This window comes from Rhipicephalus microplus, chromosome X (assembly GCF_043290135.1).
Source record: "Rhipicephalus microplus isolate Deutch F79 chromosome X, USDA_Rmic, whole genome shotgun sequence".
Classification (NCBI taxonomy): domain Eukaryota; kingdom Metazoa; phylum Arthropoda; class Arachnida; order Ixodida; family Ixodidae; genus Rhipicephalus; species Rhipicephalus microplus.
Genome location: NC_134710.1, coordinates 371408459 through 371470876, shown reverse-complemented (window position 1 = coordinate 371470876; position 62418 = coordinate 371408459). Strand labels below are relative to the sequence as shown.

At 42.9% G+C, this 62418-nt stretch overlaps 2 protein-coding genes across 3 annotated transcripts; one reads left to right on the top strand and one right to left on the bottom strand.

Annotated features, from left to right (window-relative positions):
- Nucleotides 1–1685: 1685 nt before the first annotated feature.
- Nucleotides 1686–40176, top strand: LOC119161081 (uncharacterized). 2 transcript variants are annotated; one of them, XM_037413413.2, is made up of 2 exons: nt 1686–2090; nt 38346–40176. In XM_037413413.2, the coding sequence occupies exons 1-2, from the start codon at nt 1806–1808 to the stop codon at nt 39435–39437; spliced, it is 1377 nt and encodes a 458-aa protein (XP_037269310.2). In that variant the 5' UTR covers nt 1686–1805; the 3' UTR covers nt 39438–40176. The 2 variants fall into 2 exon arrangements, with proteins under 2 accessions (XP_037269310.2, XP_075736090.1); XM_075879975.1 differs by lacking the exon at nt 1686–2090 and adding an exon at nt 31368–31498.
- Nucleotides 3401–15115, bottom strand: LOC119182340 (sterile alpha motif domain-containing protein 3-like). The gene is made up of 9 exons (XM_037433346.2): nt 10175–15115; nt 7282–7391; nt 6974–7204; nt 6822–6906; nt 5958–6104; nt 4320–4544; nt 4014–4188; nt 3806–3879; nt 3401–3719 (listed from the first exon to the last, which is right to left on the bottom strand). The coding sequence occupies exons 1-9, from the start codon at nt 10316–10318 to the stop codon at nt 3450–3452; spliced, it is 1461 nt and encodes a 486-aa protein (XP_037289243.1). The 5' UTR covers nt 10319–15115; the 3' UTR covers nt 3401–3449.
- Nucleotides 40177–62418: the final 22242 nt, after the last annotated feature.

Here is a 62418-nt window from a genome sequence, read left to right as displayed (position 1 = left end):
GCGTGAACAAGCGCAAAACGTACATATTTGCACAACTGCAACTTCTCTATGACAAGCGATGAAGAACACACTTTTTGAGCTATTCAAAAAGAAAGAGTTTGATACGCATGTACACAGCATGCAAATGAACGTGTATTGCCCCCGGTGCATTGGTGATGGCGATTAAGCCCGATCGGGATCAAATTTTGAAACAGCTAGTGATTGGCGTCCTTCTGCAGCTGGCGTAAGAGAGTCAATCACATAAGACTCGATCGCGATCAAAGCGCCCATGTGACAGCGCTTAAAATATAACTCACGAAACGCTCAAATGACATACCTTATGCTGCACAAACACTAACGAACGGTTCAAGGGTAGCCACTTATCGCGCTTGAAGCCATAAAAGTCGCCCTTTTGTATCTTTCGGAAGTCTAAACATCCTATAACCTTTTCGCTAGTGGTTTGTGCACTGTGGCACGGAAATGCCGGTCATTTTGTCCGAGAAAACGCGGCGAACGTGTCTCATTCAACCAGCTGTGACGATACGGGGGGAGCTCAATGGCAGCCGCGGATCGGAAGGTGGCACTCACCCCTTCAAAGAGTGAGTCCACCCTGCAAGGGGCCGCGTGCACCGAGGAACCACACGAGAGACGCGCGTTGCCATGTTCACTCTCCAAAAGATTGCGACTGTACATGGCTCGATAAAGAAATTTGTCGTAATTGCTGGTCTATATCGTGCAGTTTGACAAATAGGCGATTTCATTGCGCCTTTATAGCTTGCCAATTGCGCTCGCGAGAGAAAAGGATGACCAAGAAAAAAAACTGAGGAATTGAGGTTGTTTTATTAGTCGAATAATGTACTTGCAATGAACTTTTTTTTTAAACTTCACAGTTGAAGAAATAGTGATATAGTTTTCCATGAGCCCAATAGCACATTAGTTCAAAAACTTTCTCTGCCCAATCATGAAAAAAGACAGCGTTTTCTTGCTTTGCGTGTCGCATTCACCATTATTAAAGGCGAAGGCGCGCCGGTCGTGTGCTATCAAAGGCAGTCCGAAGTCACAGGACCAGCTATTTACGTATTCTCTGAGCCAGTTCATCCCTGAAATGGCACGCCAGTAAAGAGGACATAAGTAAATAAATGAACTACGGAGGCACGTACTAAATCACCAAGGAAATGTGACTAATGCCTCGTCGACCCGCCAATGCGCCGAAATAAACTCAAGCCTCGATAGCAGTCTGCCTTCGCGACTGCCCAGTTACGCCCTTCCCCTAACATTTATGGCACTTGACCAAAAAATTGAAGCAGACGACAATTTAGCCAAGTGTCAGATAAACCGTAAAATTTTAGCTTACGTTGAAATACATAAAACTATCTGTATTCGTAAAAACATTGTGAAGGGTGCTTGTTTTTTTATTTTATTTGTTTCACCTAGAAAAGCTTCAGTTGTACCGCGGGCGTTTATTTATAAAAGAATAAGTTCTCGACCCCAATCAATTCTAACTTTCGCGACCGATCTGATTTCACTATTGTGTACTGTCAGACATAGGGAAATTTCAACTACACGCAACATAAGGGATACCTATACGCATGTTCGTGGTCGATATAGGTGCGCGATGGGCGAGAAAGGGGAAATACGATGTCACGTTGTCAGCATACCTACAGCAGCAGGTGTCGCTGCCTTGAGGTGATAAGGGATCTTTGTGGTAGTATCCGGTCACTCGATACCTGACGATCACCTGACGAGGGCTCATAGAAGCTGTACCAAAGCTAGTTTGCGTATATTCTAGCTGCTGGTCTGTGCTTGAAGACAACGCCATTTGGGAAATGGAAGAAAAGCACATACATCGTTTCTGCCACGAAGAAATTCGGGGCGTAAACTGGAGACCAACCCGGTTGGCGGCGGCGGTGCCCAGTTCATGCGTGTGCTCTGTTTGTGGCGTTATACCGATGTGGCGGGTGAGGCTGCCGTGTTCGCACGTCCTCTGTCCTGTTTGCCACGACGCCAGCTCCAGCCGTGGTGCCGGCCAGTGTCCCTTGGATGGGGAGCCATTTAGGAAAAAGGACAGCGTCAACGTTCACTTCCCCGGCAAGGAAGCACGCAATTTTAAGGTCAGTAGAAGTGTCGTGTGTCTTATTTTTTGTGCGTCGCTCTGAACGGTGAAAGTGGCCCATATTTAATTTCATAGGTTGGCGTTGATTTGGCTTATTATATTGAGTGTAGTGTCTCCTTTCTAAACTGTTTGAAGCAGGTAGCGGAGATTGGGGGCAGGAATTGTGTTTCAGTGTAACCTATAGCTCGCCATACAAATCTCTGTGGCGGGCAAAATTTGAGCTATCGGGAGAGCATTGTAAAGATCACCACTAAGCCTCTGATGACTGCTTGCGGAGAGCTGGACAGCACGCACTGCGCACTCGCGCAATGTCGACGCGCGCATACACTCAGTTCAGCGACGTCTGCAGGCTTGACTAGGGCGTCCCAGCGGCAGCCGGCGCATGATGCGACAAGCTGCATTTCGCACCGGTGAGATTACCCAGACTCCATCGCATCAACGTCGACAAAAGTTCTGAATTGCGCACGCTTCACGACAATCAATTGTACACTCTTAAAAAAAAAGTAGTGCTACTTGCTACTTTTGGGTAGTAACAGTTTGTCACATATGTTACAACCCTGTTAGTAACGGGAGTTAGTAACGGCAAGCGTAGTCACTGTTACTACTCTTGCCGTTCCTAGCAGCAGCTAGTAAAAGCAAGGGTAGGAATCCTTACTACCGTTGCTGTTACTAACAGCAGGTAGCAACAACAAGGGTAGTAACTGTTACTGGCCTTGCCATTACTACTTCCTGTTAGTAACGGCATATGTAGCAATAGTTACTACTACTCCCATTACTATAATATGGTTGTAACATATGTGACAAGCCGTTGCTACCCAAAAGTAGCAAGTTCCACTACCTTCTTCCAAAGTTACGAAGCTAATATGTTAGTAATCGATGCTACGTTCTTACTAGCTACGGCTGGTATGGAGGTACGACAGACTCTTCGAATACACAATTGTGTGCACACCAGGTTAGTTGAATTGATTATTCTGATGGCCATATTTTACCGAGAACATTGTAGCTGTAATGAATGCGACGAAAATGCGGGTATATATACCAATAATATAGATATGCACTATACATATAAAATCAGAATAATTGCCAATGTATTGCATCATGGTATTTAGCACTTTTTCTTGGAAAACACCTGGTTCTGTTCCACACTGCGAAATATATTATCATGAAAGACACTACGAACACACCTCCAAATTCACTGCTGAGTGTCAACGGCCGTATAAAACCACAGGTTTATGCGGCTGACATTGTCAGGAACAAAACAATGCATTGTTCCAAAAGCCAGGGAGCAATGAAATATGCCACACAGTGCATTTTTATATGAAAACATTTATTGATAACACACGTCTGTAGGCATAACTTAAGTTGCCTTTTCAAGCGATGATATTTGCCGTATGACTAGCGGCATCTGCTTTGCACTTGTCGGCAAGCCACAGAAATGTTCAAGTAGAGTGAATGTTTTTTTGTTGGCGCCACTGTACTTGACATCGAATATCCAGTATATTTCCATAAGCGCCGTCATACCTGCAATTACATCAAGCACCTCTACACTAAGCCCTTCAAAGCTCGCAACTATGTTTGTAGCTTCAGAGGCATTTTTGCCCTTCAGCGAAAGGGCAGGGTAGGTGTCCTGTAAAATGAGTAATACATAAAATCAGCATCACTGATGAAAAGTATACTAGCTGATATAAAAAAAGGTAAAGCAAATAAGCTCACCGGTCCCTGCAGAAATCGCGGCTGCTCCTTTAGGAGCATGGGCAGCAACTCGACAATGCCAACGGCAAAGCGATCTGTTGACGAAATATTTTTAGGCACATCAAACTTTCACATATAAGGGCATTGACAGTAATACTCCTATGAAAATGACTTATAAAAGTTTGGAAATTTGGGAAAACTGGAAAAGCTGGCAAGCTTCTACACGTACATTTCTTTTCGTCACCATCCAGTGCCTCGACTTCTTCTTCAATTGCTTTCACAGCTTCCTTCGCGCAACGACGACACTTCGCAAGCTCAAAACACCGGTCTCCATACCGGTTTATAAATTCCAGGACCTTTTTTTCTAAGTTAACGCCAGTGAGAGCAATGAACTCCTCATGAAGCTAGAACGACAAAAAAATTGTACCGAATCACCAACAAATTTGCAACTATCGATAACATAAAAAAACTCATTGTTAAGTTCTCTCACATACATTTCTGCAGCAGGATCAAAACCACAGCTGTTTCTGCTCACCATTTCAGCCTTTGCCAAAGCAGGGTATTTCAGCACCACATCTGCTGTTGATGGCCTCATTTCCTTCATCCACTTCTGTCTAGATGGTCTTGTCTGCTCCATAGAATCACCGAGTTTTTGCATGTCAGGAATAGGCCGCTTGATTTCTTTCACCATGTAGTCAATATGGCTATTAATTGTAGCCTCATCATGCTGAGAAGCGACATGTTGGGAGAGATCTACAATCTAATCAGCAAAAAAAAGATGGTACTGCACAGTGAAAGATCACGACAAATGACATGAAATAGGCAGACATGAAAACTCAACTTTTTGCTAGCTCAGTTGAAGAATGTTGGCATTTTTTTGAACTGGACATGTGTAGAGAACTCAATTACAGGGTTGACTTACGTAAGAGAACTGAAGCAGTGTGTACTGATACCATCTTGCTCTGCGAGTGTGTCATAAATTATGTTAATATCAAAGTTCTCACAATGATTCTCTCCAATGTCGACCACCTCGGCACTTCACCACTTCCAAATTTACACCTTGTGAACCAGCATATCGCAAATGTGTGTGTAAAACCAGTGAACCACGCCTCCTACCTATATCAGAAGGAGTCTGAAGAGGTAACACTGATTTTAAATATTGCCAACTGCGGTGTCGGTGTTAGAATACAAGAGTTGTTGCCTTTATATGTATGTCATATATGTAAAACTTTGACCAGATATTAGTTAGTAGTGCTTGTTCTTTCATATAAAAAGAAAGTTTGAAAACTTGAAATTTCGAACCTAATATGTATCTTGCCTCCCCCCCAAAAAAAAATGTTCACCTCTAAAAAGCTTCTGGAAAAACATTGGTTTATGTATAGTTACATGGTGTAGTCAACAAATAAAGAGCAATAAGGAGCTTTTCTAATGTAGAGGACAGACAGATATTGAAGCCAAGCATAGCATATGGGCATTGTTTATGGTGGCCACTGAAAGGGCATTAATTATCGCTGGTTGGAGCTTTCACATCACATGCTCACTGAGCTGCAGTAGTTTGATTTCACCTGTCCACTTATTTCAGTACTCATGCGAGTTTAATAGTTGAATCAAAGGATTGTCAGTCACTTTCAGTGATAAGTATGGTGCAAAATGTAGAACACAATATTTAAAGCTGGAATGATGCATGATGTCAATAACAAGCTGATACCGAGCAATAAATCTACTACTTGCTAACCAAGGAGCATGGAATCAGCCAAGTCGGGAACCTAGCTACAAAATGAAGAAAAGAATGAGGAATCGAGCAACATGCCCGCGGCACTTGCTGAAACGCCGAGTTTTAAACATACAGGGACACATAGAAGTTTGATAGAGCGTTACCATCTTGACTCAAATAATAGAGCCTTGCATGAAAACTGTGAAAGTTGTTGTTTTGTTCTCCATAGGAGATAAGATGATTTTTTTGTTTACCAAATTTATTTTGTCTTATTTTGCATTTACTATACTTTAACTGTCAATATGGCCCTGAAAACTTGCCTGGCTTCTTAATGTGTTGATATGAAGAGGTTATATCGTTAAAAACATGAATAATGTTTTACTTCAGTAGCTCACACATAAAATAAGAGTGACTTCATAGTTGAGTTCTATGTACCAGTCCATTTGACGTTTCACTTACCACATGGCAGTGCCGCTTAGTATTGGTGCTTTCTTCTAAGTCTTTGCGTTTTCCGTAAGCTGCTCTCGCTGCTTGAACAGCTGGAACTGTGCACAGAGACTTCCTCATATATGCGAATTTGTATTTCAAGGAGACTTTCCATGAGTCCTGGAAACAACAATTTTTTTTATTATTTCAAATTTCCGCACAGTGGACACTGTCCTCTTTGAACATGGTCACTTTTGAAGCAAATGATTCTTTGGGAACCTTGATACACTGCTTTTAACCTGCTATGGGGCAGAAGCAGATTCAGGTGACAATACCTGGCAAATTTAGCTGTTCCTAGTAATATCAGCATATCTGTTGTATTTTAGCTTTATCTGCTCATTCCAAACTCCGGTTCCTGCATTTTATGTATGTGCTGGAGCCATGCGGCATGGCGAAGATCGTGGCATTTCAGTCGCAGAACTGAGCTTGTGTGAGCCTCTATTCAAGCTGTGATTAGAAACTACATATACCATTAGTGGTAATATTCAATCCCCAGAAGCGATGCATTACATCTGTATTTATCCTCTTAAACCGGTGTTAAAGCTTATAACCAGGGCCAGTTTTTAACTTTATTAATGCATGATATGAATATATTGGCCATGGGCACCTAGTTGATGATTATTATCAAACCCTCAAGTTAATGTCTGCCATTATCAGAGTTCGATGAAACGACTCTAAGAACATGCATGGCAATTATTCAAATGTAATAAATATGGGGTTGAAACTTCTTGAATGCTCTCCAAGAACAAAATAACTTGAAGGGCACCTGCAGTCTAGCTCACCAACATGTATGACATCCCAATAAAGTTATAGGAATGCCATTGCTTTAGTGCTTACCCAGCCTGTGCCAATAGTGTCCCTTAGCACTGGATATTCCAACACGAGAGATTTTGCAGCTGCTTCGTAGAGGCTTCCTGGATAGCTGTAAAAAAGAGCAACTTTAAAACCTGTACTGAATTAAACACATGCAAATACATGCCTATACTTACACTGTTATAGTCATGAGATGATTTGCAATCCACCCTACAATGCGGGATTTAGTGTGACTGGACACTTTTCCTGGTTGTGTCCTTTCAATCGCATCCTTAATATCTAAGGGCACAGGTGGTAGCCTATAATCATTTTCACAGCAGGCAAGCTGCTGACTAGGTGACTGCTCATTACTTTCAAGGGTCTTGGGCAGGCTACCTTCATGCACTGCTGTCACTTTGTCAGTTGTGCTGAAAACAGAGGCTAGTAAGTGATGCAGTTTTCCAAAAGCAATATTAAACTTGGCACCTGAAATTTAGGTACTGACCTGCAGCTCATTAAGAAGTTTTCACTGCACACAAGCCTGATTTTATCTTTCTCAGAGAAGACATGGCCAGCTGGTGGGTCCACAAATTCATCATGTCGGACGTTGTATACCTGAAAGAGATTCAGATGTGATGTTCAAATTCCCATAAAGTTACCTCAATAGGCACAGAACCTGAAGTAAGCAGACTACCAATGTTATATTCAATAGCACCCTAGAATCACTTTACTTGTCCTGTTTTTTTTTATTATTATCATGATGCCGTGTGTATTGTCGAGAAACCCTTAATGTATGTATTGTAAAGAGCATTGTAAATTACTCGTCTGGACATTCGGTATCAGTAAGTTCAGATTTGTGAAATAGTGACAATTAAACTTGTGAAATTTCACTGTTTCATAACATCAATTAGAAATAAACAAAAGCATTTAATGATTGCTGTACTAGCAGAAGATAATCACTGTGCTACAACGAAAAACCACACTCACAGTATCTGCTATCTATAAAATACTGTATACGCTAATGGCACAAGTCTTCATTCAATAGACCATGGAGCCTTATATTTTCGCACGTTGAAGGAATTATTAGGCTGCATTTCTTGCGTGCGCTAAGCTGAAGCAAATTTTTTAGCTCTGTTGTTATCTCTGTCGTCAAACTTTTCTTCTACAGTGTATCACAATTTAGAAATTAGAAATGGCTCTAGCCAAGTTCGTAGAGATCTCGACGTTTCGGAACCAATTCGGTATTTTCCTAAGGAGATGACTATATTGGTCATGGAAGCATCTCCCCGTCTTGTTTGACAATGGCCCCTGCTTTCTCTTTCTCTCGCGTATCGGAGGCTGTGAACGTATACAGAGGGAATTGTTCCTAACGACCGGTTCATGTTTACAGGTGTGTTCTGAATGTAACAGCATTTGAACAAGAGCCTCCTTCATAGATTCCTTTCTGTTTCAAGAACAGAAGCGATGTCGAAGTCGATCTTATGATCGTGCTTCTCATATTACTCTGCAAGAACGCTATGCTGCACTTCTATCTTCCAGACTGTTTCTGGGAAACACTTTCTCTGACCTATGTAGCTGGCTTTACCTGGCAGCTATCACCTTTACAAAAATGGCTAAAATTCAAACTGTGTTTCAACATCCAACACCACCGCTTGGCAACACCATAGTTTTTTGCAGAAGCGAAATCATGCGCTAATAAATACAGTGTTGATAGCCCATTAATGTTTCGAGTGCACACATTTCGGCAATGAAATAGCTAAATAGAGATAAAGGATCCGTCGCTATTCCATTGGTAATTTGAATACTCACACACCTAATAATTATTGATGATTTCACTACACAAAGCAACACAATATATCAAAGAATACAAAGCATTAAACACACCTAACGACACCTGCGAGACAGAAATGCCGACCGTGGGGCAAACGTACAGCATTGGTGAACAAGCATCCAGAACACAAGACTGCGCGCGCACGCACGCACGCACGCACGCACGCACACATACACACACGCACACGCACGCACACACACACACACGCACACACACACACACACACACACACACACACACACACACACACACACACACACACACACACACACACACACACACACACACACACACACACACACACACACACACACACACACACACACACACACAACACTTTACGCTAGCTTTGAGAATTTTCAGTTTCTGACGAGCATACCTGGGAGCACAGCTGGCGGTCCCCCCGCCCCTCACCCTATTGTCAATTAAGACGTAGAAGGGGGTCGCCATGTTTGCCCCACTCATTGACACAATAGGGAGAGGGGTGCTGAGTTTCAGAAGGCAGCGCAAAGTCAGCCAGGGTAGTATGCAGATATCTTTTTCAGAGGGGAGGGCACGTTTCTGATCTATAGTGGGTACCGGGCAGGTAAACGTTCATTTTGTTCTGTGTAGGCAGAGCGAAAAAAAATTTCGGGGTGGGGGGAGAGAACGTGCCCGGCGTGCAACCTTCACCCAGCCCCCCTCTTCAGAGGGGAACCCTGCGCATGCCGATGCTAACAAGCAGCTTCTGCACCCACGCTATTTTCACTATGGAAGATACATGCAGTAACCACAGAAATTAGCCTATTCCATGTCCTTCGAAATTGATAATAAGTCTTTCTTGTAGTCCAATTTTATTGATTTCATGTTTTACGTGCGGTACAAAAGTCTTACTTTTTTTTGCTGATCTCCTTACATACCTAACCTCTTAACATCCTAGCTATGCCTTTATTCGTGAACAATCTCGCTCAATTTGAACACCAGGAAACGAACTCAGCGACGGCCACTCATCTTACCAACGCCGTGTCTTGGTGCATTGCCTGCTCGATAACTGGATGACCAAGCGCGCTGCCCCACTTTCCGCTAATGAAAGTTCGTGCGTGCCTCCGAGAGACAGATCGAGTGCGCATTTTTTTTTACCATTTTCACCTCTCATCCTCTACATCTGTCATTCCCACTTCCCCATCCTCGGTGCAGTGTTGTTGAGTTGACCTCCGAAGTGAGCCACAGTTACGAGGCCACACTTATTTCTTCACTTTTTTTTTAAAACCACCCCGATAGCCGATTCGCACCATTACATTATCGCAACACAACCACTGCGAATGCCAGCAAAGGGTGGTTGCGCGCCGCCGAAGCGGAGATTAAACCTGGTTTACATCTCCCATCAGCAACTCCGAGACCACGTGCACGCTTCGCGGGCCGACAGCTCCAGTGAGAGAGCAGGGCAAGAAAAGCCCCACGCTTCGAAAAGCGCGAGCGCATGCTTGGTAAAACTGTTGAAGCACGTGCTAACAACGGAATATAATCAGTACTGTTTGGGCCACTGTCACAATGCAATTCGATGCACTTCAGGATAGAGACAACATACCTCAATCCGGCATGCTTGCAAAGAATGGCCAAAGTCTGTCGTCTTCAAGGCTTCCAAAATGTCCGCCTCCGTCGGTCCACGAGCAGAAATAATCTTCTTGCGGCCTTGAAATGACACCAAATATTGGAATTCCGGCGGCTCCATGAATACACAAGCACGTGGGCGCGGGAGGAAAGCTGCTGACACGTTCACACTGCGACAACCTGCTCTTTGCCTGGCTAGCCACCCTAGCCTGGCTCAGCTTCCGTCGATGTGTGCGCCCCCTGCCGCGTTTCAGTAATCAGCGCCTCCTGAAGGTAACTATCACAACGACGCTGTCTGTTGTTAAAATTTTGAATCTTGAAGACCATTTGGCTCTGTGCAGCGGAAATTTGTCCTGTCTGAAACCTGTAGCTGGCATGCGAAGGTAATAAAGAACATTTTATTCATTATGCCGGTCCAGTTGGGGACAGCGAGTGAGTAGAAGGGCATGAAAAGAGAACAAGTTCTCCCCCCCCTTTTTTTTTCCTGGTCTCTTCTCTCGCTTTCTTATTCCCATTTCATCTCTCCACTCTAGTCTATTATCCCCCTTCCCCAGTGAACCACTGCTCAGGTGTCGCAGTTGGCGGCAAATATTTGCGGGGTTCACTTTTCCTTTCTTTTCCGATTCTGAAAACCACTGCCCCCCCCCCCCCCCCTAACGTTCGACACTGTAACGCGCCACCACCTTCCATGTTTATATAGCTTACAATTATGCGCTTAACCAGATGGACATTGGTACAAATAAGTAAGACCACCACAAAGAAGCTAACTCAATTCAATTTGTGTGCATCGAGCGCACAAATTAATTAATTTATATTAATTCTCTGCTGCATGACTCGCTCGTGTAGGCAGATGCCACGTCCGTTTTAACGTGAATTTACGACGACAGAAGTCATGTGCAGCTACCACTTCGCTCAATACTAATTAAGCAGCGGTTGTGTTATTTCAGATAGTGTGATGCAGCTCCCCACGTGTTGTTTTGAAAGGTGTGAGACACAGTTTTCAAGGCCACTCGTAAAAACAAACTGCTTCAAGCATAATGTAGGCAAAGAATTCTGTTATCTCTCGGCCATTCGATGAGAACTTGAATATGTTCTCCGAGCACGTGAATGAAGTGCTAAGATTTCATTTATCGTGGCCATTGAGTTCGTGACAAAACAATCACCGGTGTCAACATCATTTATTCTACAAGCGATATTATGTCACTTCCGCACGGTCTCACTCCGAGAGAGACTCTAATGGAGTGATTGTGTTGCATGTAGGTAATATTCACTATCAAAACCTGTGTGAGAAATTTTTTTTGTTGCTTCAAGGTCTTGTTGTTCTGTTAGGAAAGATATACATACATTGGCTGAAGGAAAGAAGTGAAAACTGAACGGCTCGTTTTTCTTTGTTCGACAGAATATTAATGAGGACTAACAGACAATGATGCCAGAGATAGTATAGGGAATGTTATTCGTAGTTATTGCAATGTAAGTTTGACGAAATAAAAGTGGACGAAAAGGTAACTTACCGCAGTCAGGGACCGAACCTTCGACACGTGCGATGCTCTATATATAGAGCAGAAGTTGGCACAGCGACGGGCCAAATGGAAGGGGGGGGGGGGCTTTGCGAGCAAAGGGATAATGTAAAAAAACTGTAAAATCATGTTTATTTTAAGCACGCGTCATGAGGTTCCAATTAAACATTGGTTACTAAAAAAATTGCATTTTAGGCCAAAACTGCCTGGTCCTTTAAGTATACGAAGAAATAAGGTTAGAAGGAGAGGGGGGGGGTGGACGTCCTGCCGGGGCCACATATATAGTAGTGCCTCGCGGGCCGCAGGTTGCGAACCCCTGCTCTGGAGCATCGCATGCGTTATTCGAAGGTCACAGGTTTGGTCCCTACCAGCGGACTGCTATCTTTCCATGCCATTTTCTTTCTTTACATGTACATTGCAATTACTTCTAATAACACCCTCTATATATTTCTTGGAGTCATTGTCTGTTAGTTCTAATTAAAATCATGTTAGTTGACAGAATAATGGGGCGGGTGGCTGCCTTTACAAAGCTCGTCGGAGATATGACCATATATAGTTTAGCTAGACCACTGCGACGCATTTAATCAGGATGGCCCCGGCATATCGTACAATTGAATGGTATCCAGAGGACCGCTGAATCACACTAAAGAGTTCAAACATATCGGGCGCGTATGTCTTCTCGATCTGCAGTTGTCCAATTAATGTTTTATTATTCTTCTTAGAAAGTATTCCCAACCTCCGCTTCTTAAGATGGCACACTGTCTGCCATATTAAACCAGTACACTGCAGCGTCGAATCGGCATGCATATTCCATCGGCATATTTCACTAGACCAAAAAAAGTGACACTTTTTGGTTGAGATCTCGGTTTGTGCTCCGAAACACGGAGCCCAGAGTGGTCTATAGCCACTCTAGACCACTCTAAGTTACTGTGACCATTGTGCCAATAGACAACTGAGGTGGGTGTACGTGGGGCAACCGGGTTGGTGTGTAAAAATGGCTGATTGTTCGAGTTGGTGTCGGTGTGTAAACATTCGGCTAAGCGAGCATCTTAATAATTCTTCTACAAACGGCTATTCACTCAAGTCTAAACACTGTGTAAAGTAGGTACCAATAACACGTGTCACCCACTTCTCGACAAAACAAACATTTGGTATCGCCGCCGGGATCGTTGCACTCGAGAGTCGTTCAAATTTTTACATCATCACCAGACGTGGACGCAAAAGCAAACCTTTGCTACCTTTTGATGATTGTGAGCTGGAATAAGCATGGTACGTGGGCGTAATCTCGGCACCACACAAGTTGGCTGGACGGTGTCCGTGGGTCAGCCACGTTGACAGAAATGCCTGGATGCCTGAAGAAGCACACCATACCTTATGTGAAATGCGTGACGGTTGCATAAATACCGCTGTCGTGTGGGAATACGTACGTAGGCCAAACAGGACGCTGTCTCAACGACCGACTCGGGAGCATCCTTTATCTCTAAAGAATAAAAGAAATGCGTATTTACCTGCGCATGGTATAGCCTGCAGATGTGATCCTCGGCTTCGCGAGGTCAAGATAATAGGCAGAAGCAACGAAACATTAGTGCGAGCTATTGGGGGCGTTTGACATTAAGAAAAGAGGCACAGCTTACATTATTGATACGACTATTTTACTTTACCAAAACGAGCTGCAGCTTTCTGACACGCGAATGTGACCAGTGTTTACCGATTTTGACGCACGCATTCGCAGAGATTTGTAATCTGGTGGCCTGTTCTTTCAAATAAACAAAGAAGTTTATCGCACGACCTTTCTGCTCCCTCCTACTTATTTACTAGAATCTGTGTTTTTTCCAAGTTTGCGGTATTATGTACCCTACTGACGTTAAATCAAATCGCCCAACAACAATTTATACTTAGTGTTGCATATTCAGAAATTTTTCAAAAATAGTTTCCTTCGCTTTACAAGTACGTTTCATAAATGTTACTTTACTGTTTCTGTCGCATACATTTCACACAAAAAATTAAACGGTAATGTTTGCTTATAACACCCTCATCACCTGTCGAGAACGACGGGTGATGAAATTGGTCCCCCGCATTGAATATGTTCCATATTTTTGATCCCATAAATTATGCAGTTTAAAAGAAAACTGGGTTCCTTTTCGGGCTGCTTGGTGCTATATACATAAAATATGAAATACTCAATCAAATGTGATACATCCTTTTCAGATTCCTGTCGATCTCACTTCAGTTCGGTTTATTACCTTATCTCCCGTGGAATCACCCGTTTAATTTCTATAACCATGGTTAGGAGACTAATTGCGGTTATGCTTGCTGTGCAGTCCTTTAATTAATGGACTTTACTTGAAACAGAGGGACGCCAATCAAAGTAAGGAGTAAACAAATGTTTTGTTTTGTTGTTCTTAGGTGCAATATCAAGACTAACAAAGAAAAACTAGCCCTTGAAATATCCACTTCTTTTCTTCTTTTTTTTTAGCTGCAAGAAAAAATTCCACGATTCGCGTACTTTTTCTTCCTGCCGTGGGGTCGTGCCTATTCTTCATGATGAGCGAAATTATATTGAGCGCACTCGATTAGCAGCGCACCTTAAGCCGGTTGAAGTTACTGGCTGTCTCCTTGCGAAAGGGGCATGCCCTTCCTGTACCGACGTGGGTGCCGCCCGCAGCCGACCAGCCGTCTTGAAAGACGTCAGCTCCTCAGGGGAATGTGTAAAAAGTTTGTTGACTGACTGACTGTCTTGGATAGGCCAGGATTTCGCGAAAACCTGTTTAAATAAGCTGCATCTTGTTCGACGACGCCGGCATTGTGAAAATAGATGCCGTGGTCCGCGAACGTACTCTTTGTCACTGGAACTTGGGGACATCGCTCTTATGTTGCCGTAGCTTCTCAGGAAGTTCAATACTTGCCCTACGAATGAAATGTCACAATAAGCACGTGCGTGGCATGAAGTAAACCAACCCATGCGCTTTCCCTACGGGCAGCCTGTATTTCGGGCACGATGAAGGGCAGGTCCAAGAAATCCACCTGCACAGTGTACTTCCACGAAAAGCATGTCCGTCCAGTTTAGCGTGGCTTTTTCAAATCTTGAACTTGTTTTGCAAATAAACAAACGCTCGCTAATTGCAACGTATATCGTTGCAAATTTGGCGAGTGTTTGTTTATTTGCAAGACACGTATGCCCCTCGCCAGACGGTGTTTCGTCGAATCCTTCACTAGATCTTGAACTTGATTTTGAAAGAAACCGTTTCTGCATCGACCAATATTCACGGCGCTGCTAGACACGTGTAGGAATGTGTACCCTCTCGCTACCCGCAGCTAAGACGGCACATGAATTCCCGTGTAAAGGCAACTACTCCTTATCCTTATTGTCAGTGAAAATATCTCACCCTTGCCACCCACCCCCCCCCCCCCCCCCTTCCTCCACGACGCCCGCCTTCCAGGTGCAGTCTAGCCCGGCCGTGCAAAAACCCTCAAAGAATGCGGAGCTTCCACGTGTTGCCGGTTCATGTTTTTCGCCCTCCGCCGTCTTGTCAACTTTTTGGTCCTAAATGGTAAGCCATGCTGGCCCAGTTCGGCTGGTGAAAACTACGGATAGAACTGCAGTTACGTCTGCCATGTAGCTACCTGTAATCATGGGGAGCCGTCGGCGTACTTAGTCCAGAATACCGCCCAGCGGCTGTACGCAAATACTGCCGCGAGTGAACATGTTACACTCATGCCCAAGATGTGCGTTCTCGTCCACGAAGCTCTGCAAAGTCGTCTGGCACATAAGAGACCATCGCCACGACAATAGATTTTCTATCATGTGCGGTGTGGATGGGTGTGCGAAAACCTACAGTGAGTTCGAATCTTATCGAAGGCACATTTACCGTGTGCACAGACGATATATGGACATGGATGACGCAGAGGAAGCCGGTGTTGAACCAACAGTCCTCGAAGAACCACCGGTGCGTGCCACAACAAGCTGCGCTGCGCACGACACAGTGGGTGATCACAGTGAAATGTTTTCATCTGGTTGCTCGTCGAACATGATCAACACGGAATGCGATGCGGTCTCTGTTCCCACTGCTCGAGTGACCACAATCAACGACTTCGTGCTGAAAATAAAAAAACAGCTGTGCTTACTTTTTTTTCGTGTTGCAGAAGTGCACAAGCTACCGCACTCTACGGCAGAAAGTGTTTTCAATGACTTCAAGATTACCTTTCTCGACATAATTCGGACATTCGCTTCTGTCATTGAAAATAACATCGCGATGGAGTCGGCAGGAATCGAACTGCGCAAGTTACTCGCTGGTGAATTCTTAGAGGATATTTTTCAAGCAGCAAGTAGTAAATATAAGCGAGAGCAATTCGCCAAGCGTCACCTGCCCTACGTAAAGCCTGAAGTGCGTGATCTTGGTGCTGGTGAGACTTTTCAGTTTGTTCCTATAAGTGGTGTCATGCGAAATCTTATGTCCTCTGAGAACTTCCGCGACCACATAGAGCTAGATTTCTCAACAGGAGCGCCTTCACCAACGCTGCATAATTTTAGGGATGGCTGCATATACAAAGAAAAGTTGCATGCACTACTCGAGGATGGCGCGCAGTATACGCTTTTTTTTGTGTTGTACAGCGACGAAGTGGAGATAGTGAATCCGCTGGGGTCAAAGCGGGGTGTTCACAAAATCCTTGTCGTGTATTTCAGCGTGGTAAACATCCATGCCAAATACAGATCACAGCTCAGCTCTATCCATGTAGTTTTAGTTGCACCATATAGACTTGTCATCAAGCACGGAATCAATGTTATTTTGAAGCCAGTTGTAGATGACGTATCAGCTTTATGGATGACTGGTTTCACTCTGTGGAAGAACTCTGTTGCGGTAAAGGTGAGAGCGATTCTTGTTGCCTTTTCCGGTGATAACCTTTCAATGAATCGACTTGGCGGATTCACGTGTTCTTTCAGCCGTGGTCGTCCATGCAGATTTTGTACTTCACCAAACTCGGCGTTCAACACTGCCTTTCACGAGAGTGATGTTCAGGTTCGAAATCTGCCCTTGCACCAAAACCACGTTGCAAGTGCTAAAATAAATAGGCAGCTAGGCACAGCACTGTACGGCGTTAAAGATGAATCTCCACTCACAGATGTTGCCTATTTTGATGTGACAGTGCAACTGCCTCCGGACTTGATGCACGATGTGCTGGAGGGAGCCATTCCACATGTATTAAGGCACATTTTGCAAGGCCTGCTTCGTTCTGGAGTAATTAGGCACTCAGACCTTGATCGTATCCGCACATTCGTTTTTGGTGCTCACGACAAAAAGAACAAACCGGAAGAAGTCGTGAAATCCTTTCTTAATGGGCAAAGTGCATACAAGGGAACAGCTTCTCAAAAGTGGTGCCTATTCAGATTTTTTTCTCTTATGTTTGCAGATATTGTTCCTAAACAAAATGAGCACTGGGAAGTGTACCTACTTCTGAGAAGCATTGCAGATATAACATTTGCCGACAAGATTCCTCACGACCATTTGGCATATCTGCAAGATGAAATACGATTTTTTTTATCTTCATTTGCTGCTCTCTACCCTGGTGCAATAATACCCAAACTGCATTTCTTGATTCATTACCCTCGGCTCATCAGTGAACTTGGTCCACTAAAGCAATACTGGTGCATGCGATATGAAGCCAAACACCAGTACATGAAAACTATTGCACAGCGCAACCAAAACTTTCGAAATATATGCAAGTCTATCGCAGAAAGACACCAGTTGCTGCAGAGTTTCGAATTTTCCAACTTAGAAGTGGACCGTGGCATACAGACTAAAAGATCCAGGCAGCTGAAGCTAGAAGACTTGTGCTCATACATGCGCAAAGTTGTCTCTCCTGGCATTCCAGTGTGGGAAGTTGGTTCTGCCGAGGTGGAAAACTTGGTTTTCAAAAAGTTCGATGTAGTCATCCTAGAGAAGCAACAGCTGCCACTTTTTGGCCAAATAAGAAGGCTGTATATTTACTGCGGAAGCCTTTTCCTGCTTGTAGATGTGCTCATGACAGTCAGATTCGATCGTCACCGCTGGTCGTATGTTGTCGACAATACAGACGAGCAAAAACTTGTACAGCCCTTCAATCTTCCATCACCTCAAGTTCTTGACCTATATTTTGGTGCTGAGCTGATGCTACGGCCTGAAATTATGATTGTTGAATGATGTCCAAATTGTCATCTTAGACAGCTTTTTGTCACGGGCTGAATCTAAACTACTAGTAGCGTAGCCAATGTTTTTTTAGGAGAGGGGTTTCAGTCATACTTCATATATTTTTGCTCTGGAGTTTGTGTATTTGGAAATGTCCTCCCTGGCTACGCAACTGAAGATGACGTATGATTTTATGTTACATCTCTCTTTTAGTGTATGGTTTCTAGTGTGCTGTCTTTACTGTATTTATCTTTTACTGTACCTGATGCACCCTTTCATCTACTGTTTTCTAACCAAAGCTTGTTACATTCTTTTTCTTTTATCAGTGTTATTGGTCTCTTCCCACTGTATTGCTGCAGAGCGCATGGCACTTTGTGTGATAACAAATTAAATGATATCCACCACATTTATAGTGAAACGCATTGTGCATGGTTACTTTGTTACATATTGCTCTGTTTATTTAGTAGTATCCGGAGCGGATAATTGATATGATTGTTACTTTGGACTATCTGATGCGCACATCTGCTGTTAATGTGAAATTGCTACCTTCAACTGCAACCGAAATATTATCATTCAGCGAACAATTTCGGTTAATCAACATGAAACACAATGGGCAGCCACAAAGTTACGGCTTAGGGCCTGTTAGCTTAGAGTTATGCAAATGTACAGCTGTGAAAATTTACACCTATAGAATATTTTCTGTTTTTTACACATGGTGCCTATATATATATATATATATATATATATATATATATATATATATATATATATATATATATATATATATATATATATATATATATATATATATATATATATATATATAAGGGAAAGAAGTGTATAATTAAGGGCTCGTGTTTGCGTGTTTTGACACAATAATAATGAGATCTAACAGACAATAATGCCAAGAGGAAAGTATAGGGAAAGGTATTAGACCAAATTGTAATGTAAACGTGAAGAAAGAAAAGTGGGTGAAAAAATAACTTTGCCGTGGGCAGGGACCGAACCTGCGACCTTCGAATAACGACCTTCGAATAATATATATATATATATATATATATATATATATATATATATATATATATATATATATAAGGGTCATGAACCACCCCTGGGCTTGGTGAAGAGAGAGACCGTGATCAAGTATAGAATTTGTATTTCAATACCTTCAACTACTCAACATTTCAACTCTTTACTAACAAGAATACGAAAAAGTTAGTAATACCTCAAGTGAGGTAGTAAACGTTGCAGCTACTATACTTCTTTGCATGCAGCTAGTAACTGCTTACTAATGTATGTAGTAAATAGGTAGCAAAGAGGTAGTAAAAATTCAAGAGAGGTAGTAACAGCTGCAGTTGCTACCCTATTGCAGTTAGGTTGCAACTGTTTACTAATGTAAGTAGTAAATAGGTAGGAAGAAGCTAGGAACGGTTCAGGAAAGGTAGTAACCGTTGTCGTTACTACCTGTTCGCTTGCAGTTACTACCTTTTTACTAACTTTTTTTTAAGAGTGTACTGTTAGCCCAACGGTATAAACCTAGGGTCACCTACTTTTCTCGCCACCCACTTTTCTGACTGCCTGCTCGCCTGAATGCTACGTTTTCGGCTATTTTGAGGTACCATTTTTCAAGTAACTGAGGACCATTTAGGTGTTGCATATATAAATTTCTCAGAAATGTCGGAGTGCAAAAGTTACGTCTTTATGGGAGGAACTAATTTATTCTACTTTCGACATGGGAACTGAGCAGGGACGAATTGTTAGCCCTGGCCCCGCCGCGGTGGTCTAGTGGCTAAGGTACTCGGCTGCTGACCCGCAGGTCGCGGGTTCGATTCCCGGCTGCGGCGGCTGCATTTCCGATGGAGGCGGAAATGTTGTAGGCCCGTGTGCTCAGATTTGGGCGCACGTTAAAGAACCCCAGGTGGTCTAAATTTCCGGAGCCCTCCACTACGGCGTCTCTCATAATCATATAGTGGTTTTGGGACGTTAAACCCCACAAATCAATCAATCAATCAATCAAATCAATTGTTAGCCCTGATTGAACTAACTGTTGCTTGTTCTCGATAGAAGATATCAATTTATAGGTTTATGGCTGTATTGCCGTGAATATTTAGGTATAAATATGTATTTGACAACATATGGGATTAATACACACAAGTAAATGCAGACGTTAAGTACAGAAAATTCGCGCCTAACACACAAGATACCAAACTCGTGACCATTGAATTAGCAATCGCGTACGCAATCCACTACACCGAACCCCAGCATAAATATCAGAGGGAACATAACCGGCATATGTAGGCACTGCCTGGATGCCGCGCGTTCTTGCATGTTGGTCAAAGTAGCAAGATTCTTCAAAATAGACCTACCCTTTAGTGTTTCGCAAGCAACTAATCGGTCGTGACGTTCGTGAAAATGTGAAACGCGTTGAATTATTTTTTTCTGCGTGGTTGTTTCAGGTCCATTTGTGTATATTCAACAACTTTTACGTATACAAAAGACATGAATGGCTTCTCAGCACTCTAGGAGAAACGATGGAAATAATTCAAATAGATGCTGTCCAGCAGACTTCAGGCAGTGCACCCGCCACATTGGCAGCTGCTGAGAGCGTGTTTGTATAACTGCAAGATGCTGGCTTTTTTCGAGGGGTACAACGGCTTCAGTCATAAATGTTCTAAAAAAGTTATTGCAGAACCATTGAATATTTCCGAGAGAGCTGTGTGTGCACTTGTAGTTCCGCCGTATCTCGCCTGTTACAAATGCCGCATTAGTAAAAAATTAACAAAAACTTTTTTACTGTACCTGTCATAATGAAATCGAACACCTCATAATGTGTTATTAAGGTAAAAAAGCTGAGTCTCGAGTGTAACGCTTCAACCATTCACATCGATGCGCTTGTGGCCTCACTTATATATAAGTGCAGGTTGTTCTTTTTATTTGAAAGATAGGACACTAACAACCTAGCAACGCGACAAACGGGGCATCGCCGTTGCCTTTGCCAACTACCTGTGTTAGCCAAGCTAAGCCTTCAGCGAGACACGCAGTTTTAAGTCAACGTTCCTAAATAACTTATTTACCCTGCAGTAGGTGATATTGTGTAGAGGTTAAGTGAAATATATTTTTAAAAGCCGTGAAAGTTTCTCAAAATAATGCTAATTCATGGATTACTCGAACTAAACGGTTTTTGAACAGGTGTCTAATGTTGATCCCTCACCGAGGCTACCACGTTTCGATGGCCCAGTCGTGACGCTTGTAATTCTATAGCAGACGGAGTAGCACTCGTAACGCTGTGTAGCGCGAGCTTATCAACCGCGCCGGTTTCGTTCTCAAGGAATGTGAGTGTTAAAGAAGTGTTGACCGTATACATATCGACAAAACACAGGCGAAATCACGCGGAGTGAAGGCAGCCTTGTTTATACTTACCTATGGGGCATTATCCAAGTAGGCGCACAGAATTTCAAAAGCGTAGCACTTCATTCCTGAAATGAATTACGTTTATACAGCGCGAAGATGATTCAGTGCGCCGCAAGAGACAGCAATCACAACCACGTAACACGAACACATCCAGACACACACCTTAACACCATCGAGAATTACTTTGCCGAAAGCACCCCGCCACGCATTGATGCAGCTTGAGCGTTACCGCCATTTTTAAGAGGGGGGGTGGTGGTGGTTACAAATCTCATGCTATATAAACGATACTACTTTGTTCCAGTCGTAGTTGTCATGACCGCTTACACTATAACGAATGGTCAACTTTATTTCTATAGGCGACGCTTTACTTACGTGCATGGTGACCTTTCCTTCGAAGCTGCCATTGCGCCAGAAATTTCCATGCAGTTTTATACAGGTTACCAAAAAAAAGTAACTACGTTACTTGTGACTCAAACAATAAAAGAACGCATTATGGCCCTACATTATCTTCAAAACAAAACATAACGCGTTACCGTTACCGAAAAACAGTAACGGACGTTGCCTCTGCTATTACTTCGCAATAAATATTTGAAAAAAAGTAATCGAAGCTACTTTGCCTTTACTTCGCAATGGCAAGGTTTAATCGATGTGTTTTTATCGCAGAAACTTTCAATAAGATTTTTTAAAAATCGTAAACCCATGCTTCACATAAAACGTCAAACCCACCCAATGACTATATCAAAAGGTTGAATTCACGAGCAGTATTTACGAAATATTTAATTCACCAGATGTTATCGATCATATAAAAGCATACAGATCCCTGTAGAGTTGCATGGGATAGCTTCTGAATGTGTGGCACTTAAAGGCAATTTTCTCAATGTGACAATGTGATCGGCCTCTGTCGTGTCTGAACACTACCTTTAGTGAAGATCGTCGGAATGAAAACTGGTGGTCATTGGCCTTAACAATTGTCCGGCGCGTTTCATTAGCAATAGACCTTTTTCAAGCAAAATCGCACTGCCCCTTGGGCGAGCGGAAACCTACGGAAAAAGTTAGTACGCCGAGAGAACCGGCTCTTCCTTTACCCGCTGCTCATGTGCGCCGTGTAAGCACAAAAGGAAAAGAACTTGCCGCCACTTGCTGAATAGGGTATGAAAGCACATGCATGTATGAATTGTGAAACGAATAACGCCGTCAGTGTAGGTATCACTCGACGCGTGTACACTGTACGTAGATAAGCGGCATGCTAGTTGTTGCGCGCACCGATATATGTGGTCAAAATATGCTACCGTGGATACGGTGAGCTGGAACACTGAATTTGTAGTTATTCAACGATGAACTGCTCATAAAGTGCTGTGACATTTTTTTTTACCATCACGGTTTGATTAGGCCGTAAACACAAGACCACAGAGAACTGTTACAGCTATAGATTTTTAAAAGTTTTATGTGAAAGTCATGCACTGAAAAATAGAATAGTAAACAGGTTCTAAACTTGTTTAAGCATTAACAGATGGAACTAGAAATAATGTGCGAGATAACGTTTACTGATAATTTGTGGTTTCTTATAAGATGCTTAAGTGTCTCTGCGAAGCAAGGTTGCTGGCAGTATGTTCCGCATTGAGTGAGACCTTTATTGAGTTCTACGTTGGAGCAATTAAATACTGTTGAATGAGGAATAATGACGTCATTGTTATGCTCGGCGAAAAAAAAACTAAAGAAAACTTTAGCACATAAATGAGCAGTAGGTTCCATCTGCAAAAAAGCGGGGTGTTTATGCCTATATCATATACTGAATCGCTGTGTGAACAGCTAATTCACATTGCAAAAATTATTTCTAACAAACTTCGCCCGCGAAGAAACCAGGAATCTTGCAGTTATTTCATGCATACATTCTGCACAGTCTGAAAGGAAGTTGGAATGCGATACGAGGTGAGAATTGTTTTCCTCACCATATGCTTTGTAAAACATTTTTTCGTAGAGCAAAAATGGTTGCAGGGTCTTGAGTGGGCAGAGAAAAGTACTATGACAGACATGCCGATTGTTCTTTCAGTTATTCTACAAGAGATGCTAACCGAACTGGTTGATCTATGAACACGCGCTTCAGAGAGCATCGAAATTGATTGAATGAAGCCATCTCATTGCACCTCGCGTTTTCAGTCGTGCAAATGCAATTTTATCTTTAAAGGCCTGGCAATCTTGCGCAATCAACCTGACCAGACCACACGAGAAATCTCGGAGATATATTATAAAGAACAACACATCTTGTTTAAGTCAATTAACCTTCACTATCGATACAACACAAGAAACTTATCTTTACCAATCAACTGTAAACGTGCGCCTTCGTTGTTCGTCTTTTTTTTTACTTCTTTGTGACAAGTGCGACGCACCCCGATTTTCGTATGTTTATTAGAACTTGCGATAGCCTTTCAGCCGCGAGTGTTTCCGGTGTGCATACTTCTTTACTGGTCCTACTTCTTTCATTTTGCCCTTTAGGCTTTACTTCAGCCTGGAGTTACAGTACAAAAGAAAGTTGTAGACGCGTATGCTGCGAGCGACGCGCATTGGTCTAGTCAATATATAGTATTTTACTGAATTGCGCCTAGTTCTAGGGCACTCTTTATTATACCAGAACTGTACACTGTACTCGTGAACATTGTCAAAGAACAGTGATTCCTAATGTGTCCGCGAATTTATGAACAGTTCTTGAACCTTTTAGGCAACCAAGTTCTACTGGCTTTTATTTATGCTGAAGGTGGAGTGACGCTAAAGGATAGTAATAAACTGACGCCTGTGATCCGGTCACCTGGTTAAACAGGGGGAAAATTGAAAATCGTAGACAGGTCATCGCACCCAAACACTGAAGTTTGTGAGGGAATCGCACAGTTATATCCCACCTTGACGAGTTCACTTGATCTGGAAGCGCTTGCACGGTGCAAACAGAAAGTTGAAGAGTGAGGCCCGCGCACTGCTCGTGGCTACTGCTGCTGCGTGTTAACTTTTCCCATAAGTGCTTGCGCGCCCGCTGGCGGTGCTGGTGCGCTTGAAAAATGTCTATTGTGAAGGCCTGCTTTGGCGCCTTTTTTTTTGGGGGGGGGGGGGGGGACCGAACATTTGCACTTTTGACACCGCATTTGTTTTGGTTCGCACCTGCTTTGGATTTTATTCACCAAACATCATGGGCGTGGGCTGACTACCTACGCGAAAAAGTTCATTTTGACAGCAGCCTTGCACTAGCAAAATAGATGCGCGAATATGTAGTAGCAAAGAAATGATTTAATGGTATATTCACAGAAATACGATTTGAGCATAGACATTTTTTGTTACTTTAACATGTATGTTTAACGCAAAAAATAGCGAGCGTTGAGCAAGAGTGTTCAAAATCAGCTTGGTTCGCTTGGTAGTGCAATTACCAGAAACGTAAGTGCCATCGCAATTAGAGAGTAGAAGAAAATGTTTTCAAAACAAGGTGGATAAGACTTGTCAACATTGTAGCAATTGTTGGGTAGCAACTTGATCCTAAAAGACGATGAAGAAAGTGACAGTGGCTCAGGCAGTGTCAATAAATGTCGTCAGCCGTCAGTTGTTTCATCGACAGAGCGCGCCTTGTTTCACATATGTATATATGATTGCACCCTCAAGCGCTTTTTTCGCATAAGATAACTGAAATACGCGCGGGATCTGTGAAATTCTAAATATGCTTATAGAGGCTTTACGTCCCAAAATCACGGTATGATTATAAAAGGCGCTGTAGAAGAAGGCTCTGAAAATGTGTTAATCTGTTACTGGTTTAATGAACAGTTTAACCTAAGTGCATGTGCCTTTTGCATTTCGCTCCCATCAAACTGTGGCCGCTGTGGCAAGATTTGTGCATAATCTTGACAGAAATTGGACACAATTTCGAAGATTACAAGAGTGTGATGTGGCATGCAATGAGCAGTGGTAATATTTGTGTTTAAGAAATATTTATTTATAACAGCGCACGGCAGTATAGTCGCGAAAATCGGCACAGAACAACGAAGCCATTCACTCTATTGCTGATAACAGCTGTGATTACTTGGCGATTGAACAGTAAAAAATTTAAAACGAGGCCTAAAAATAAAAAAAAGGAAGGTAACTCAAATAAAAAGGCTGTTCGTAATGAAATATATACAGTCAATAAGTACAGTTACACGATGTAGGCGGCACTATACTGCTAGCTATGACAAATATTAGCGCAATACCTATCATTATCAGCGCATAAATATTAGCACATAACTTAACTATTATTATACACAGTAAAAATTGGTGCATGCGGTGAACTGAATCAAATGGCTCAATAAGACAAAGTGTGAGAAAAGCTGATAGTTTTGTATAATAGTAATGTTTGTCAAATTGTCCTCCAGAGATAATTGAGATGGTTCCTGAATGTTTTTATTATAAATACTATCGATTGTAAGAGAAACAGGTGAGCTCAATCTTTCAGATTTTGGCAACATGTTTAACCTATTCCAGAGAACCTTTTGATCACTAATGCCTGAAAATAAGTGAATGTGATACCTTTTTTAAATTTTTTTACTGTTTCTTCAAATTATTGTGAAATTTTAAAAGCTACAACATCGGGGTGTTCGCGACGACGTAAACACATCCAATATAAGTTGTTTTTCTTGGAAACCCTTTTAAGGATGATGGACGTCATTAAAGACTTACGGGCCTTATTCGGGTTTTTTCGTAACCCTGTATATGGGAATGGCTTGCTATAAAACATTATGAAGTGTGTTAGAAAAGAGGTAAATGCCTCGTCTGCAGTCGAGTGGCTATACAGTGGCGTTCAATCCAAATTTAATATCATGCAACAAAATTAAGTTGGCATTATTATTTAGTGTCCTAAATAACGGGTCGTGTGTTTTTTGTTAGAAAGCAAAAAGACGTTGCTCAACAAAAGCACATGCAGGTGATCACTCAATGCTCTGTTAATAACCCCGTCAGAAAGACAATCGGTAGATTCATTAGTGATTATAAAGTCAAGTGCAGTTGCACACGATGAGGCAACACGGATCTCATTCGTGGTTCGGAAACGGATGTTGGCTTGCTGAAATAGCACACTTGAAGCATTATTTTTCTCATCCACGATTCATTTTACGTCATAAATGACTTATACAACGTTTTCACGTTGCCATCGACGACGGAGATATCTGCAAATACCAGGGCTATCGGGGCGTTCAGGAACAAACCTGCCACAGGCCCCCACCTGTGGTGCCCCCGTTAACGCTCGTGCACGGATGCTGCTGTGGGCACGAACAGCCCTGCGAGAAATCGCATCCTGTTTCTTACGATGTGCACATCACATAACTGATGCCATCCAAACGTTTAGCCTTCCTGCTTTGATAGTTGCCACACGTGCGGCGAGCAGTACACGAAGCAGACAATTGAACAAGTGACGTGCTGAAGAAGATAAGCCAAGAAAACTTGTGTGTGCGTGTACTACCGCCTCGTGGCCCGGGTAATATGATGTCGTGACGTCGGGACACAGTAGGATCTGAAACTGGCTTTTGAAAATATACTGCAATATTTCTTCAGGGCACCCTCACGCTTACCGGTACGATTTTCTACGTTTTCGTGTGCTTGGCTCATCATTTGACGCAAGAAAATATGTGAGAAATTCCCTGTCAGTACACTCTTTCCAAGCTGGCGGAAAACACATGTAGAGGCTTTAGCCAGCAGAAGGGGTATATGAGCAAAAGCACCGCCCTTCGGCGCAGCGAGAGCACCGTCTCGATATACAACATTAAGAAAAGAAAGCAGCCAGGAACATCTTTTATTTTTACACATAATTGCACGAATTCATTCAAGCGCATATTTTCGAAACACAATGCTACACATGCAAAAGTTGCTGAATTTTCCCTTCCTAGCCAGTGTAACCGCCAATATCGTTTACACGATGAATGCAAGACGCCACCCCACGATTCAGTACAGAACTTAACAATATGTACTTCATATGATTTCGGTATTGAGACACTGCATGAGGGGTTCTCTCTCCGATGACCACAAAACACACATGAAGGCTAGGCGATGAGTAAAGAGCAAGAGGAGAGGGTGGTGAATAGTTAGATCAGGAACATCTGGCATGCATTGATAAGATATATAGAGGGGGCGTTGAACTGACAAAAATCGCACGTGAAAATGTGTGGTCCACATGATCTTCAGGCGATTTACCCTTTTCATTGAGGACACTGTGTGCTGACGCGTTTAAACAGATTTAGTCTCGTAGCGTATATCCTTCTGATGTAACACAGTGGCCGCAATGCCTACGGTTCTGTGAAACTGTTTATAAATCAGTCGTTTGAAGTCCTGCTGCAGCAAAGTAGGTACGCCTCGACAAACATAGGCGACGGCTGCCATAAACTCTTACGAGCGAAAAAATTTAGCGACCTGCGCTGTACCGTCGTATTCTGTCATTGTATACTATTGGTTGCCCGCACAGTGCGCCAAATAGCGATGCGCCATCTCAAAAGACCGTATCTTTTACAGGGCCATCGTCACCGTCAATATGGTGAACACAAAGAGTGCAAGATGCCGCCCAATGGATCTATACACAATTGAAGAAAAAAATACTTCATATAATTTCCATCATGTGGCACTGTATGCGTTCTCTCCCCCATGACCGCAAAGCACACGCAAAGGCTAGGTGGTGTGCTAGTTACGAAAGGGCTAGAGGAGAGGGTTGTGAATGGCTGCATCGGTCGTATCTGGCTGGCATTTATAAAATGGAGGAGTCAATGAGCCAACGAGCAACGTACGCAAAAAGCTTGCGGTCCGCATGATTTTCAGGTGATTCACATTTTTCACTGAGCAGACTGTGTGGCGACGCCTGGCAGTACAATGTTCTTCTCGCAGCGTTCCCTTCTGGCGTAACACAGCCCTCTCCCGGCAAGGTGAAGCGCTCGCACGCTCCTACAAGCAGCTGGGACTGTCGTCTGCTACAGTGGATGACATTCTCAACCCGGTAGGATCGGCCCATCATGTGCACTCTGCCCTGCGCGTCGTCCTAAACTTCATCGAGGTTGCGCAACTGGCCTACTGCCTCTCGACCACGCCGACTCAATCTGACGGCGAGAAACTTCAGTATCTGTGTCTCTGTGTGTTAAGCTGTCAGTCCTCTGTTATAACACCCTTTTTCCGACACCCATGCCTCTCAATTCCCTCTAATTCTTCCCCTACCTTTTTTCCCTTCTCCCTAATGTGTCTCGGTTTTGTTGGCCTCGTCGCCTGAGACAGTTTCTACGTCACTTAACTCCACCCTTCACCCTCTTTCAATTCAAGAATCTCTTCCCTTCGCTGACTTCGGTGATGGCAGTCGGTGATTGCGAATGTCTGACGGTAACGGTACCCTCTCTCGGCGCAAGAAATACATTCGTCACGCCTACGGTTCTGCTGCACTCGCTTTATTAATTGGTCATTTGAAGTGCTGCAGCAAAGTAAGGTACGCCTCGACCAGCAAAGATTACAGCCGCCACTTTAGGGGCGTGCGCTGTAACGTCGTATTCTGCCATCGTATGCTGTAGCTTGGCGTAACTCAGGCAACACTATACGAATAGCACTGCCATCTCAGCACACTGAGTCCGCGCTTGCAGCACAGAGAATTCTTCTCGTGTTCTTTAAGCGCCTTGGTAAGTGCGGAGAAGTGAAGTGGCCCGGGCTTAGAAAAATGCTGCCGTCGCTTGGTGTAATGCAGGTTTGACCATGCAGTCATGTTTGATAATCGCGCAGTCCTGTTTGGAGTAGTGCGAAAATAGCTGTTTGAAATCATACATGGCCTTTAAATTATTGAAACACATGTTGTAAATCACCTGCCAATCAGCAAGCCGCTCTTGCCTGCAATATGTATATTGACCTAACGGCATCTGTGCTGTCTGGGTCAGGCTATAGTTGACGTTGTTCTAGCATGTGGATGACCACGCTTAACAGGCAACGTTGCAACTTAAATGACATTCAACAACATATACAGATAGGTGAGTTGCAAGGGCATTTTTCACAACACATTACGCAGTTTCATTTACGCTTCCAGTTTCGTGTGACTTGAAGAGATAACGAAAAAGAAAACGCTGCTATATTTATCAACAAAAATGTTATCGCATCAGGCAAAAGTCGTTTCTGTTGAAACCAACGCGATAAGACATTCGTTTTTTTAATTACATGTGCACAAATTGTGACTATCCTGAGATCATCACGCAAACGGAGGTGCTCGGGATGACTAACGTAATGGCAGTTTTTCCGCCTTGCATAGCGAATATCACTTAACGCAAGCGATGTTTTTGATCCACCTCTCCCCGATCATCCCAGGTAAAGGTGCTTGTTCTATTCTGCTGCATTACTTGCCCTGCACAGCCCTACCTCTCTACTCTGTTTCACCCTTGTGGACGAGCACTACCAAAGCCACGGGTTGCAAGAAAGCCACACGTTGGCGCAGCAAAACATAGTCCCAGATATGGGCGCCTTAAAAGTGGGAGGATTGACCGAAATAGGCGTTTTAGTGCGTGTCACGCTACATCGGTATGTGATATGTTTACTTTTCATCGCATTTATTTCGTATGCATTTATTTCCTAAGTCGCTCGCCACCGGTAACTGTGCTTAAAAATCAACATGGTAGCACCCATGCAGAAGTGACTGCTCCCTTCGATCTGAGCCTGCTCTTGGTACACGTCCACTGTGCGGGCAGCAATAAATAAGTGGTGACATCAGCCATCAATTTCTTTAATCTTAGTATGAGAATGAAGCCTCAGATAAAATTTTTCATTATTAGCAAGATATTTTTGCTTAGCCATTTCTACTAAATCTAACGCGTCGAGGCTGTGCTCGTGCTGGGTGATGAGACCTGAACGCTGCTTCTCCATATATGGGACATGCAACCTCACACAGTGTTTTGCGCGCTTCGTATCCTCCTTCGGTGGACACAGAAAGGCCCCGTGAAAAATAAACAGGAGTGAAAATGAGCATTGCCGCGGGAGACGCGACGGAAGGCGTCAATGGAGAAGCAGTCATGCGAGAGCCACAAACAGCATCGTAGAAATACAGCAACCATCCGTGTTACCCATTGAATGAGTTGAGCGTTCCGATTCAATAGTTTTTCCTGTGTTCAGACAACTGCACCTATTACAGTTATTTACCACGCAGTCACAGATCTGACACAAGTATACCACACAAATGACATCGTGTGAATCTCCAAAATGTTACAACATGTTGCCAAATAATTCAAGAGAGCGAAATTGGTCGCCCAGTGTAGTTGATCGTTTGAAAGTTTTAGTGCATTTTCATTTATTAGATCAGCCATATCAACCACAAAGAGCGTCCATACACAATTAGGTGGTGCAGATGTCGTGAAGCCAGTGAGCTTATGACACCGTGCGGATTAATACATGCCGAAGGTCTAAATGCCCTTTCCTTTTGCTGAGGCGCCTTGTAGCCGCCGTATTGCTGAATGGAAGTTTTGCAACAGATTATAGTTCTACCTTACCTCGTGTCCAACTGTCACTCTCGTCTATATAAAAAAAAAGTTAACTAGTGACGCTTGAATGCAAGGTTTGTGGTATGTCTATCTTTCTGTGGGCCGACTTCTTTGTAATTAAAGCGCAAAGGCTAAAGTTCAACCCCTTCCTCAATGTCCACCAGTGTTATCTGGTTTCTGTACTCATACTTGTGTGATTGTCGATTAAGATATTTTAGGCATGATATTGAGATATGTCAGTATTGTGTAGTTTCTTCTTACTAGAGAAGGCATACGTGAGTAGTTCTAAGGACCACAGCGTTTATTACACTGCGCTTACAATGCGACGCTATGCAGAAAAGGCGGGTGTTTTCCTCGCTCTGCAAAGATATGCTGCTGCCCCCTTCCTTGCAATCTACAAATTGTGGCCTTCGAAAGTGCGCGTGCACTCCACGCGTAAGGTGGCTAGAGAGATAGTGTGACGCGTTCTGCATTCTTGAAGTGGGAGAGGGAAGCGCAGAACGCAATAAAAAGTTTGGACGCCGAAAGGGGCGCTAGTGTAGTAACAGGTGTTCACCACGCGTGCTTGGGCTCGTTTGTTCTTTCTGTGCTGGGCCGTTGCCTCGTTTAGATGCATCGCCCTCGTCATCGTTGTTTGCCTGGCCACGTGTTCTGGCCTGTGTTCTGCGAACCAGCGCATGGCCAGTTCTCGGGCCATTCTCGTCAGCAGTCATACCATGCCGGTCAGGTACTATCAAGAGTAAACAGCGAAACGTTGCATTCACAAGAAATGTGAATTTTCGCTTTATTAGGGCATAATGCTTGTAAGTAATCAAGCCGGTGACTGTATAGGTGGGAATGTAAGGTGAAGTACAGAATCCTTGCTCAACGCAGCTATCGCCGAGAGCGAGGTGTTTCCGCATAGCCATACTGCCTATCACAAAGATAGGCTGAGCCTTGGCGGCAGTGTTTTCTTGATAGTTCATTCATCACTTTCATCCTCTATGTTTGAGATCGCGAAGAACGCAATCGAGTTGGTTTTGTGTGCTGTTACACTAGTTAACAGGTTTTCTTTCGTGGCGAGGACATTTTATAGGCCACCCAGGGCAAATTTAAGTGTAGTGAAAACATGAAGTGACATCATTTCTGAAGTGTGCGACCATGTCTTACTATTAGCTGGTAGTTTTAAGTTACCCGATCTAGACTTGAACGATGAATCATATGAGGCGTTGCACGCCTGTCGTAGTTATCTTGAAATGAAAAACAATATTGATACTTTTGGGTTGATACAGTAAGTTTTTCGAACACACAAGACTTCATCATACCCTCGATCTTATCTTTTGTAACTCACCTAATATGGCATGTAATGTTCATATCATTTCGGGTATTTGTGACCATCAGGCTGTTGTAGCAGATATTAAAGAAAAAATTCGGCGAGTAATAAGTGTACTAGTAGAAAAGTGTTTTTTTTTTAATAAATGTGACTATACGTCAATTTCCGCATGACTCCTTCATTGTTTGCCTGCATTAGAGTGCTGGTGGAAGAGCACGATGTAGAATACTTTTGGAACGCATTTTAAATAAGGTACTTGAATTTTCGTGGCAGTTCTTAGCAAGCATTTACTTGGCTAGGCTTAAGAAGCGTAAAGCATCATAGGTGACTAGCAGTATTCTGAAAATTATTGTGAAACGAAGGCGGGCACTTAAAAGATGCAGAAAAAAGTAAAGTTTATTACAAAAAGCTACTGGAACTCACACGTGTGTACGAAGAGGTAAATCAGAAGATGCAAAGAAGCAATTCTTGAAACAATTAAATGAAATTTTGAGAGCAAATCCTAAAACTTTTTACTAATATTCAAAGGAATGTGGGTCTGACCCTGTTGAAATAAATGAACTTATTTTCAATAAGCACACTCTTTTTGAGAATGCAGAAAAAGCCTCGTGCTTAAATATTTACTTCCAATCAGTCTTTCTTTCCAAGACAACGTTAGGCTCACTTATGCCAAGTAGTAGTTTTTCTCTTATGCAACCATTCGAAATTAATTTTTCTGGCACTGAGGCCTAGCTCAGGAAACTCGACGAAAGCAAAGCTACTGAACCTGATCGCGTTAATCTAAAAGTTCTAAAATGGTGTGCTCTTCTACTTTCACTTTACCTTTATCTGTTATTTGAAAAGTCGTTAAGTACTGGTGAGTTGCCAGAAGATTGGAAAAGTAGCAAATGTACTCCCTATTCACGAAGGAGGTTCCAACAAAAATGTCGCGAATTATAGACCTCTAACCTACATCGATATCGTGTAGGATAATTGATTATATATTATACAAGCCTATACTGAAGCATTTATTAGAGCACGATCATTTAACAAGAGAACACAGTTTTGGTGAAGGCTTTTTATTTACGTCCCAGCTTCTTGAGTTTTTCAACAACATAGCATAAGCAATAGACTTCAGTCGGCAAACACAGTGCATGTTTTTCGATTACAGCAAGGCCTTTGACACCATTTCCCATCCTCTGCTTCTTAGAAAACTACGAGCGCTAAATAAAAAAGAAAAAAAAATTCCTGAGTGAATTGAAGATTACTTGTTTCAGGGCTGCCAATGTGTTGTTTTGAATGGCGTTGGAGCAGATTTTTTAAGGCTGCATCAGGCGTTCCTCAAGAGTTGGTGCTGGTGCATCTGTTATTTATCATTTTTAATTGTGACATCATTGTAGACATAGAATTCAATTTACAGCTATTTGCAGATTATTGCGTTATTTACCGAATAATTCGAAGTGAACATGTCCCTAAGTTACAGGCTGACCATGAACGTATTTATCAAAGGTTTCTTAAGTGGAAAATGAATTTAAACGCTAACAAGTGGGTTCATGTGCGTTTAACAAGGAGGAAAAATATAATAATGGTAACTATTATTTAGGAAACATTTTAGATGGAAATTTAGGTGCAAGCATTTCGGTTTATCATGATCGCATGATTTTTCCTGGAATGCGCATGTGGAATATGTGGTTGCTCAAGCTGCGATGGTATTGAACTATTTTCAAAGGAATTTGAGATGTGTACATTTTCAGTTTAGCACGCCTTACCTATCTTGTATTAGACCAATTGTTGAATATGCTTGTACTCTTTCGGACCTGTCACAAGTAGGCTTGATAAGTAAATTAGAATAAAATTCAAAACTGAGATGCCATGTTGTTCTTGAGGCGGCATTTATGAAATCAAAGTTGTGTCTTAATGAAAAAGGAATTAAACAGGAAGTCACTTTCATCACGACGAAAAAAAAATTCCAATGGAAGTTGCTATATCAGATATTTCATAATTAAACAGGAATTGAAACATTTACTTAAAACATCGAGAGTATGTATTCGAACGTATAGATCATATACACAAAATAATGCCACACCAGTCCAGGCGGAACCAGTAAGTGTATGCGTATTTTTTTGTTAAACCTACTAATTAGTAAAACAGTCTGCTCTCTGAGAAAGTGTGCAGTGACGATGGAATTTTTTTATGTTTGTAACCCCCTGCTGTAACGCCTCTGTGCCAGACGGGGCTATGCATCAGTGAAGAATAAAAAATAAATTACAAAACATTTCTGTACAAGTGACAATCTGAGGCAATTCGCTAATTTACTTTATCAAACATTTCGCGTCCTGCGAGATTTTGCTGTTGATGGTGCTTGTTAAGCGCCCGACAAAGCCAGCACATCTGGAAAGCGTTTTCGGAATAATTAAGCAATAATATGGTATTAATCATCATCCGAATCTTGCGCAGCTCCTATTGAACATAATTTCTTATTTTTTTATCACAATCCATCGAGACGACCGAAGAGTGGGATTACCCTAACATAGCTTGTAAAACTCTGCTTAACGCTTCATCGCCAGCCTTTTCGGCTTACGAGATATCATAGAAGACATTTTGGAAATTCGAGATGTAGACAGCGTTAGGCCTCCACTGCAGTCTTTAAAGAGCCATTCTGTGGTTACGTTTTTAACTAACCATAAAATGAATTCACTGGAAGAGGTTATTGCCAAATAAATTCAATGCCGCCAAAGTTTAGGAATCGGTCCAGTGCGAATAGAGTTCCAAAGATTTGTCGCATGCTGCAATTGCGTTCTCACTTCTTTCGTTCAGACATAAGCGCTGGAAGCTAAGCAGGGAGAGATGATAGTGGCAAAGAAAAACGTCACGCGAGCCTCGTGGCCTTGAGCACTTTTTGTTTTCTTCGAATGCGCGGCTTTTTCAGATAAATGCGAGCGCACGCTTGGACAAATCGCGGCCTCCCGCGGCGATCTCTGAACTGACCGAGTGATTTTGGAGCGTTTTGCGTGATTTATCCAGAGAAAAAAATACAATTTTTAGCTGATTTCATACTGTGTAGTGAACTCCAATTCACGTGCTGCGCTATAATATTTGACTCGTGTGTTGTCGGGAGCCTCGACAACCAATCGGCAGCATTTTCTGACCATGCTCAAAAAGTGTTGCAGGGCCCCATTAAGTGATGATCAAAGTAGCTATGTCATTCAAAAAAGTGACAGCCATCTTACTCAGTTCGTTGCTGGCTAGGTCTCTAAAAAGTTAAGAAAAAGTCTTTGTAATGAGTGCAATTGTGCTCTTGTCAGCAGCGAATCCGGAGCCAATTCCGCACCGAGCAGTAGTGAGTTCATAGGAAGGGTGGCCTATAACTGCATCCTTCTGAACTTCTGGCCATAAGGGTGAAAACCTTGCAATATTAATTCACTCTTTTTCGGCTGAAACGCGCTTCAGCATACACGTCACACAGTTCTGGAGAAAATCAAGGGGGATAGAATAGGCTGCAAAATTCACAACAAAGAACTGATCGCAAAAGTAACCGATCCCTGCCACGGTGGTCTAGTGGCAAAGGTACTCGGCTGCTGACCCGCAGGTCACGGGATCAAATCCCGGTGGTGGTGACGGCTGAATTTTCGATGAAGGCGGAAATGCTTTGGCCCCGTGTGCTCAGATTTGAGTGCATGTTAAAGAACCCCATGTGGTTTAAATTTCTGGAGCAATTCGCTATGGCGTCACTCATAATCATATGGTGCGTTTTGGATGTTAAACCCCAAATATCAGTCATATCAATAAAAGCAAATGTAGTCAAGTTTTTTTGCCCACGTGAATAAGTTTCTAGGCAGTCTACAAAAAAATATAATATTGTCCAAAAGGAGCCCCAAAAACAAACTTGAAGTGAAGAAGGTGCAGGTAATTTGACTTCTTAACGTAATAGGCAATTATGAGACAATTGTGTGCCGGAAGTATGTGATAACAAATTCGTAATAATAAACACGTTTAACCATTTTGCTTTAAAATATTTGGCTTTCATCTAAGGCCCTAATTTCACAAAAAATCATTTGTCCTAGGGTAGAGAGGACGATCGCCAAAGGAAAACAAAGTGCCCAATGTATGAAACAGCCTCCACCTGGAACATTCAGATTTCTTATCGAAGTCTCTCAAGAAAAAGGCATAAAACAATGCATTTTATTGAAATATATTAAGCTGAAGAGACCCCTTAGAAGTATGAAAAAAAATAAAGGTGAGTGGAGGGGGCAGGAACAGAACACTGCAGCCTATATACTCGCTCTGACCATTGTACATAGTTTATATTTTACTGAGAAATATGGCTCGAAAATCGATTTACATATGCATGCGAACAAGTGGTTTTGCTCAGCTGAAGCAAATTGAGCGCAGTAAAAAAGCGCAAATAAAGCGCAGCAGGAAAATAATGACTCGGGAACGGCACTGAACAGGTCCATGCGGCACGCCAATGCTCTCAGAATAGAAAGCATTTCGCGTTTTCTTTTTTTTGTGTCGCTTTACACCACTCAGAGCTTGCAACAAATCCTTCTTAGTGAAATAAACACGTAGCACCTGCTAATCATGGGTGCGGTGTAGAAGCGGTTCTTTAAAACGAGTGAAAGTAATGTATAGCAACTATGCGCAAAGGCAGCAAATGCCACCGCCAGCAGATATTGTGCAGGTAACACCATCTGGCGTCACCGACATCTTTCAATTTGAATTGTTGCGGCCATCCGCTCTTGTCCATCTCATTTCCCCTGTCACCACCAGACCACGCGCCCACTGTATTTCTGTATCGAAGGCAATCTTTTCGTTTTCCAATGTTACCGCCAGATGGGACTGATGTCTCACGCAGCGCCTCTAGTGTACTATCACAGATTTTTCTCACCCAAAACACGAAGGAATCGTTTAATTCACTTTCTTCAGACGGAAGACTATCGTCTTACGAAGACATTGGCAGTCAGATATGCAGATACGCAGCCAGTCGTTTGAATAGGCTCCGCTACTAAAGATTAACGGACAGCCTGCTGCTGCAATGAAGTTCTTCTCGCGCCGGTATCATGATGGGGACTGCCGCATCTCTAGGACTTGCTCAATCAACTCCACATGGCATAAACGGGTCTGCCTTGAAAGGACGTAGGCACAAATTTTTTCCCAGGGGGGGGGGGGCACCTACTTGATCTGAAGGCAAGGTCGGGCTGGCAAGTGGTCATTGTGTGCTGTGTGCACCACGGCGAAAACATCCAGAAAGGTGGGAGAGCGTGGGCCCAGGGTGCCACCTCCTGGCTACGCTACTACTGCCATCCAGCTTTTTGAGCTTTCGTAACCTCTTCGAGCTTACAGGAGTGTAAACTCCTGAAGAGTATCTTAGATGTCAAACGATATCAAATTTGGCAAAGTTAATGCATGTGTGCCTGGGCGAGGGTTCTTGACACTTCCGGAGCACGCAACGGCTCAGATGCCCGTGTCCCTGCCCGCTCGGAGAACACAAAAAATGAGGAGGCACAATGTGTTCCCCGTAGCCTAGCAAACCGGGAGGTGCGATCCTTTAGCCCAATCTCTGCAGGCGAAGTACTGACTTCTCATAACGATCGAAGACGCAAACTTCTGTAAAAGAAATGCAGGCTGCATTCTCCACCAGATCACTCACGAGAGCGTCCGCTACAGTTTTTCGCCGCAGACAAACACACTTTCACCAGTGATCGTATTGGCACTCATCACGTACCGAGTATAGACTCTAAAGTGTCGAAACCCTAGACTAAGCAGAGTAGCCACCCACGACCACATCTAGTGGGATGTACGAGTCTCCCTCCTCCAAATGTTATTCTGCCCAATCCGCCAATACTATCGGTGGGTGTACGCAACATGCTCTCGAATGTGAGACCTTTAGTCAAGCGAAGTTGATACACATCTACTACTGCAATGATCGAAGTACACAGGTTTCCTAAGCTCATTGCGTGTGCGTATATATATATATATATATATATATATTTGAGCAGGAGTATAGTCTTATTTACATATGTTTCTTCTTTGTCGTTTGAATGAGCTGTTACATACTCCTTTGTTAATCTTTGAGCCGTAAAGTGAACCGGTAGGTTGCTCGCAACCTAGCTGCTCATAAAGTATTTTACATTCCATACTGTTTTGGCACTGTTCGACAGTCACCGTTTTTGTTTCTCATGTTGAATGATCTATCCTCATTAAGTGCTACGCTGTTCTCGGTAACAGCTTAACCTCTGCCAATAAACCTGTTGCTTAAGCTTGATTTCTTTCTCATTTGAAGGTTCATTGCTGGAATGAAGCTTTTGGATGCCGGTTCGTGAGCACTTTGGGAGATCTGCTGTGGCATTATGAGAGTGACTGCCTGTATCACGTCGTAGAATGTTCGAAGTGCACCCAGGTGGTACTTCATGATGACCTGGTTAAGCACCACAAGAACGGCTGCGGCACCGCTTCATCGCATTCGGCCGAACAGAGTTCACCCTTGGAGTCAGCCGCGGCCACGCCTAGAAACTGGTTGGAAAACCCAACAATGCTTTTACGAGACCCTTGTAGCCAACTGCCTGGCATTACAACGCTGATTTATAAGGCTGTAGAACACGCTAAAACCCACGAAGCCTGGTTAAAGACCTGCACTAGTAACTTCAAGGCTTCTATGCTTAAACTGAAACAAGACATGGCTGAAATGTCCAAGGTTGTCTCTTCGACGACGTCCCGTGAGAACTCAGCAGGAGTATCTTTGTCGGCGGAGTCGGAGGCCACAGTCGTGCTCCGCAAATTGGAACACTTTGCCAACATGTCCATAAACCAGTTCGAACTGATGCAGCAGATGGTAATTCAGCTTGCAGAACAGCGGTCTGTGATCGTGGATTGCAAGCCCCTTGCGTATTTTCTCGACAGCTACAACCGCTTAAGCAATGCATTATCCGCAGAAAATGGCTTGAGCAATGAAATTTCGAGGCAAGTCTACGCATTGCACATGGAGAATGCCGAAGAACTTTTTTCGTGCGCGCCAGAATCAAAGAAGCTTGCTGGTGTGTCTATGCCCTTTACGAAAGATACATATTTCACGATTGCAATCTCGATGAGTACTGTTTCTGTAAAGGATACCATGCTCTACCTAGACATTGTGTTTAACGGACTCTTTGAGGACTCTCGGTGCGTATTGAGTAACTGGACCGTGAGAGTTAAACATCCCAATAGTGTAGACCTAAATCTAGAAGGCCCCCGTGAATGTCGCTGTGACTGTACGCGACCTATGGAAACATATGTGCATTTTCACCGTCGTTTCTCTGTAGAGCTTGATTTCGTGAGGTCTGGCGGCTTTCTCCAAAACGGCTGTTTGATGCTCGAGATCCAATTTGACGAGGCTTAATTGCTTAGTATGCGTGTGTACTAAACGTTCTTCTCAATGCAACATTTTCTTCGCTGTGACAGTTGTATATGGTGCGCCAGTTTTACATGTGTTATTATACGGCCTTACATTTTTCAAGTGAATCTCTACGTCAGACGCGTTCCATTCTTTTCTCTTCCTGTTTGCTTTTTTCATTATTTGAAGTCTGAGTTATTTTGACGCAGCTTGTTACAGCAGGCAAGTATTTCTATGTAATTTTACCTTGAGAACAATGGATACGTTTATGCTCTAAAACACTTCTGATTGCTGTGTATAATATGTTGCATATGCCTTTTTGTCGGAAGCTTAAATGCGCATTTGTCGGAGCTTTCAGAAAAATTGCTAATAAGAACCTGCGGCCTTGTTGATCATCAGATAGCTGCCTTCTGACAAGGATAGTAAATATTCGCTACCTCTGAACTCTTATGAAGACACGTTGACATGCAGAAGGACTGAGAGTCAACTAGGTTTCGTGTCATCTCTCCAAGAAAAATAATACGCAAAATGAACAAATAAAAGCACCTCGACGTAGCATTTCTCAAATGCAAGTCTTGATGTATTCATGTCTATAGAACTTGTACTTTCTGATTGCTTCTGCTACCGTGATTGACGTTTTGTGCGAGTATTGCGAGAGATAAGGGAAATGTGTGTTTTCCCGTGGATGTGAAAGTGAATGCCGGAAAACACAAGCCAGTATTAAAAAAACTTTTTATTGGGTGGACTTGTAGCCACAACGCAATCATAATAATTCTTCTCACAAGAAGCGGTGTAGCACGAAAGGTAAACGTGTCTACAAAGAAGTAATTGAGCGTTTATTGAGCATCGCCTCACTACAAAGGCAAAAAATCAGTGCTCTAACAAATAGTGTCAATAATCGCGCAAAAAATGTCAAGCAGCTCCAAACATGCAACCCTCCACGCAAAAGGGGAGGACGCACGAAAATAATAAAGATGAGGGCGAACTAACTGTCGCAGCTCGACACTAAAACTGCTTTTCTGAAGCACAAAGGCAGACACACAAAACAATCGCGCAAATATACGCAGTTTGAACGCGAACCTGTTCCAGTTGTAGCTTCATGAGTCGGCGGTTTGGTTCGGAAAAGTGGGCACTGGAGGATCGTCTAGATGAGTAAAGCCACTGGAACAGGGAAAGTACCGCAACCACCTCGCCTGTCGCCTTATGGTCTAGCGCTGCTGAAGCTAGGCAGAGTAGTGTTGATTATGTGCGAAGTTTGTTGTTCGTTGGCGGAGTAGTGTTGAATATGCACGAAGTAGTGCGTTATGCGCAAAGATGGCGGTTCATGACTTGACTAAAAATATTAGCCCTCATTTGCAATGCTTACGCGCACGTGTACTAACACCGTAAAGAACTGTGAACTGCGTCGCATTTCGGCGCTCGAAGGTTGTCGTCTAATAATGGCGAAGCATTTTGTAGCAACTTTCGCCATTTGGTGCGGGCGTGCACGTGTGTGTGTCACTTCTGGTTTTCCTGGCCGTATCGTGAATAAAATATGTATAAAATTCTTATGGTATACCATAACCATACGGCGAGTATAAGTGGCAGCTTATACCACAAATATCATAGCATGACTGTCAAGAACCACACAATTTTAACGCCACTGCCGTGGTGCCGTTGCCGCCACTTTGTTGACCTAACACACGACACAGTTATGGTGTGACAAGAATGCGTGAAGAAAATAGGTGACTGGTATAACCGTTCAAATCATGTCGTGCATCACATGTCAAACATGATTGATATCACCTGCAGGGACTCGGATTTGTCGCGCCCCTTTAATTAAACGAATATATGCCAAAATTGCAATGACGACGCATTCGCGTATTATGACTATGATTGATTGATTGATATGTGGGGTTTAACGTCTCAAAACCACTATATGGTTACGAGAGACGCCGTAGTGGAGGGCTCCGGAAATTTCGACCACCTGGGGTTCTTTAACGTGAACCTATATCTGAGTACACGGGCGCACAACATTTGCGCCTCCATCGGAAACGCAGCCGCCGCAGCAGGGATTGGATCCCGCGACCTGTGGGTCAGCAGCCGAGTACGTTAGCCACTAGACCACCACGGTGGGGCTATCATAAATATGAATGACAGGTTATTGCATGAAAAATCATGACTTGCGTGTTATGAACGGCATGAGCGACTTTGCACACTCCAAAAGACGGAAACTGGGGTGTAGGGCTTCCTTCATTGTGAGATAAATTGCATTGCCACTTCTGTTACTGCTCCAAAAGGAGTAACTACAGGGACACAAATCGTTACACTCCTTTCAGTTTCTTCTTTCGGAGGATGAACAGTTACTCCCTCCAGTTGCTCTATAAGAACCAAACCGTTACTCTCTCCAATTACTCCCAGAAGGCCAATGGTTACTGTTTACTATTGCTCTAGCGTATTCGCAGTTACTCTTTGAGGACCAACTGCAAATGCTTCTTATTACTCATTGTGAGAATGATTATTTCGATTATGCTTGTAAGACGCTGAACACAAGGCCAGAGCTCCTTAGAAGGCCACTGCTTGGGTAATTGCCACACAAAAAGTTGACAAATTTGAAAGAAAAAGATTTTATCGTTTGCCTTTTAAGGCGACGTGTGAGCACATGTAGTAGTAGACTTCGCCACACCATTAGCAGTACTAACTGAGCGACATAATACATTGAAGAGTTTCTGCATCATCCGTGGAAAAACATTGTCGAATACGCAGCGCAGGGCAGAAGGAAGGTCAACCATGGCAGAAGGAAGGTCAATTGCTGCGATTGTGAGGGGATGGAGTTGCACAAGACCGTTGTTTTCATCAAGCTAGCGCAGTGAAATATCCCTCCCATCATATGTGAAGCATCCCATTGCTGCAAGAAGAACTAAAAGAACGAGGCATCACATGCCAAAATCATTACATACTATGGAATGACACGCCCCAAAGTACCGCTTACTTTCTAGGGAGTCTACTCTAAAAACAATATCTGAAAGAAAGTGGTGGGTTTGGCCTAAACGTTACTCGGCAAGGCATATCATTGTAGATTTGGTGGATGCTCTTCACATGTCTATTTCTGAAATAGCAAGATTTTGGCAGGAAGTGTTCGTCGCCTTAGGAAGGTTCAATATTTGAAGCAGTTGCAGGTACTTTTATGTTAACTTGTTTCTTTACACCAAGGAGGGAGATTAAATTGAGCTTATTCGCCAATGGGCATTCTAAACGGGGTCATGTGTGTGACGGAAAAGCGTACAGACTACTCATTTTAACATTGATGTTTACCTCGTGCACGCAAATACTCGCCCAGTCGAAAATTCCAACAGCCTGTCAGTCTAACGGAATACGTATTTGGGCATGCATGTGACTGGTCTGCATGTAACTGGTCTGCATGTAAGTGATCTGCATTTAACTGGTACGCGTGCTAGAGGCTTGGCCAGGCCCGCTCATTAAGCAGTTTTTATGCAATCCTGTGCAAATTTAACAGCAGTGACAATCCAGAGTCATCAGTTTATGCACTCTATGTGGCCACGTGAAACTTGCATAATTAAGAGTGCCGACAATGTACCTTCGCTTGTTGTTGCCCCTCTTTGCGTAGCTGCACGTTCCTGCCGACTATTTTAGGGTGGCAATCTCACAGACAAACAATGTGAGCCGTGCCACGCTTGAGTGCCTTCAACTGCTGAAGCACAACTTGCCTACCATAGACATAACAAAAAACTGGCGCAAAGCAAGCTGACACTTACTACACTCGTGAGGCAGCTACCTTGCGAAACAATGAACGAAAGGTTTATAACAGCCAGAATTACCATCGTTGCAACGACAAGTTTAGGGCACATTATACATGTTGGAAGAAAAAAAATCTCGGTGATAGTTACGGCCAGCAATTATTATGCACACATGGTTGGCTGTGCATGCATGTTATGAGGTATCCAAAATTTCAGCATCAAGGGTCATGCAAAACAATATGCACTATAAACTATTCCCTCCAAGCCCTTTTGATCGAGCGTGCAATGCTGCAGGTTAAATCACTGTGACACACAAAACATGGTGGCGATGCTGATATAATGTTCAAGTAGCAATGAGAAGTTGCGAAACAAGGTGTGAAGGATTGATGCGAATGACAGGGGGCTATTTCTGCCTATTACAATTATATACTAGATTCATTTCTCATGACCTGAAACCAATACCTAAAAATGAAATGAATGCCTGTATACTCTAAGTATTGGTTTCAGTTTTGTAGCATAAGTGTATTGGCACCTTCGAGCTTCATTTATTGAAGGCTCTTTAATGTAACAACTTTCTGTACAATTTTTTGAAGTGAAATAAAGTCATTTATTTATGGAACGTATTTCCGCTGCACATCACCCAGCTTTTGTGCCAGGTGCCTGCGGACGCTCTTTTCCCTTTTGGCGGCCACATCTGCTGGTGTGCCATCCCTACATAAATATGAAAAACTGCTGCGAAGAGAAGAGCACAGTGTTACACGCAGACTTTACACACAGAACAGCCGCCGGCCAATTTTCCAGACCTGGATGGCACGGCAAAATAGTTCGAAAATCCGACATACAAAAAATTTATTAATGCATGAAAGTGAAATTTATTTGCATTAGAACAAAACTGCTGCGCTGCATCTGCTACGAAATATACCTGGCCCGCTAATGCACAATCATGGATGGTTCCTACGCAGTTCTAAAGGAACGAGGGGGGAAACAATACTGCCTTTGTTGCTGCTTTAACCTCAGTCAATAATGACATGAACATGCATAGAGTTCACGCAGTTCACGTGCGCCAAGTAAACAAAAACAAAAAAAGTTTGCTGGAGTTGCTGAAGCACTGGTCGCCATCAACGTGATTGCGGATGGCGACCATACCTTCTACTTTGGTTTTTCGTGACCATAGCTTTGCCTCCTGTGTACTTCTCACTTGGCTCACTCTAAGGATCATCTCAATTTAACGAAGTTGAGGCGAAATGTGACTGAATAAATGAGTTTGACACTTTTCAACAATTCATATGCTTGTGGGACCAGATTACACTTCCGAATTGTCTAATTTTCTTAATTAACAAGTTTTTACTGTGCCCCAAATCAACTGAGCCATAACCACATGAACATGCCCATCGGCTGATTTGAGCCGATGCCACGACATGCTCACACAGAGCCTCATATAGTACTATAATTACCCATAATGCAGAATTACACCAGAACATGCGATTCCAATGAGGATCACAATGCAGTAAGCACCGGATAGCAGGATGTGAAAAAAAGCCTGCTACCTGTGATGGTGTTATTCAAAGGGACACGATCAGAAACAATAGCACAAAATCCTCATCAGCTGATCCAACCTAAGACATAAGACCATCATACCTTTAAGAGAGATTAGTTTTTCCGGTGTCATGGCAGGTTTCGCCTGTGTCTTTCCAAGGGACTTATATTTATTGGACAAGATCCCCTTGACACTTCGGCATTTAAGCTGCTCTGGTGTCCAGTAGATAAGGCATGCCGAGGGAGAAAACATTGAATTGCTGGGTGATTTCGTCAACAAGCCCCAGACATCCTTTTCTATACCTGTCGCACCCAGCATAGATCTGTATACAGAAAGGGGAAACAACAAATCTTCACAATCTAAACAAATAACAAGCATGCCCAGCTCACGTCATATTTATCAGTTAACTAATGCAACAATGTTCCTGGCTCTCTGGCAAGCACAACATTTTTTGTTAGAATGACATTTTGCCATGTAGGTGCAAACATATACACCCAAAGAAAAAATAGAGAAAAATGTGCGCCCTTTGGCCCAAAACAATAATCAATCATCTGGATTGCTTACATTTCCTCTTTTGAAAACTCGGTGCTTGCCACTTTCCTACCAAGAAAGCTATGTCACGCTGATAGCGCACATGCCATTTGTGACCAGAAAAGTTCTGAGCGCGTGGCGACAATGCAAGAAAAGGAAGGCGAAATAAAATGCCAGGCCTACATGGAAGGCTGCGAAAGCTAGAAGAGCGGCCTTTCGGAGCTTTTTCTAAACACTCATTGGGTAACTACTGCAAGCACACTTGCTTGATACTCACTAGGTAGTTATTAAAAAAAATTATTTGAGTAGTAGGCCGGCATTTCCTAGGTTATTTTTTGTCATTCTTCTGCGAAGCGTGGTATCCTTCAGACTATTGCGAAGAATTTTGTGCCAATCGCTCATGCAGTGGCTCACGACGATGAGGAATTGTGGCTGAAGTGGGTATGCGCCACAGTTAATAAGAGATCAAGAACAAATTTTGTGATGGGTTGGAGCAATGCACGGCCAACTTATTACGCTATTCACAATGTGCGACGACTGGTTGTTCTTTCGCTGTTTCAAAACGCTTTTTAAATCTCAATAAGGCGATTGCTTTCCAGACATGAAGCCTGCCCAAGGCAAGTTTGGCCACAAGTTACAAGCACCGTTGTAGCTCAGTGGTAGAATACTGGGCTGGCTCCCAGTGGACCCGCGTTCAAGCCCCACTGTGTCATTGGTGCTAGTTTTTTTTTTGTAATTTCGCGCGAGGTGGCTACGGACACCAGTGGTGGACAACTGCACGTGACTCGAGTTATGATCTCATAAGAGCTTTCGCTGTAAAATGACGATTATTGTTGTGGGACAAAAGACACCCTTTTTACTTGATTTTTTACTTTGATTTGATTGATATGTGGGGTTTAACGTCCCAAAACCACCATATGATTATGAGAGACGCCGTAGTGGAGGGCTCCGGAAATTTTGGCCATCTGGATTTTTTAACGTACACAGAAATCTGAGCACACGGGCCTACATTTCCGCCTCCATCGTAAATGCAGCGGCAGCAGCCGAGATTCAATCCCGTGACCTGCGGGTCAGCAGCCGAGTACCTTATCCACTGGGGCACCGCGGTGGGGCATTTTTTACTTTGAGTGTAGGCCATTTTGCAAAGTAATCAGTCATTATTTCATCAAACGAATATCGCTGGAAATTCAACATCTGTTGGTGATTCCCAAAGCTCTATTCACTGCTGCTGTAAAGATGCACTATTCGCGGAAAAGCATCAAATCAATGCTTTTCAAATGCAGAAGTCACTTCAGCTGATCTCCCCCAGTGAGCTAGTATTCTCCTGTGAAAACACCAGAGATGAGACGGCTGAAGTGGAATTGGTAAAAGTTTCTAGAGGACCAAAATTTCAAATTTCTGAGCAGAAGAACCATCATTTTGAGCAGTCAGCGGCATTTATTTTGTCGTGGTAGGAACAAATAAAAACAAATTTTTAGTAACTTGGAAGAACAAGTACACATTTTAATCAGTTTAGAATATGCATAACTCAAACAACATTTCCAGAAAGCCTTTTAACCAACTATCACCAGGTTTGAACTGCACTACCTTTTTACGCACCAAACAACCTATTTAGCCTGAACAAAGCATATATTGCAATAGAAGAAACATTCTGCAAACTAGGTTCCCTTCACTAACATCTGAAAAAAAAGGAAACCAGAAAGCATAACACTCCTCGAAAATAGAAAGAAATCCTGATTGCACAACAATTGTAGTTACATAGTAGTAGGCCTTTATTTTTGATAATGTGATATGACTAGGCAGGCTATTGCATAGGCTTTCTGTAGGTCTGCTTATTTAGCTTTTCAAGCTTCCCAAGAGCTACAGCAGGTCAGTGTTAGTCTTTATTAGGAGCACATCACAAAAAGCACCTTCAACTATCTGCTTGGCCACGCAGTTGATAAAAGCACGCAGTATACAATTAATGCTGTATAACAACAAACATGTGCTGAACCACTGTTTGCTGCAACCTCGTGTGGAACCACCATCAAAAATGCGACTCAGGAACAAAAAAACCTCCACGCTCTATCACAAACGTGCATATGGTACTGCAAGCATAACGGCGTTGCAACCATGCTAAATGCTCTTAGTAGTGAATGACACAAATGCGCTTCATATCCTTCCGCTGCCACCCTTTGACGAAAAACAGCTTGAGCATTATGGAGACGCATTGTGTGCACGAAACTAGTCGTCACCACGTTGATGCAACACAAGGTATTCACCTCGCCTAAGCACAGTATGGCGCTTCGCAACACTCCAGCGGCAAACACACGTAAGTGACCTCGTATAGCAGTTTAGACACGAAAACGACAATTACCGGATGAACACGTACGCTACCTACAACAAGGAATCTGAGATTAACCCTACACGTAAGCCAGTTCGCAAAGCAGAACCATATAGCCTAGCGAGCAGAAGCAGCATGTTCGGTGCACGGCAGCAAATTTTTTTTTTAAGTGGTCACGCATATTTACAAAAGCTATGTTCTGAGATTATGGCGACACTCTGGAAGCCTTGATTAGAAATATTCATAGTGCTTTGTGTTCTGCGAACGCCTCATTTTCTCGGTATCTCCGGCACATTTTTATTTTTTGCTCGTACGGGTGTTTCACAAAGAGAATATTTTAGGAATCGCTGATCAGATTTCTAGCAAATTCTTTCCCTGTATTCCTAAAAGTGAGGTCAAATGAAGCTGTTCTACCGATCGATCGTGTATGTAGTTTGTGATTAAAAAGTATAATTAATGCAAGCCTACTCACCAGAAATAAATTCAATACTATAGTAAATTTTTCAGCAGTATAAAAACCTTGCTTCTGCCGAGAACAAACTAATTTCTAACAGAAAATGGGCCGCGCAAGACTGAAAACCAATATTCGGGGTTCCACTGTACTTTGCCATCATCTCTACTTGAACCAATGCTAGTTTGATCTTGAAAATGGTCTCGCACGCCCTGGCTGCCGCCAAGCTTGTTGGGGTCCCCGAACTCGTCCTGGCTGTTGCCGAGCTTGATTTGGCTATCATAATGCTCGACGGGGCTGTCGTAGAGCTTTACATGGCTACTGCCGAGCTCGACACGGCTACTGCCAAGGTCCAGGTCAACTAAACAGAACACAATTTATGAGATATCAGTAGCAATGCAGAATATTAACACTGTCCGTCAAAAAAAAACAATAAAATTTATAGACACCTTCATTGAACAGAGACACAAGAAATGTTATTGATGAGAGAGATGCTTGCTTACCAATGCTTTCACCACCACCTGCTGGTGCAGCTGCTGGTGCAGAGGCTGGTGCAGGAGATAATTCAGGTGGTGGCACTGTAAATAATGTTCTCAAAATTCATGCAGTAACAAGCTTTATACTATCAGACCTACAACATAAATTTGGCATGCTCTATGCAGATGTCATACTGCATGTGCTGCGAGTAAGAGTGTACACATGGCTCAATGAGCATAATGATGAAAAGTTTGCCCTGGTCACTGAACTGCATTTGCATGAAACTAACTTTAGGTGCAGGTTTTCAACCCAGCACACTTATTCTAAAGTTACTTTTCTTATAAATACTTTTGTTTGACTTGGAAAAACAATATGTTCCATACTTGAAAACATTGTTTTGTCATGTTCAGAGTTTTGGAAATTCAAGCGCAACTTACGAAAAAAAAATGGTACACTTGATCATAAATTTTTTCCTGAAAAAGTGTTGAAATGCAATGTTATGATCAATTTATGGCACACTGCTAGGAAAAAGAATTTGAGCAAAAGAATTACAAACCAATAAACAGCCCAAAATTCTAGTACTGATTCAGGAATTTATTGAAGACAAGTTAAACTGAAGACTTAAGAAACTATACACACCTGTCAAGGCACTGTATAGTACCTAACAAAGCAGAATGTGCTTTGCAAAGAAATAGCGCTTACAAAAGCTCTCCTTTATCCTTCTATAAATATCAGACGGTGGTCTTTCAAATGTAACAAAGACATATTAAGAAGTTAGTATTGGTAGTAGTAGTATAACAACGACATGATTATGAAGCAGGCCATTGGAGGGGGGGGACTCTGGATTGACTTTGACTACCTGAGGTACTTCGTATCATTGCCATGTTCATGAAGCATACTTAACTGAAACGCCACAGACACGTGTCCAGTGTGCTAATTTCTTGAGAATTCTGTAAATTATTACAAGCATCTATAATACATGCATGTATGGGACGTATTCACGTGACCCCATCCGTAAAGGGGACCATCGTGGCATTCTCCATACTGATGGCCTTGCATGCGTACCAACGTTCTTAGATACTGTCAGCTGGAAAAGCTCGCTCCGAAGGCGGGCCTAACTCGTATCCGCTCAGAGCAACGACGCCGGCATAGCGTTGAGATTGAGCCGTCGCCCCCACCAGCGTCCCGCGGCAGCGTTCATTTCTTTCTTTAGTTCGCTTGCTCAGACCACAGCGGCGGGAGCTTGAAGGGAAGGTTAGATTTCAATCATCGGAATACATAGTACTTAACATGCTACACGACAACCAAGCATGCTTGATTGAATTACCAGTTTAACATAGTAAACATGCCGCCCTGCGGCATGCCGGGCTGTCAAAGTGGCTATGCCTCTGAGGTAAACACTTGCGATTGGCGGCACTTCTTCAAACCCCTAAAATTACCGTGCAGTTCTCATGACCTGAACAGCTGATATTTCACGGAAAACCTCCCTGGTGACAATCAAGACATACAATTCCGACTTACATTTTGAATCCGAGGACATAACCACTTACTGCGAGCACATCGTAAGGGAAAACAAGGAACATTTATGTGGTATGTGGACACCCAAGCCTGGTGCATTTCCTAAAATTCTCCCGAATATTTCTGCACACTTGTCTAAACCAGCAGCATTAAAGCGCAAAAAGAAACTACCGAAACTTGAAGAAACCGCGAATTTCGAGGGCCATGTGTCCGCAAGTGGTGGCTTTAAGTCTAAGTCAACAAGGAAAACAGCGATGTTGACGAAGCTACTGCGTCCCCTCCGAGCCTGAGTTGTGTCTAGAAGTAGCAACTTTGTTCCCTGTATTCCAAGACCGAACAATGTTCTAATCCTGGAAGGCCGAGCTTATCCAGAAAGAATTTTTTTTTCAAAGTCCGTTTGTGCTGCGCTGAAAGCTTCAAAGCGAAGTCAGCCAGAGGGCTGCGCTACAAAATAGAGTGGCTGATTACTTGCATGCTCCTTAAAATATCGAGCCCTGCTGCTGCTTATAGGTTGATGTCAAAGGTGAACATACTGCCTCTGCCGACATTGTAATGCCTTAAACATATTATTAAGAGAATGCTTTGCGAATTTGGGTTCAAAGAGGTTCGGTTCAGCAATATCAGTTGTTGTGCTGGAGGAAGGCCGGTATACAGTTAGTTCACTTGACTGATAGAACCTTTAGAAAGACGTTTTTTTGGTTTTCCGAATGTGGTTCTACACTTTTTCTCCAAAACTGTGACCCTATTAACAGTACTTTTTAGTTTTTAGTAGTCGAGTGTAATTTTTGGTGAAGCTTCGTAGGATATGTAGATTTCTTTCTTTTCTTTCTTCTACCGAACTAAATGACTCTTCCTTATGTTCTTGTATGGTGGGTATAAGTCTTTCCGAGACAGCCTGGAAGTGATCCTCCACACATCCCGGATATTCGGGGCTTATGTTGCGGTCTAAATCGAAGGAAATCAGCGGCTATGACAGCCCATGTATGTCTTCAGGTGATCAACATATCGGAGAAAAGTTGACACCATCTGAGCACTCGTGAGCTTCAGCTGGCTTCGCAAACCACGTTCGCTGTATGCGCACGAAAGAACAAGCTTCCCCCTACAACTGAAGACAAAGATGAAGCCTTTTATTATCCCCACTGTCTTGTCGATTTCGACAATACCTTTGTTTTGAACAACTTTGAAAAAAAAAAAACTTCCTAGATAAACTCGGCATTGCTGGATTGAAACTTTCGTAGGTCGTGTACTGCAGGCAACCAAGTACCTGCCTCTGGGCATAACTCTGGATCGGAGGCGATGCCACTAGCTTCGTCGACATAGCAGTACTCCATGTTAACGTCAGACACATCGCCACTAACGGCCGACACATGGCTCTGGAAATTCGCGGTTTCATCTAATTTCCGGGGTTCCCCTTTGCACTTTAATGCCGCTGATTTAAACAAGTGCGCAGGATTATTAAGAAAAATTTGAGACACAGCACCGGGCTCTTGTCCTAACGTACGACGTTGAATTTTGACGTTTCCGCCTACTATGTGCTCGCGGCATTATGTCCTCGAATTCCAAATGTAGGTCTTGACTGTCAACTGGAAGGCTTATTGTTGAATAGCAGCTGTGCAAGCCTTGAGAACTGCAGGATTATTTGGAGTTTGAAGAAGTGCCGCAAATCCCAAGTGTTTTCCGTGGAGGCATACCTACTTCGACAGCCTGGTGCGCTACAGGTCAGCATGTTTACTATCCTACCACTGCTTCACTGAAGCACGCTTGATTGTCGTGTCAAGGGTTAAATACAAAATGTGAAAGAGATTTCCATTTTCTAAATAAAAGTTGTTTAAATACAAGCTGTATGTCATCTATTGCACTGTGTTCTATTTTTTCTTAAGCTTGGGAATCCCTTCTCCTATCTCCTCGGATGATTTCAGCTACAATCCAAGGAGTTTGTGAACGAAATGCATCTTCACCTAAAATTTGTACCATTTATGTCAGCTGTGCCAGCATGAGACTTGCAAGCTCACTGATATAAAACGCAGCAGGATTGTGGCGCTGAGTCACGCAAGACTGGCCATGTGCCCTGTCTATTTTTTCTTAGCTCTTAAAAAAAGCACAGCCGTTCCTAAATATATTCTTACATGCCGTTTATACGATGTGTAATTATAACAGGCTCATTCGCTTAGTATCTCCCACCACCTGAAGGCGCATATGAACCTCATTTATTGCAGATGCACCTGCAGAATTGTTTTTTTGGGGGGTAGGGGTACTACCTCGATCTGAAGAGGGTACCGGACAGATAGGTGTGGTCGAGTGTCAGTTTTTGCTCTGTAAACAAGAGCAAAAAGATTTTTCTGGGGGGGGGGGGGGGGGAGTTGGCACTGGCCCAGTGTGCCACCCGCTGGCCACATCGCTGAATCAATGCAGGAAAAGAAATAATCATACATTTCTTACTCTTAGCTACAGGCGTGGCCCTTATTTATCACTAAGTTGCATTCATTCGGCCTTCGTCAAGCTGCTTTAACTTCAATCCGCGTATTTGGAAACGAATTTTCCACTGTTTCGCATGCAGAGGTAACGAACGACACTCCTTCGACAATCCCAAAGCGACAGCAGCGCCGCCGCTGCGCGGGATATGGGAGGGGCCACTCCTCGCCGCTCCGACCGCGCGTGTTCACCCAACTGACAGTATCTAAAAACGTTGGTGCGTACGTCGTCATCGGACTACAACCAAAGTTCTTGGCAGCATATGTTATGTTGCTATATTTATAAGAAAACAGCTTAGTGAGGTGCAGTGCTGATACACATCGTGCTGTCTTATGCTGGATCGCTGAATGACCACGGCTATGGTGGTGCACTCGCAAGCACTGTGGCGGGGTGAGCTTAGTGAATACCTCCTATAAAGTACAATACAGACGTATTGAATATGAAGCTATCTGCTTACAAGATTGGCTGCGGCCATAGTCAGAAGAAGTGAAAAGAAAAATACGCACCATGTGTAAAAAAAACCACTTGACTGCATGAGGGACTCAAAAAAGCATTTTAGTCTTTCTGCACAAACAAAAAAAGCCACTACCTAAAGCAGCGCATAAAAACATGAGACAGTGAAGTACTAAGAATGCAACTGGCAAAAATAACTTGCCTTTCTTCCCACTTCTCGGCGGCATGGACAATTAATTTACAGTGATGTCCAGTGTGTTGGCCTGTATAATTCTGCATTCTTAAATGACAACCTATGGTTAAGATTCATCAAGTGCATACAGTCCTTATTGGGCAAATGAACCAGGTGTGGAGTTGAGCTGTGTTTTCGCCTCATCGCTTCTACCAAATGAATACAGATAATTGAAATTGGAGATTTTTGTGTAGGTTTTAATCTCTTGAGACACTACGTACAAAACTTTGAACACGACTTGTTTTTGCTACAGTCGATCCCAGATATATCAAACTTGGATATATTCATTTATTTGCTATAGCAAATAGTTAAGAAATCTCTTTGAATTTCCCATGCAAAAGTATACGGCTGGTGCACACGTACATCACACGTGCGCACAGCGAAACATCCAATATATGGAACGCTGTGCCACGCAAACTGCAGGAATGCATTTTTTCCTAACAAATGCTGGTCATTTTCAGCGGCGTTCGGTCAAGTACCGATCACTCTGTGCGCGCAGGTGACAAAAAGGTGGTGTTTTATAATTGTTGCTTTACGTTCATCTGGTTAGCTGCGCAGCGCTTGCGAGTGTACCGGCTTGTTTTAATGCGCGATCTGTGGGTTGTAACGAGCGGGCATAGTGGTTTTCAAAGGGGCCGATTGGCGAAGGCACCAAAAAGAGATGAATGTGCAGATACTCGGCAGCCTCATCTCAATGTTCGCATTCCTTTACCTGTTTGTTCGCCTACGTTCGCATGGGCGCTCAAAAAGCATGGCCTTTGATATCCGCCATTTATGGTGTTTTCGGTTATAAAACACACAAAACGGAGGCTACCCTCTTTCTTGCTTTTCGCGCCGAAGCAGCGGCTGCTTGCTTCAAAGTTGCAAGTGTTATCGCCACCGCGAAGAAGCTGACAGTGGGGAATACTTTCATTTAATTAAAATAAAAAATAAATTAAAGAGTTGTGGTCACCATTGCTGGTGACGGCTACCTTTTTTCAAATAGTTGTTGGGTAAAAAAAGAAGAAATAAATATCCTTCATTGTTTGTGGGCTGCGTTATCTCTTGCGGCTTGAGGACTAGTGTATTCTCGCTTCGTTTGTGACAAATCCTCATTCAGCAGTTGAACTAAACATTGACCCGCTCGTAGCGATAAAATAATGACTGGTGCTTGGAACGACACCAAACAAGCACCGTTATGGACTGTTTCCTTATGGGCTTTGATGCCAGGTGACGACTTTGAGAGCGTCATGATCGCTGACAATGGCGTACAGTGCTTGAGTAAATATCGCGACTTAGCATTTCCGGGCGCGCTTTCTGGATGTGTTAAATATCTAACAATTCACTAGTACATCATTATTATGAAAAATTGCTTAAATGGTTAGTGGAAATCCAGTAGATGCCTATGTGCTCTTAACTTGTTAGTATAACATTTGTTGAACAGTTACCAGCCCCATTTCTCTTCACTGCTTCAGTGCTCTAATCCACTTTTTGGGTACTTTCATAACATGTGTACAATGTGCTCCGTGTGGTTTGGCATGTACGAACGTGTTCAGTTAACAGCTTTTTTTATTGCCCACTACGTTAGACGGTATAAATTGATTGATTTGATTAATATGTGGGGTTTAACGTCATAAAACCACCATATGATTATGGGAGACGCCGTAGTGGAGGGCTCCGGAAATTTCGACCACCTGGGGTTCTTTAACGTGCACCCAAATCTGAGCACACGGGCCTACAACATTTCCACCTCCATCGGATTTGCAGCCGCCGCAGCCGGGATTCAATCCCGCGACCTACGGGTCAGCAGTCGAGTACCTTAGCCACAGGACCACCGTGGTGGGGCGTGAGATGGTATAAAAAATGACAGTTAATCACATCTTTCGAGCACTGCAACTCAGCGCTCCACAAAAGCTTCATTATGTTTGATGCCACCTGTGACGTTCAAAATTATTTGAAAGAAACACTCTTGATTTGTGTAACTTATGATAGAACAGCAGCACTCAGCGAAATGACAAAATCTGCAGGTGCCGGCTGCTTCAAAGCAAGTAAGTTTGTTCGAAGAGTGTGCTTGAAAAAAGGGTAACATTGTGCTTTTCCTGTGAATTTTAAAGTGCCATGCATAAACACATTTGACTGACCTTTCATAGAAGCACACTTTTTTCCCAGAGAATGTTTTTTCACAAAGCTTTCCAGCTGGTCTGAAAACCCTCTAAGGTAGTGTTCACATACAAAAACAGCTCCCTCTTATTGTGTTAATTACACAGCGACCCCTATTGCATTTCTATATGCCTCCTCCATTTGTGTTTCTGTTTGGAATCACGAGACAGTCATGTCGTAAGCAAAATCCTTATATTGTAACATGCATTTAGAATAAGCATCACTGGAATGCTTTATCACTTTCTTTATTCACTTGAGCATCTTTCCTAGAAGTGACCAATTGTAGCCACTTGCAAGCCTCATGCTCCTATTTATGGAGTCGAAGAAAACAGAAGGAACACTCACCGGTGGCAAAAATCTTTTGAGGCAGGCTTTTCTGGACGTCCCTGTTTAACGCCTCTAGCTCCCGCAGCTTCTTCTGCATTGTCTTGCTGTCTGCTGTTTTCACAAATATCCACATCACTCCTTTTCTTCAGCAATGCCAACGCTTCTTCGATTTTGTGCAAACTGTTCTGGAAGGCATCAAAGTCTGCCTTTGGCACTGTACGTTCTTCCCCGCCACATTCCGCCAGCAAGTCTTCCTCGTGCTTTTTCTGCACAGTCTTCCTGACTTTTTTCTTTGGTTCCGGAACCTGCATATGAAAATCAAAATACAAGATGAAAATCGACCTCACCACTGATGAAATTTTCAAAAAAAGATGTCAATATCGCAATGAAAGTTGTAAGACAGCAAGGCAAACTTTTTGGACACTTTTAGTGCAAAACATGTCGAATTTGGAACAGAACACTGAAACAATAGAAAGCTGTGGGAAGAATGATAGCGAATTTCACTTCAGTCCTTCTTTTCTCATGTTTACACTAACGGCTTAGACCCAACTTGTAGGGCTGTACAAGAAAAATCAAAAGGGAAATTCCAATTTTTATTCTTTATCTTATACAGGGAAGACCTGCAACTGTAGTATACACTGGTGTCAACGAGTGCGCAGTGTAAAGCCATTTGGTTTTTTATGGGTTCTCAACCACAGTTTTCTGCCATGTCTTCACACAGCAATAAGGTTATGGGTGTGACAGCCAGTGTATCTACTATCAGTTAGTCAAGTCACAATTCCTTTAATTCCCAAACTGGAATCAGAATTATTGGATATAAACCTACAGATGAATAATCGCTAACCAATTCACAATCGTAATCTGACCATGAAGAATTTTCTCGAAAATGTGCATTGCACGACAATCCTCAAGGAAAAAAAGGTAACAGTGATATGGTCTTTGTATTTTTGTAAGCATGTTAAACATTTGTTAAATGAACATACAATTTTTATTAATATATGATTGCATCTAATTTATATTTTTGTTATCAATGAATGAGCAAAAGATCTGTAGCTATAAAAACACTTTTTGTTCCTTTTTGATGACTCAAAATAGTCAGAGCAAACTCCTTCTGAAATAAATACCACAGGAAATTTCAAATGTCCAATTAATATACGCCAGGTCACATTAGAGAGAAAGTTTGATCCTCAAAAAGGCAAAGCAGGGTAACCATGCAGCAGGGCTGAGTTGAATGAACACTCGAGTGCCCCAGCTAGATGATAAAATGCATCGGATAACCATCAATCAAGTGTAGATGTGCATCACAAAACATTACCTTCTCCTTACTGTTTGTTTCCCGCTTCATATTTGTGCCACTAGCAGTATTTCTGAGGCGCTTCTCACTTTTCTAGAATGTTTCCACTTCTTCCTATGTCTCTATATTGCAAGAAATTATATGTGATTAGAATACTTGGAGCAAGCAAGCACCTTTTTTTTTTCTGGTGTGAGAAAGTGAATGAATGTTACACAACTTAAAAATGTTTAGTTTGTTTTAGAATAACTAAGTTATTGTAGCTGCCTTTATTTTGTGCTCTGAATTTGCAGCTGCTTCAGTCTCATTACTTGAGCTTCTGAACGCTTTTGGCCCACTAATGTTCTAAGTGTGACAGAGTAACTAGTGCACTGTACTCAAGCTACTTGCTGCTGCATCCAGCTGTAACTTAGCTAAGTAAAAAGCTTGGTTCACGTTTAACGTGGCAATAGCCAATTTAAATACGTTAGGTGCCTTTCAATACTTTAAGTACTCAATTTTGATTGGGTGCCTGTGCTAACGATCACGACTTGCTACCCTGCATTATTCCTCACTTTTGGCTATTGATGGCGATGTTTTCTTTTGTGTGTGTGTGTGTGTGTGTGCAATTTTAAGTGCTGTGCGTTCTTCAAAATTACTTACAAGTTTGTATTTACGCAACAGTAATTTGTCACTGCGGCTGGACAAACTACATGCACTTTTCCCGGACTCGTCACCTACAATGAACTCGTCATTCTTAGCCAACACAAAGCGCGTGACCCAATAAGTTGTATAATCTGTGTCACGAATACTTCTTGCGGGCTCAGTTTAGACGGAAGTGAGTACATGCGTGAGACGAAACACTACACAGTGACTGTCAACAGCAACAGTACCTCGACAAAGTACCTCCAAGCCTCGGAAGCTTTGCGTAACCGATGCTTAGAGTTCATGCTACGACTCTGTTACAACAAAAGATCAAGTTTGTGTATATCACATGCCAAACAAAAATACAACCCACAATATATAAACTTACCAGCTAATTGATACACCGTCGCATCATAATAACCACCCAGCGTATCACTGTCACCGCAGCAATAGGCCCTATGCGTGGCACGAGTATCGAAGTCCGCTACATTTCTCGGTTTAAATGATTTAATGTCGCCCCACTCCAAGATGGCAGTTGCAGAGTATATGTGGTATTGCACGAAAGCATACATACTGCGAGTGCTGGGGCAAAACGAGAAGACGAACAATTGAAGAAAAGCACAAGAAGGCGTACACTCGACAAAACCCGCACGTGTCATGAATCTACCCATATGTTCCAGCCATTAGATATAGCAGAGATATGGTGGCCACCTTAGTAAAGACATTGTTAAGGGTTTTATTATTTTTATGTCATTGTTCTGTTGATGAAAATTTCCTTCTTGCAAGTAAGACTGTAAATGACAGGCTCTTAATTCTAATTAACGCATGTAAATTTTCTTTTTTTTCTATATTTTGATGTGAAGAATGACACCAGTGCGACAATTGCACCATGCACAGCCCACGATCCTCGGTTGACATGCTTGTCGAATTGAACACACACAAAAAGTTTCAGTATGCAACTTCAATAGGATTAGTAGGAAATAACATCCAGGCTGCATGAATGTTGTTGACATACATCGATCACAAGTGTAAGAAATCCTGGTTGAATTTAAACAATGATTGCGAAGATGGCTAGCTAGAACTTCTCTTTTGGTAATCTTGAATATGATCGTAAATGAAGTCTTGTATGTGCGTGCAATAGGGCCCCGGCAAATATCGTAACCATCGACAAGCAAAGTGGCCCTAACGCTGAGAGCAAAAGATCTGCATATAACATTCATACTTATAGTCTACAGCTCTCCCAGATGTGGTGTAGTGATACGTTGTTTCTCAGCTTTATGCAAGGCCAGAGACCTCACAAGCATGGAAAATTTCTGCGAAGTCTCAGGTCACCGTGAACTTAACAGAACTAACTCGAAATATGACCGACGTTTGCTTCGAACGATTACGGTTTGTTTCCGCTGACTCCGAAACCGAAAGTAACTGTAAAAAAGCTGCTATATATAATTACGCATAGCGAAGTAAGCTTTGGAAATAGGTTTGCTATTGTTCATAGATCATGGCCTTTTGTGAAACGCCACAAGCTTAGCAGCAAAAACATGCCACCACTACTCCTTTGTACCTATATATTCAGGGCATGGACATTCGTATAATCCCACAAGAAACAATAAAAACATGCTGTCGCTGCTGATACCCAAATGTGCTTTCAACGGGGAACCATCTAAGGGAGAACTATACCACTCTATGCTGACAGAAGTTTCAATATCGACTACTTTTACCCCGTGCTTAGGAAACGTAGTTCTAACTGTCCTGGGGCTATTAGCCTGCACTCTAAGCCAAAAACGGCCGTAATGGGAGCAACAGCTGTTTTTACTCCTTCAGACTGACTGTTACTCTCCGAAAACACCAAACGGAACAAGATGACCGACTTGTTCGCGAATGGGGGAGCAATTGTATTCATCTTAAGTTTGTAAGGAAGCAACGGAAGGAGGAACCGCTGTAAATGCTCTCGTAACGCAACGGTTACTCCCCGGCAGGACACCGCACACAAATGTGCATGCTGCCCACATTGATATTCATGGGCCAGATTATTGTTTGTTCTGTGTGCCAAACTTCACCAAACCAAAACAGTGATTTATATTAGCATCCGCAGATAATAAGATAGCAGCGCTGGCTGAACACAGAAGGCCTCAGAATACAGCTACGGCAAGTACCTAACACGCGCAGCAGCAGAATGGAGAGTTGGCACGCCAAAGCGGACCGAATGCCGAAACACGTGTAAAACAACAATAAAAAAAAGCCTAGACACGCCGTTCGTCCGCGAAGGAAGGGCGTCAAAGTCGATCAAGCACCGAAACACGTGCATAAGGAGCCCCCCCCCCCCCCCCCAGATATATCGGAGAAGAAAAAAAAAGCGGACCCAGACCAAGGAGGATATCCTCCTTGACCCAGACGCGCTTTTTATCAGCCGTACACTTAGTAGCACGCTTTACCGTGTAGTTTGAGGGCAGAATGACAAATCTGCGCCATCTGCGCCCGCACGACAAGTGTGGCGCTAGTGTAGGAAGTGATGTTGTTTACAAAGTAATTTTTATTCACTGTTTATGTTTACCAGCACTAAATAAAAATTACACTCAATTTTTATATTTAATTATGAGTTTTAGTGTACCTCAGTTTTTTTTATAAGTGTATTAGGAGAACACACTGAAAGCATTGCGCTGACGCCTGTGCTGCCACTGCTCGACGTTTTTTTTTTTCGGTGCAACTAGGTTCGCATTTGCACTGCTCATATTCATATGGTCAGTGGTCGGCGAGCACGTGGACATGCGAGCTTGTGAGCTATGTTTTGATCGTGTGTGTGTGTCGCAGATTTGCGTTTCTACTTATTCGTGATGAAGGTTAGTGTATATTTATCTTTATGAAGCGCAAAGTTGATGTGGATTTTGCTGCTGGGTGGAACAAACACATCGTAAACACGTCTTCAGCTATCTACAAGCCTGTTCGCTTGTCGGACAAAGGACTGTGCATGCATCAGCGTGCAGGTGAGTGGCATTTCCAGCAACATTTAATGCTCTTACAATACATTGTTGAGTGGTTGCGCTATTAAAAGAGAAATGATTTGCTCTTTCTTATTTACCGTATTCATTGCTAGCCGTATCGGACTAAATTACCTCTATTATTACCGCCTGCATACCCTCTTGCTTCCCCTGTCACCACTGCAGTGCCAGTGTACTTTCGCAGTTAAAAGTTCATTTCCGCAACACTACCTCGCTTGAAAAAACATTGGGGCGGGGTTGTAGCTGCCTTCATACTGGCACTTTTCTACCATTGGCTTTATGTAACGTTAACGGCTGAGTGTTGGGGCCTTGGGCCGCATTTTTTAGAGCTGTAAGGTGTATGTAAATTAGTAAGTGAACAAATAATTGTCGCATCACTTCACTGGCATAACCAGGCGGTTGCGCACAGAATTTTTTAGGCCGGGCGTAGGGAGCCCATAATGACGACCATATTCGCTTGCCCGGCCTCCAATTCAGATGAGCGGACCCCCCCCCCTCTCCACACGCTTAAAAAAAAAATCTGCCCACATCACTGCGCCACTTGCTTCACCTCTGCGCTGAACGTACTATTTTAAAAGCGCACCATCAAGAGAGCAATTTACATATGGACTGTACAATTGAAGGAGAAATGACCCAAATCTTTCAGATTTCTTTATTCATGCAAAACCTTCGCAAAACTGAATATTGTAAAAGACAATCATAAATGCTGTATGTTCTCATTAGCGTTGTCATTATTCTGCATCATGGAATCTTTATGCGCTGTGAAAACATGGCATGCCGTTGAAGTCACATATCGACGTTAATACCAATTGACGAGAATTTCGACAACCTCAATAATGCCGTTTGAGATTTGCCGCATGCACATAGTTAGGCTGATTCCCACTTGGCTGTTCTTAACCTGACTTCACTGCTACCAAATGAAACAATATTTGATGCATGTCTTTTACTACTTTTTTTTTCAGGGATATGACACAAATTTTGTTATACTGCAGATAAAGATGCTCCCAACGATGCTAAAGTACAGAAAGCAAGTGAATTTCGGTAAGTGCACACTTTTTGTACTACGTATATGAAAGCATCGCTTTTTAGGGGCAAACTGTGCATGTGTTGGCCAGAGAATAGTTTATCATGCCACATGGTTACACTGGCACTGACAATTTGACATGGCTCCGCTGGCCCGTGTGTGTGCTCAGACTGTTACCGTTAAGATAAAATGTTTATGTTTTCTTTGCAGGGATTGCTGTTTTTACTAGAAAGCCAACTGCCAAGATTTGTTTACGCTGGTGCTCCTAAAAGTACGCTTTCCCTATTTACATTAATTTTGGCTTGCACAAAGCATAACACTTGGGCCTAGATTCACAAAGCTGTCCATGCGCAGGCCTTCATAACAGCGTTTCTTGACTTGCCTTTACCCTGTTTTCTGCAGATTTTTCATGGGTTTAAAAGTGCCACAACATGTTGACCTCCCCCACTCTGAAAAAAATTACGGCATATTCACGGGGTGAATGATGATGAATGGGCGAAGCTCCGGAGGGATTCATCGGTAAACTGTGAATCTTCCGTGTAATTCGCCCAGTCGATCATCATGTAAAGACGTGAGAAACGCTGTGTGTGTATATACACAAATCAACTTTTATTTGTTCTTAGACGATGGATGGCTTGCGATGTCCCTTCATTATGACGGCTTTATGGTCTGTGAAATGAAGGGAGAGCGGTTCCTGTATGGGTTGCAGTGGGCAATTTGCAAATACTAGGTCTATGCATGTTCCTCGGATCGTGGTAGGTTTCATATGGTCAAACGATATACGTCTGAGTGCATATCTAGAAGCCATATGTTGGATAAGCCAATTATTGTCTATGATAGCCACGTTAAAGTCTC

Excerpts from the sequence above, each read along its gene's own strand:
- LOC119161081 (XM_037413413.2), top strand. The coding sequence starts at position 1,806 with ATGGAAGAAAAGCACATACATCGTTTCTGCCACGAAGAAATTCGGGGC. Across the intron at positions 2,091-38,345 it reads AGGAAGCACGCAATTTTAAG|GTTCATTGCTGGAATGAAGC; the intron begins GTCAGTAGAAGT and ends TCTCATTTGAAG.
- LOC119182340 (XM_037433346.2), bottom strand. The coding sequence starts at position 10,318 with ATGGAGCCGCCGGAATTCCAATATTTGGTGTCATTTCAAGGCCGCAAG. Across the intron at positions 7,392-10,174 it reads TGCAAGCATGCCGGATTGAG|GTATACAACGTCCGACATGA; the intron begins GTATGTTGTCTC and ends AATCTCTTTCAG. Across the intron at positions 6,907-6,973 it reads CATCTCATGACTATAACAGT|CTATCCAGGAAGCCTCTACG; the intron begins GTAAGTATAGGC and ends TCTTTTTTACAG.